This window comes from Somniosus microcephalus, chromosome 18, assembly GCF_052327205.1.
Source record: "Somniosus microcephalus isolate GS21.2 chromosome 18, FLI_Smic_1.0, whole genome shotgun sequence".
NCBI classification, from domain to species: Eukaryota; Metazoa; Chordata; class Chondrichthyes; order Squaliformes; family Somniosidae; genus Somniosus; species Somniosus microcephalus.
In genome coordinates, this window is record NC_141004.1 from 25,135,771 (window position 1) to 25,207,859 (window position 72,089).

General features: G+C 45.4%; 1 protein-coding gene and 1 pseudogene across 1 annotated transcript; both read left to right on the plus strand.

Annotated features, from left to right (window-relative positions):
- Positions 1-11,132: 11,132 nt before the first annotated feature.
- Positions 11,133-45,532, plus strand: LOC147105138 (acidic mammalian chitinase-like). Its single transcript, XM_086011235.1, has 11 exons — positions 11,133-11,236; positions 13,166-13,198; positions 15,647-15,851; positions 16,077-16,133; positions 18,749-18,914; positions 20,120-20,244; positions 26,982-27,105; positions 27,242-27,424; positions 28,615-28,731; positions 43,483-43,618; positions 44,785-45,532. Exons 1-11 carry the CDS (start codon positions 11,212-11,214, stop codon positions 45,036-45,038), a joined length of 1,425 nt encoding a protein of 474 aa, XP_085867361.1. The 5' UTR covers positions 11,133-11,211; the 3' UTR covers positions 45,039-45,532.
- Positions 45,533-57,791: 12,259 nt separating this feature from the next.
- LOC147105139 (acidic mammalian chitinase-like) lies at positions 57,792-70,413 on the plus strand (annotated as a pseudogene).
- The last annotated feature ends 1,676 nt before the right edge of the window (positions 70,414-72,089 follow it).

Genomic DNA, 72,089 nt, shown 5'->3' on the forward strand with positions numbered 1-72,089 from the left:
CCACTGCTTCAAGGTGACTGAATAAGTTACATTATTTTTTTATGACAATGGATTTCGTGATTTTTATTATTGCTTTTCAGATCACAATAAAGTTTCTTTTTTTCTTGTTAGAGGAACCCCGTTTGCTAACAAGAATTTTGAACTTCCTGAAGATGCAGATGTATCTCCGTTGAACAGTAATTAAAACCTGTTCAGAACAGCCTGCTCTAAGTCACCCTGCAGAGTGACAGCAGGAGTAGATAACCCAGATTATAGCAAAAATGTAATAACATGATGCAGCCGCAGCTCTTAATGTACTGTTCATGTCAATGTAAAACCAATACAAGTCACCAAATTCAGGCAAGAGTCACCATGCAGTCAAGATGAAGCAACTACATGCACTTTTAATCTCTGCAACACCTCTTCTTCTTCTTAGGCAGTCCCTCGGAACCGAGGATGACTTGCTTCCACATTAAAAATGAGTTCTCGGGTGACTGATGAATCCAACGCGGGGCCTACAGTCTCTGTCACAGGTGGAGCAGACGGTGGTTGAAGGGGCGGGTGGGTGGGGTGCTTGGGTTGACGTGCGGTCCTTGCGCTGCCTGCGCTTGGCTTCCACTTGCTCCCAGCGAAGAGACTCGAGGTGTTTGGCGCCTTCCCGGATGCTTCTCCTCCACTTTGTGCGGTCCTGGGCCAGGGATTCCCAGGTGTCGGTGGGGATGTTGCACTTTTTCAAGGAGGCTTTGAGGGTGTCCTTGAAGCGTTTCCTCTGCCCACCTGGGGCTCTCTTGCCGTGTCGGAGCTCCGAGTAGAGCGCTTGTTTTGGGAGTCTTGTATCGGGCATGCGGACAATGTGACCCGTCCATCGGAGTTGATTGAGCGTGGTCAAAGCTTCGATGCTGGGGATGTTGGCCTGAGCAAGAACACTGACGTTGGTGCACCTATCCTGCCAATGGATTTGCAGGATCTTGTGGAGGCAGTGTTGGTGGTACCTCTTGTAGTGTATGTACCTTGAAGAAGGAACTATATTCTGCAGCCCCTGTATACTGCAGTACCAGTAGTGACCACCCCTGTATATAAGCCTGTGTAGTCACTTTGTACAGTAGTTCCAGTTTTGTCTCCATTCAGTAAACACCTGTTATAACCAACTTCTGCAGTCCGTGTCTCAATTACACACGGACGTTACATTGGCGACGAACAGATCTGAACTTACCTACAGTTCTGCACCACCTCACGGGGATCCATCCCTGAAGCGAAGTTGTTAGAGGTCGAGTCCAGAAGGAAGAAATCCAAAAACAAACAGAAGAAACGGGCGTCAACCGTGGGCAACCGCCCTCTGATTCATCGAATTCGAAGATTTGCATGAGAGGCTGTCGAGAGCTGGGCTTGGTTCTCCAGCTAATCGGGCTGGTGGCAGGCAGTACACTGATCCTTCCTGGGCTGCGGCGGGCTAGAGCTCGATCGGGTGGCTTTTCAATGGGGCCGAGCAGCGTTGTCGGGAAGAAGAGAGAGAGAGAGGGTGGAGCACACAGGGCGCGGCCGGTGCTACAAAGCCAGGCAGCGTACAGACCCGAGAAGAGGGAGGAAAGTGTCCCATAGGGTCTGTTCTGACGACGGGAACAGTAATTAAAATAAAAGAAATTAGAAGCGCAGAAAGCCGCGAGGAGCTGCAGTTTGCCACGGGGACCGCGGAGAGCAGCGTTGGCAGCAGCGCGGGGGGAAGTGCGCCAAGACCATAGGGCGTCGCCATCAAGACATAAAAACGCCAGCAACAGCGCTGGCAGCAGCGGAAAAGACAGAAAGCGCGGGAGGCGCCATCTTAATCCAGCGGGGAAGAAGGCAAAGCGCGGGAGGCGCCATTTTGTTCAATCAGGGAGGAAGGCAAAGCGCGGGAGGCGCCATCTTAGATCTCCAAGATGCCGAAGACTGGCAATATCACTGCCTTCGATAATGCAATAGAAGACTAGACCACGTATGTGGAAAGAGTCGAAGTATATTGCAAGGCAAATGAAGTAGCCGATGAGAAAAAGGCATCGGTACTACTAAACTTAATGGGTGCAAGAACGTACGGCCTATTGCGGAACCTGATCACTTCAGTCAAACCGATGGAGAAGAGTTTTAACGAAATTGTTGATATCCTACAGGAACACCTAAATCCTACACCGCTGCTGATAGCAGATAGATTTAAATTCCACAAGAGAAATCAGCATAAAGATGAGAGCAATGCTGATTACCTTACGGAACTACGCAAGCTATCAAAGCACTGCCAGTTCAGAGCAGGACTGGCAGATACCCTACGGGACAAATTTGTCTGTGGACTCCTGAGTGAAGGAACCCAGAAGAGGTTACTCTCAGAGAAAGAGCTGACGCTAGATAAGGCTTTCAGCGTGGCAGTATCGTACGAAGCAGCAGCAAGGGGAGCTGCGGAAATACAGCAAAAGCCACAGGAATACGGCACCCATGAAATGACACGGGGATTTGAAAAATGTTATCGCTGCAGCAGAACAACCCATGACCAGAAGGACTGTTGGTCCAAGGACAAAACATGCAGGCAATGCGGAAAGATGGGACACATTGCACGAGTTTGCAGGTTCGGGCAAGACTAACGACAACAAAAAGACTACTAAGGAAAAGTACAGGAAAGTACAAAAGATGACGGACAGTAGTTCCGAAGACCAGAAGAGCGATAGTGAATCCAGGAACAAGAGACTAAGCTGTCTCAAACTATACAACGTAATCAAAAAAGAGGATCACCGAACCATTTGGGTCACTCTCACGATAGCAGAGTCCCAAGTCAAAATGGAATTGGATACAGGATCAGCCCTGACTGTCATGAATCGACGAGACTGCGAGCGGCTATTCTCACACATACCCTTGAAAGACACATCCATTGTCTTGAAGACGTATACGGGGCAGAAAGTATAACCCAGAGGGAAAATAAGGGTGCCTGTCGAATACAACGGCAAGGAAATACAGAAATTGTATCTGTACATACTGCAAGATGGTGGAGCACCGTTATTGGGATGTGAATGGATCAGAAAGATCAGTTTAGACTGGCATTCCATTCAGGCACTGACTGTGGCTGGTAAAAAGGATGACGACGTCACACCTGGACGATTGTCAAAAATGTTGGCTAACGCTAAAGAGGTATTTCAACAAGAACTGGGAACTCCTAAAGGCGTAACCGCCTCGATAAAAATAGAAGAGAAGGCAATTCCCAAGTTTTTCAAAGCAAGACCAGTACCGTATGCAATTCGCCCAGCCGTCGAGGCAGAGCTGAAGAATCTGGAGAATGCAGGCGTGTTAACTAAGGTAGACTGGAGTGAGTAGGCGACACCCATCATTCCTGTCATGAAGAAAACATTAAACAATAAGTCTGAGGAGCCAAGGAAGGTTCGCATCTGTGGGGACTTCAAGGTGACGGTGAACCCAGTCCTTCACACAGCACAGTATCCTCTTCCAAGGATAGAAGATATTTTCGCCTCACTATCTGGAGGGAAACGTTTTACAAAAATTGACCTGGCGCAAGCATATTTGCAGATGAAGGTTGAAGAATCCTCTAGGAAATATCTCACGATAAACACTCACAAAGGTCTTTACCAGTATAATCGACTGGTATTCGGAGTTGCATCAACTCCGGCTATATGGCTAAGAGCGATGGAACAAGTCCTGCAAGGGATTCCGGGGACTCAGTGTTACTTGGATGACATCCTAGTGACAGGTGAAGATGACAGTGAACACCTTGCCAACCTAGAGCAGGTGCTCACTAGACTAAGGGAACATGGGCTACGAGCCAATCGCCCCAAGTGTGAGTTTTTTAAGAAACAAATATCGTATTGTGGCCACGTGATTGATGAAGAGGGGTTACATAAGTCCCCTGACAAAATTGAAGCAGTAGTTAAGGCTCCAGCGCCTGAAAATGTGTCGCAACTGAGGTCATTCCTTGGATTGGTGAATTACTACCATAAGTTTTTGCTGAATCTGTCCACAATTCTGCACCCGCTGAACGCCCTGCTACAAAGTGGAGTAGCATGGAAATGGAGCGATGAATGTAAGCGGGCCTTTCAGAAGTGTAAAGGCCTGATCACTTCAAGAGAAGTATTGGCTCACTACAACCCATCACTACCGATAAGACTGGCGTGCGATGCGTCTCCCTACGGCATTGGGGCGGTACTGTCACATAAATCCCTTGATGGTTCAGAGAGGCCGATAGCTTTTGCGTCACGCTCGTTAACTGCAGCCGAGCATAACTATGCCCAGATTGACAGAGAGGCCCTCAGCCTGGTGTGGGGGCTGAAGAAGTTCAATCACTACCTGCACGGACAGAAATTTACTCTACTAACTGATCATCAACCTCTTGTCTCCATTTTCAACCCTAAGAAGGGCGTCCCGATAATGGCAGCACAACGGCTACAGAGGTGGTCCCTTTTCCTAGGGGCACACCAATATGACATCGAGTACAAAGGAACTAAACAGCATGGGAATGCTGATGGATTGTCGCGCCTACCGTTGCCGACGGTGGAAGAAGCACCTGCAGTGGATCCTGTGGAGATATTCCACTCGACCATAGTCGAATGTCTACCTGTGATGAATGCAAACATAGAAAAGGAAACACGAAATGACCCGACACTCTCCAGGGTCTATGATTTAACGGTGAAGGGATGGCCAGCACATGGCGAACCACTGTTGCCAGCATTCTCGCCAAGAAGAGAACAGCTGTCAGTGTGCCGAGGAACCTTGATGTGTGGATCCAGAGTAGTAATTCCACCCAAATTGAAGGATAGAGTGCTCAATGAGCTTCATGAGGGTCATCTGGGAGGGGTAAAAATGAAGAACTTAGCCAGAGCGTTTGTGTGGTGGCCGGGAATCGATAGAGAAATCGAAGAGATGACCAAGAGCTGTACAGAATGCCAGAAGGTCCAAAACGCCCCACCACAAGCCCCTCTACATCCATGGGAGTGGCCCTCATCTCCATGGCAAAGGGTACACATTGATTTTGCTGGTCCATTTATGGACTCGATGTTTTTAATTGCGGTGGATGCACGTTCAAAGTGGCCAGAGGTAATAAAAATGTCCTTAACCACCACAGAAAAAACTATCACAGTCTTACGAACCATATTCGCCAGAAATGGGCTGTCTGAACAGATTTGCTCTGACAATGGACCACAGTTTGTGTCTGAAGAGTTCCGGAGGTTCTTAAAGAACAATGGTGTTAAGCATTACACATCCGCCCCATATCATCCAGCCACCAATGGATTGGCTGAGAGGTTCGTTCAAACATTCAAGAAGGCTATCAAGGCAATGTGTAATGAAGACATACCCCTACAACGCAAGGTGGATAACTTCTTGTTTGCCTACCGGAATGCGACACATGCGGTTACCAACCAAACTCCAGCAATGATGTTCTTCAATCGAAGACTAAGATGCCGCTTGGATTTGGTTAAGCCAAACATCAGAAGAGATGTGGAGAGCAGGCAGTTTCAGAATATGAATGAAAGGCCAACCAGGAGTTTCAAGATAGGTCAACCAGTTTTGGCCCGGGACTACCGCCCAGAGAAATGGCAGCCAGGAACGATCTGCACACGGCAAGGACCTCTAATGTATACCGTGGACGTTGGAGAGAGCATTGTAAGACGCCATGCTGACCAGATTCTAGAGTCACTGGAAAACGTCAAATCTACACCACGATCCTATACACCTGGTGATGAAACCGAAGTACCAATTGCATCTACCTCAGAATCGGTGATATTGGAAGCAGACGAACCAAACAACGACGTTGATCCCGAATCAACTTTGCCAGAAGAACCTGATACCCCAAAGAGGCGTTATCCGGACAGAATCAGGAAGCCTCCTCAAAGACTGAATTTATAATTGATTAACTTCAGCTAATGTATATAGCAACTGTGATTGTAAATATGTTATTTAATTATTAATCGAATGTTATGTACTGTTTAGCTAAAAGGGGAGGAATTGTAGTGTATGTACCTTGAAGAAGGAACTATATTCTGCAGCCCCTGTATACTGCAGTACCAGTAGTGACCGCCCCTGTATATAAGCCTGTGTAGTAACTTTGTATAGTAGTTCCAGTTTTGTCTCCATTCAGTAAACACCTGTTATAACCAACTTCTGCAGTCCATGTCTCAATTACACACTGACGTTACACCTCTCCAGTGCTTTGAGGTGCCTGCTGTACATGGTCCATGTCTCTGAGGCATACAGAAGGGTGGGTATCACTGCTGCTCTGTAGACCATAAGCTTAGTGCCGGGTTTGAGGTCCTGGTCTTCAAACACTCTCTTCCTCAGGCAACCAAAGGCTGCACTGGCACACTGAAGGCGGTGTTAGACTTCGTCATCGACGTCTGCCCTTGTTGACAGTAGGGTCCCGAGATATGGAAAGTGGTCCACGTTGTCCAAGGCCTCGTCGTGGATTTTGATAATCGGGGGGGCAGTACTGTGTGGCGGGGGCAGGTTGGTCGAGGACCTTTGTCTGATGGATGTTTAGTGTAAGGCCCATGCTCTCGTTCGCTTCGGTGAAGGTGTTGACGATGGTTTGGAGTTCGATCTCCGAGTGAGCGCAGACGCAAGCGTCGTCTGCATACTGTAATTCGACGACAGTGGATGGGATGACCTTGGATCTGGACTGGAGGCGACGGAGGTTGAACAGTTTCCCGTTTGTTCTGTAAATTAGCTCCACTCCAGTGGGGACCTTACTGAGGGTGAGATGGAGCATTGTAGCAAGGAAGATCGAGAAGAGCGTTGGTGCGATGACACAGCCTTGTTTGACCCCGGTTTGTACGTAAATTGGGTCTGTGGTGGAACCGTTGTTCAGGATCACGGCTTGCATGTCGTCGTGAAGCAGGCGGAGGATGGTGTCTATCATGGTGTCTGTCACACCATGGCCTCTATCACATACCGTATTGTAGGAGAGGCCTCTCTGCCTGTAACACCGCACACCAAGTCCACACACTATGCCCTCGATTTCCCTCAAAGCTGCTCCCGCTCCAACATCGTAACATTGCCGGAAGTGCTGCGGAAACATGTTCCGAGGTGTCCCCCGGCCTGTGTATCAAAATACGACTCCCAGCTGCGGGGCGGGGGGAGCCTGTCGGCGCGAAACCTCAGTCAGGGGATAAGGGACTAAGGCCCTGAAATTCCATTGCAGTTCTTCCACTTGCCCCTCAGTCTCACTCCTACCTGATGCTGCATTAACGGGCCAGAAAGGACCACTCTGGCCTCAACGCCACTCCGAGTGCTGAAAGGGGTGGATTACAGCCGCTAAACACTGGAGGTAGGAACTCCTGTTTTGGTGAGCATTCCTGCATTAAACATAATGCATTCCAGTTAATATTCCGCACTTATATACTTAGTAATTAATGAATTTTTAACTAAAGCTACCTCAAAACTCATGCTCTCACATCCAGCCCATCCCCTTCACTGAGCTCTAGTTTGCAGATGCACTCTATCCCCTAAGCACCCAGTAAATGGAGACAGTGTGCCCCTTCCCGCTCCTCGGCCTTTCACAGAGATCATGGCACCACTCCCACTCCTCCCCTTCCCAATGACATGTGTTCTCTCTCCATCCCTTGGCATTCACTTCCCCAAACTACTCCGACAGAGTCCAGTGGATAAAGCACTGCATATGACCTCCTCTTCACGCCACGCCCAGTGCCAATGGCAATCATTTCCACTTCTGTATGACACAAGCAGGAATTCCGATGCTACAGTATAAATATGCGGCAATCTGGGCCATTACTGCTACGAGCAGCATGAAGTGGTGGAGCAAAGCCTGTCTGGTGCATTGGTCACTGGACTTGGGGGCAGAGCCACTTGCGCTGTTATGTGTCACTGACCGGGCCCCCAAAGTACTGATGTCAACATGAGATGCTGATGGTTGGCACACATGGAACAACAGTGCCCATAGACTCAGGGTCAGCAAGGAGGCAGATGCAGAGATGCGTTGTCTGTTGAAAGAACACCGACAGCTAACTTACAACATAGGAACGACAATGCCTGTGACAGGTGTGGTCACCACCGCCCTCAACCTTTCTTCCTCTGCTTCTTTCCAGGCTAACATTGAGCCATCTACAGTATTAGCCAATGCGCTGTCCACATGTGTATCAAATGGATGACTGATGTACTGGTCAACACTTTAAAATCTAAGAGAGAGAAATTTTTTACAGCCCCAATTGGGGAGCTAACTTTTAAAAGTTGAGAAAATTTGCGCCGCTAATGTTTCTAAACTTTAAAAAAATTCAGTTTTGCGCTCCAGGAAGGAAGTGGAGCATAAGTCAACTCCCTCTTGGAGCGCAATCAGCAGCAGACGGGGCGGAGACTTCAGGAGTGCTGCTCACTGGGCTGTGCCACGCTGCTGCGCTCAAAGCTCCTTCCCCCCCTTAAAGGGAAGGGCCATCACTGCAGGCTCTGCAATAGAAAAAGTACCTACCTGGACCACCAAGGCAGCTGCGATCCCGCGTGACCAGCCCGGCACTCAAGCAGAGTGCCAAGCTGATCGATCGCGGGCAGGGACCCGCGAAAAAAACTGCAACAAGGTAAGTTTTTTTTAATTACCTCGGCCACCTTGCCTTTAATCATCACCCCCGAAGCGGCCGGCCACCCAATGCACGCTTCCTGCAGCTGTCGGTGTTTTCGCCTGGTGCTGCTGCAAGGGGCGGAAGTCAATTTCGGGTCCGGGACTCTACCGGGGCTATGACATCACATTCTCCGGGCGAAGGAGATCGGGGCGCAATGCCATAGCGCTGCCGCAAAACTCCTGCCGAATATGGCGGGAGCCGATGTCAGTGCCACGCCCGGTAGCAAAGCAATTTGCATCCTATTAGCACCCCCAGGGTGCTAACGGGAGGCGCAAAGCCACCCAATTTCGCCCCCATAGAATCATAGAATGGTTACAGCACAGAAGGAGGGAGTTTTGCGGCGGCGCTACAGTATTGCGCCCCGATCTCCTTTGCCCGGAGATCGTGACGTCATCACTGTGCGCATCGCCCTGGTAGCATCCCGGACCCGAAATTGACTTCCGCCCGTGCCGGCTCTCTGCAAAAGCACTTCAGCTAGTCCCACTCCCCCGCCCTTTCCCCGTAGCCCCGCACATTTCTTTCCTTCAGGTACTTATCCAATTCCCTTTTGAAAGCCACGATTAAGTCTGCCTCCACCATCCTTTCAGGCAGTGCATTCCGGATCCTAATCACTCGCTGCGTAAAAAAGTTTTTCCTCGTGTCGCCTTTGGTTCTTCTGCCAATCACCTTAAATCTGTGTCTTCTGGTTCTCGACCCTTCTGCCAATGGGAACAGTTTCTCTCTATCTACTCTGTCCAGACCCCTCATGATTTTGAACACCTCTATCAAATCCCCTCTCAATCTTCTCTGCTCTAAGGAGAGCAACCCCAGCTTCTCCAGTCTATCCACATAACTGAAGTTCCTCATCCCTGGAATCATTCTCGGAAATCTCCTTTCCCACTGTATAACAACAAGACCATGACACACTTACCCAGTTCACTGCACTGCTGCTGTTACAATTTTGGACTTTTACCTCAGATACTTTCCTCATGTTCACTAGTCAAAGATCACTCCTATAAGCAATCTTGCTCCTTACAAATAGGAGTGTGTCTTTACATGCCCAATAGTTGGATAATTGTGGTGAGTCCATGAGTCAAACAGAAAGACTTGATACTTGGATTCAGCTCACTTAATTTATCATGTGTCCTCACATGATCTCCTTAATTTTGGAAGGTGGTAAATTAGACACTCGAGTGGGAAAGATGGGCATGGATTTGGGAGGCGACAACGCTTTCAAGGATTTGGGAGAGGAAAGGGAGATTGGTAGCTTGCAAGGGCATAGGGATCGAGGGCGATGATGGCGGTTTTGAAGGGAAGGGGACAGTACCTGAGGAGATGGAACCATTTACAATGTCAGCTTGCACGAGGGCCAGGAAGCAAAGTTAGGGACTGTTCCTACAATGAACCAGTTGGCAGAATGTGTGCTCAGCAATTTGGACTGGGATTCCTCAGGAAGCAGGAGCTGTGTCCTTCAACTTTGGTTGTCAGCTGATATGTTAAGAGATACGTGTCACACCAATGTTCCCTATTAGTGGCCGCTCAGCTCTCTACCGGTCCCACGCAGTTGGTGAGCCGGCTTTTGAATAGAAAAACCGCGCATGCGCAGAACTATGAATGGCCCACACAGCTCACGATGCGGTCTCCTCTACATTGGGGAGACCAAACGCAGATTGGGTGACCGCTTTGCGGAACACCTCCATTCAGTCTGTAAGGGTGACCCCGAGCTTCCGGTCGCCTGTCATTTTAATTCACCACTCCATTCCCACTCGGACCTCACCGTCCTTGGCCTCTTGCATTGTTCCACGGAAGCTCAATGTAAACTCGAGGAACAGCACCTCATCTTCTGATTAGGCACTTTGCAGCCTTCCGGACTCAATATCGATTTCAACAATTCAGATCATAACCTCGGCCCCTATTACAATTTTACTTATATTTTTTTCTACCCCTTTGTTTTGGGTCTTCCCTTTCCCCCCCTTTCCTTTTTTTTCTCTCTCCCACATGGCAGCTGTGTCTCATCCTGCCAGTACACTTCACAACTAATCCTAGCCGTCTTTTGTCTCCACTTGTCCTATTACCATCTCGTCTGGTTTTGAATACCTCTTATGTCTCTGTTACTTCTTTTGTTCTATCGCAGCCCTGCCTTCGATCTATTTTATTTCCTTTCCAGTTTTGAAAAAGGGTTTCGACCCGAAACGTCGACTCTAATTTCTCTCCACGGATGTTGCCTGGCCTGCTGAGTTTTTCCAGCATTTTCTGTCCTAAACAGTTACGTTTGTTCTAACCAGTCAAAACACATTGTAACACAGAAGTCAGATGCATTAGTCTTTCAACACAACTCTGGCTTAATGCGCATTTCCATAAAATGCAAAAATAAACTATTAGGATATGTGGATCAAACTATAAAAGGGTGTACAGAGCAGTCCTAAGCTGCTGTATGTTTAGAACTTGTTATTTTACATTTAGTCTTGCGTATAATGCAGAATCATTCTGAAAAGCATTCATCTGAATTAAATAGATTTCATTGATCTAAGATATTATTTCTTTGAGAATTACTCATTTACCGATGATTTATTCTACAGGTCTTTTTTTAAGTGTCGTACACGCACTATCACAGACACCACTGCATGCAAAACCAGTGACAGAACTGCTTCAAAGCACTAGGATGGGGAAGGCACTTCTCTTGACTGGTAAGCATTGTATATCTTGTATCAAATTTTCTTTATTTCAAACTCACTGAAACGGCAAATGCGGCCACATAACCAGCCAGTAGTTTTCATCGGCAGGCCATCTGTTTCTCGCCATCTGTCTGTTCGTGTGGATGTTGTTCACATAGAGCCATGGGATCCTTTACACTCACGTGAACAGACAGACGACGGCACAGTTTAACATCTCATCCAACAGGAGGCACCACCGTCGATGTGGCATCATCCCTGCGATTGTCCAGTGTGTGCTGGGAGAGGGCGGGTCTTCTCAATCCCAGCACGTACTCAGGAAATTATCCTCATATGTCTAGATCAATTAGATTTTTCACAAACTGTCAGCCTACATAAAGTGCTCAAGTCTTGGAGTCGCTTTATCTTAAAAGAAAGTCAACATCAAAGACATCGGGCTGAATTTTCCGGGGTGGTAGCGGTGGGAACCCGCTGTCAACTTGCTCCCCCGCGCCTTTCCATCAGGCGCATCTGTCAGCGTGGCGCTGAGCTGCCCTGCAGCAGCGGGGGACCCAGCTGAAATCATTATGAGGTACTTTACAGCCACTTAAGAGCCTTTTCCCCCCTACTTTTTAAATTTCCCTGCATGGCCACAGGATTCACACAGCTCGGGAACCACATCTGTCAACCTAAGGTGCGAGTTCCGTGGCCATTGCTCCAGCTGATGACTCGACAGCATGGAAAACAAACCAAAATAAAAACATGTTGATTACATCAGCTTACAGATTGATGGAGATTCTATTCTACTTGAAAAGCTAATGGTAAATATTAATTTTTCACTGGCCATTCTCGGTTGTTGCCTTCCAACTCAACACTAATTGCAGTGAATTGATCTGCACTATAAAAAATGACATATATCATTTAAATCTATTTTTGTGTTATTTCTGGTCAGGTTTTTCTCACAGTATATTGTGGATTGTCCAGTTACACATTAAATCAAGTCATCAACTGTAACAATTTCATTCTCATCACTCATTCCTCTGGTTCAATTTGCTTTTAGTCTCTGAATATGACTCATTTAATTTTTCAGTCTGAGACTTTAGGATGAATTTAGGATGAGGTTCTCTCGCTTGTCCATTGTTAACTTCAACGGAAGAGTTGCAGAAATCCCAGAAACAGATTGTAAGCACCACGTGCACTGTTTGTCAGGGATTCCACAGCTGTTCCGCTGAACTTGCATAAGATTGTAAATCCACCCCTTAACAATTATATTTAAAATCTGCTTAATTTTATATATCACCTATACACACACATCTTTTATATGTACCAATTACTGATACAAAAGTCTATAGATTTGTGATTAAAGCACCAATAACTTGCCAATTAATGTACTTCTTTAATTATGTTCCTGATCGTATTTGTAGATGGAGTCATATTACTTAATACTAATTTTATTTAAATATTTCTTTGTCACTCATATATAACTTTTATTATATGATTGTACAGTAAAGATTCAGTGCCCACTATGTTAGACTGAACTTAAAATTTAATGTGGCCATGGTCCCTTTGAGGATCCCAGCTTATAACGCGTCATGAATGATGTCACCAGACCCGTTCCATCTAATTGGGCCAGGTAATGCGCTGGGTGGGCTTAATAGGCCCCATTAAGGTAAGTTCATTCAGTACAGTGGGATGGAGCCAGCAGCGGGGTCGGGACCTGCCATGGACACTGGCTACACCGAACCCACCAAAGTAAGGAAAATTCAGGCCATAGAAAGTAGATTATACAGTATAGCAATTGGCTCAAGACATAGATGTTAGAATATATATTTATATCACAGAATAATCAAGATATTAATTTAAATTAGTTGGTAATATATCTTTTTAACACTAAAGCTCTGAAGGTATTATACAATTTTTATAAATGTGATATGAAATAAAAATTTGTGTTTATTTTTATTTTAGTGACTTTGGTCTTCTTACTCCATGTATCATTGGGTAAGTCATTGCACATTTATAGTTTATATAAAGTTCATTGGTCCAAGGTATGGTAATGTAGTGGGCTTGTACTCGCTGGAGTTTAGAAGAATGAGAGGGGATCGCATTGAAACTTATAAAATTCTGACAGGACTGGACAGACTAGATGCAGGAAGGATGTTCCCGATGGTCGGGGGAGTCCAGAACCAGGGGTCACAGTCTAAGGATAAGGGGTAAGCCATTTAGGACAGAAATGAGGAGGAATTTCTTCACCCAGAGAGTGGTGAACCTGTGGAATTCTCTACCACAGAAGGCAGTGGAGGCCAATTCATTAAATATATTCAAGAAGGAGTTAGATATATTTCTTAAAGCTAAAGGGATCAAGGGGTATGGGGAGAAGGCAGGAACAGGGTACTGAATTTGGATGATCAGCCATGATCACATTGAATGGCGGAGCAGGCTCGAGGGGCCGAATGGCCTACTCCTGCTCCTATCTTCTATGTTTCTATGTAGTGGTTATTTTACTGGAGTAGTAACCCAACAGAACGCGAGTTCAAATCCCACCATGGCAGCTTGAGAATTGGAATTTGGTTTAAACACTGAAGATAATGAAAATTGGGAGAGATATACAACAGGCAGCTGAATCGATAGCACTCGTTTTATACTAACCCCCAAAGTCAAAGTTACCCCCTTTAGGTCTCCTAAGCAGCATTAAAACCAGTAGACTCAGTGTTAACTTTAAGACCTTGGCTGACTCGGACTTCTTGATAACCTGGAGTTTCCGCTTGGTTGCACCGGTTTCTTCGGTGGAATTCCGCCGAAATCAGCGTGTGACCAGCGCAAAGGATCGCGTAATTTTAAGCGCAAATTATGTTCAGCGCAACTACAGTTTTCGCGATCTTTTGCGCTAGTTTAAAAAAACATTGTGCAAGATTTCAACCCCACCCACAAAACTGGCCACGCCCCCCAGGTTGAATTAAGCACCGTTGGGAGTTTCTGCTAATTGCACTCATTTGCAGGCCTTCGAGGAGGCTCTAAAAATGAAGCTTATTTTTGGGGTGCAAGGACACTTTAAAAGTAATTTTTTTTTAATTTACTAAGAAACTGACTACTGTAGCCCAATATAACTAGCAAATGATCCTGTATATTTTTTAAAAGTCATTTTCAGTCGTTTAAAATCCAGTTACTCACAGGTGATGGATTGTCACTGTGATTAAAAATGGTTATTTATTTTGTGATAAACCCATTTCCAGCTGTATTAATCAAACTGCACCTAGTTACCGCTCTTAAATATATCAAGGAATATTTTTTAAACCAAAATTTTCTTCAGAAAAAAATAACATTTTAAAACACTGCTCGGTTGCACGGGTTCATGGAAAATTTTGCATTCAGCGACATGCAAATGAGTTTGAGCGGAAATTCGAGAAAAGAAACGCTTCTCAAAACAGGTGCAATTTTGGGAAGAGTTTGCGCCCGGATCACCAATTGCCTCCAAAGCAGAAACTCCACCCTGTAGTTATCTCAGCCCACCCTGTGACTGGCCACACTGGAACTACTGTGGGCTGTGATCAGGTCAATAATCTTCCTCAGCGTATGAGATTCCTCCGCTCTTTGCAAACCTCACCTGCTCATGTTTGATATTGTCTCAGTGTAGTTCCAAAATAGGTTTCTAAGATTTTTGTCCCCAGCTTCATGCAATCAGTATTTAGCCCCGAGATGGAGCATTAGCTTCTCCAGCTTAAATTAACCAAACAATTTGTTCATTATGATGAAAGACTCAAACACTAGGAGACACAAATTTTAATTAAGGAGGTTTGCATTAAGAAGAGAAGTCTGACAGAACTTTCTCACCCAAAGCACAATAGAATTGTGAAATAAATGATGGAGGAAATCCATTGAAATGGATGCAGTAAGTGGACTCAAGGGACGATTAAATGTGTGTATGGAGAGACGAGATTGAGTGATATGGTGAGAAGGTGCGAAGCTGGGGTTGATCTATATAAAAGGGACAGGCTTATCCACCTTTCCAGCGCCCTAACATATTGGCATTGGTAGCCATCAGCTCCTGGGATTTCCTCCCGCATCCTGCAAAATGTTAATAGCTTTTCCTGTTTCTGCCCGTTGCTCGGGTTCCTCTCAACATGGTTGGGGGTAAATTTTTATCTTCGGTGCAAATTAAAATGTGCAAATTAATAGTAGTTGGCAAAGAATTGTGAGGTGTGAACCCAAATTCCCTTTAATGTGCAGAGCTCTGCGGCAGGAGCTCTGAAGGCTAACAATTTACTTCGATGATCAATGCAAAAGTTTCCCTGTGAACAAGAGTGAAAGTACCTTTCGAACCCCATCAAAGGTTTATTGCCATCAGGGTCAAGGATTCAACAAAGTGTGTCACGTGTTGTCCTTTTTCAGTTTTGCCACCTTATTGTCTTTAATATTTGAGATAACTGCAACATTTTCTTCACACTTTAGTCTCCTCCTACAAACTGGTTTGTTACTACACAAACTGGGCTCAGTACAGACCAGAAGGTGGTAAATTCCTCCCAGAAAACGTCGACCCCTGCCTGTGCACCCACCTGATTTATGCCTTTGCCAGCATGGCCAACAACAATGAGCTCACCACCTTTGAATGGAATGATGAAGCTACCTACGAGAAATTTAATGATCTGAAAAATAAGTAAGTCATAACATCCCTCTGAGTTGCATTAGTTACAAACTGCAGATCCATTTTACAATTTACAAATATTCTCACGTTTAATTACTTAAAAATTCTGTAACTGAATGATCACTGACATAATTGGTGTGTATTCTTTACATGGATAGAGAAAGTAAATGTTGATGGAATATGTTCCTAACCTACTGCAATATTGACATTCATGGTTTCTGTTCTTTCTCTTAACAGAAATAATAATCTGAAAACACTTTTAGCCATTGGAGGTTGGAATTTTGGTACCACCAGGTAAAATTGAAAACATTTTCAATTTCACACAATAGAGGAAGTCTCAAAGTTCAGTGAGCCAAGCATTACTCCGATTATCTAATTAAAATGAAATTGGCAATTTTCAATTATGAAACAGAACCATGGCAACACGCACCTAGGCTTCCAGGCTTCCTATTAGATTTCTCATTTAGTTGCTGAGAAATGTAGATTGCCCAGTCAGACAGACAACCCAAAGAATGTGGCCATTTTAGCAGGAATTTAACTCTAAGCCATTGGTTTTCTAACCAGCGTCTGCAGGACCGGGAGGTTTGTGGGTTTGCTCTGAAGGGGCATTATGAAAAATTACAAATTTTCTATCATCGAGGATTGTGTGTGTAGAGTGTGCCACTGACCATGTGGCTGGGAGGGGGAGAACCACCTGTCCTGATTGATATTCAGTTAGTCAATAGAGATTATTTCCCCCATACCTTCTTTGTATTTCACAACTGCACAAGACCATTAAAGATGAGGAAGGTCATCCTTGGTACATTCATACAGAAAGGCCTTCAAGTCTCCCCCATTGCAACATCCGATTGCTTCTTAAATGATTTTAATGTTTCATGTCCACCATGCCTTACTCAACAACAGTAACTCCATTTAAAAAAAATACTTTGGGACATCCTGAGAATGTGAAAGGCACTATATAAATACAATTTCTTTTTTTACTCTTCCTGGAAGCCTGTTCCATACCTTGATTACTCTTTGTCTGAAGAAGATTTTCCTCATATCAGTCCAAAATTTGCCCTTTACTAGTTGGAACCTGTGTCTTTATTACCTTACTAACATTTATTTCTATTGCCACGACCAATTAAAAAGGCCTTTTCGGTGATTGTAATTCCTGTCTTTCAGTTTTACTTTGGGGAACTGCGACTGTCTTTCAGAAGTTAGGACCGGGCTCCGAGGGAATTCTCAGTATTTGCACAGCCTCACACATACAGAAAAACTGTTCCTAGCTGCTCGTGACCAGCATGAATGGATGGGGTTTCTGTTCCTTAATAGTCCTCTGTGCCTGCGTGACATTTACAGAACATGTACTGATCTGAAAATGTACAATAACTGACTTTAGTATTACATGAAACAAGAATAACAGGAGCAAAAAGTTCTCCATGACAGAACTTGCATTTATATAAAGAAAGAAAGGCTTTCACGACCACTGGACGTCCCAAACTCTTTACAGCCAATGAAGCATTTTTGAAGTGTAGTCACTGCTGTAATGTAGGAAATGCAGCAGCCAATTGAGTACAGCGGATTGACCAGATAATCTGTTTTAGTGATGTTGGTTGAGGGATAAATAATGGCCAGGAGACTGGGGTGAACTCCCCTGCTATTCTTCGCAATAGTGACATTGGATCTTTTACGTCCAGCTGAGAGGTCAGACGTGACCTTGGTTTAATGTCTTCTCGAAAGACGGCACCTCCGACAGTGCAGCACTCCCTCAGCACTGCACTGGAGTGTCAGCCTAGATTATGTGCTCAAGTCTCTAGAGTGGGACTTGAACCCACAACCTTCTGACTTAAAGGCGAGTGTACTGGCCGCGCTAGACGTGCTCCTATCTATTTATCCAGCAAGTTAAACACTTATTCAAAAATAATTCTTCTGAAGCCGGTTGCTGTTTTGAAGCTTTACTTGAACAAATTTGTGAAACTGTAAACAAAGACAAAGTATGTTTTGTACATAAACTGAGTACTATACATTCGATATTACATAAGATATAAACATATTTACAACAGTAGAATGGACTAATTGTATAACTAACTAACATTTGGACTAACTTCTATAACTATCAAATATTAACCTTTTATAAACATAGTATTATCAAAATATTACTCTGACAACGTTGCTATTATGCTAAGGAACAAAGATACTCACAGATATTGCGCTTGGCCTAACATATGAAATCAGATTACATTGGATTGTGAATGGAACCTCTCATGGCAGATTCTCCATTACTCAAGTCAGGTTCTTCCTAGCAAAACTGCTTCCTGGGGTCAACAGGAAGAAAGGAACAAAGGTCAAATGACCTCACACAGGAAGAAAGATCAGATGACCTTTCCAGCATACAAACTGTTAAAACAATAACCACCACCAGAGGGTGCTATCTGCACACATAAAATGTTCATTGGTCCAGAACAGCGAGTCCTTTTTTCCTGAAATGCAGATGTATCTTACTGCAATCCCAGAGAGTGCAGTCAACATGACATTGTCACCGCTTTGAATTTTGCATCAAAAAACCCCTTCTGTACAAATCACCCCATAGCTATAAGTTCCCCTTCTCCCTTCTGCAACATTCACGAGCAGCAAACAAATGACTATATTTAAGAAGAAAATTATCCAGGAAGAATTTTTGGGACAATGACGGAAATGTCAGTATATAGGGACACTGTTCCTGCGTGAAGCTTTAACATACTCATACTAAATTTCTCCGTGCTCTTTTTTTAAAAATGCAGGCATTAAACTGTTAAACAGTGCAGTTTAGTATGAGGATGTTAAGTGTTCAAAGGAACAGTACTGGTCAGAAAAAAACTCGATCGGTTCTCAAAAGGAGATTGATGAATTTAATGCTTTCTCGATTTCCAATCTGTTCCCATGATTAGATTTACCAACATGGTCGCTACACCACAAAATCGAGCAACATTCATCAGTTCCGTAGTCACCTTTCTGCGGAAGCACGGATTTGATGGTTTAGACCTGGACTGGGAGTACCCTGGCTCTCGAGACAGTCCAGCTGAAGATAAACAACGTTTCACAGTCTTGGTCAAGGTGAAAGGTCTAGGGCTAATCTTTAATGTAACATCTTGTAGGAGCATTACAGAAAAACAGCATTGTGCCTACTTCAGTAACAAAGGGCTAAAAATTGAGTAGCGCCCCAATTGAGGCGCTAACTTCGCCGGGGCGCTAAAAGTAGCACCCCGGAAAAATTAGCGCCCCCCGTGCTGGAAATTGAGTGGTTGCGCCCCAAGAGGGAAGCGGGGCGCTACTGGAAGTGCCCCGCATCCCTCTTGGGGCGCTGTGAGTGAATATCTTGACACGTCGCGCCACGGTATTGCAGGCCTTCCTCCCCTTCTTAAAGGGAAGGGGCCTTGTGCAGCACGACCTGGGGTCCAGCTGGGCCCCTGGGGATCGGGAGTGCAGGCAAAAGAGCCCGGCACCCAAGAGAAGTGCCGGGCTCTTGGCGTGGAGCCGGCACTCCGCGGGGGTGGAGTTCAGGAGGCCGGGGACGGGAGCGCAGGCAGGTGCTGGCAGGCGGCCAGCAACAAAAATGGCCGACCCGCACCTCGCCTTTAAATTGCGCCTCCCCAGCCGCAGGTACGCCACCCTGACCCCGTCGGACATAGCGTCCGGTGGTAAATCAGGGGGCGCTCCCGAAGATCGCGGCCGGGGCGTGAGCGGGGCGCTGCGCACACCAATGACATCATCGCCAGCGGCGCAGCGCTACCGGTTAGCGCCACCACTAACCTCCCGCTGAATTTGGCGGGAGGCGTGGGCAGTACTGCGCCCGGGCGCCAGTTGGTTTGCACCCCACTTATCACCCTTTTAAGGAGCTAACCGGTGGTGCAACCAACTGAATTTTTCCCCCAAAATCTCTTACATCTCATTCCTTTTAGAAATGATTTTAGTTCTGCTAAAAGCTTTAGACAGTATGGAACAACAAAACAAGTGCAAATGAGCTTTAGAGACACTATAAACCAATAATGCAACCACAATACCCGTGAAGGCCACGTCTTCATGAAAATGGCTGAAAAGGAAGCACTGAAAATGACCCCAACATATTTAGTTTACCCAGTATCTCAGGGTAGTACACACAGTATCTTATAAAATAAGACCCATGCCTATCCAATAATAGCATTTTAAGAGAGACAGAATGCCCGTGAATGGTACACTATCAACAGGAGCTGTGACTACAGTAATTAGGTTCTGAAGAATGTTGATCATTATTAAAAATCAAAATGTACTCATTTTTCAAGGAATTGCTAGAGGCCTTTGATAAAGAGACACAGTCTACTGGGAAAAGCAGACTCCTGCTTACAGCTGCGGTTTCTGCTGGGAAAGAGACCATTGAAGCTGGATATGAGATACCGGAGATTTCAAAGTAAGTACGACTTATAGAAAGATTGAAACTTACAACCTTTGGGAAAAAGCTTTCATTGTGGATCATGTAAAATATTATAAATAAACAAATTTAAGGAGTTTTATTAGCCTTGTGAAGAACAGCTGTAGATTTTGATTGATGTTAATTTTGAATATTAGAGTCATAGAGTCATAGAGTTTTACAGCACAGAAAGAGGCCCTTCGGCCCATCGTGTCTGCGCCGCCCATCCATCCCTGTCCAGTCTAATCCCATTTTCCAGCATTTGGTCCATAGCCTTGTATGCAATGGCATTTCAAGTGCTCATCCAAATGCTTCTTGAATGTTGTGAGGGTTCCTGCCTCTACCACCCTTTTAGGCATTGAGTTCCACATTCCAACCACCCTCTGGGTGAAAAAGTTCCTCCTCAAATCCCCTCTAAATCTCCTGCCCCTTACCCTGAATCTATGCCCCCTTGTTATTGACCCCCCCACTAAGGGGAAAAGTTCCTCTTTATCTACCCTATCTATGCCCCTCATTATTTTGTACACTTCAATCAGGTCCCCCCTCAGCCTTCTCTGCTCCAAGGAAAACAACTCCAGCCTGTCCAGCCTCTCTTCATAGCTGAGGCGCTCCATCCCAGGTAACATCCTGGTGAATCTTCTCTGCACCCTCTCCAAAGCAATCACATCCTTCCTATAGTGAGGCGACCAGAACTGCACACAGTACTCCAGCTGTGGCCTCACCAGCGTTTTGTACAGCTCCATCATAACCTCCCTGCTCTTATATTCTATGCCTCGGCTAATGAAGGCAAGTATCCCATATGCCTTTTTAACCACCTTATCTACCTGCTCCGCTGCCTTCAGGGATCTATGTACATGTACACCAAGGTCCCTCTGACCCTTTGTACTTCCTAGGGTCCTACCACTCATTGTGTATTCCCTTGCCTTATTTGTCCGTCCAAAATGCATCACCTCGCACTTTTCAGGGTTAAATTCCATTTGCCACTTTTCCGCCACTTGTGGGATAGAATCCTTCCTTACTCCCAATCAAGGTGCAAACAGCCTTTTTAACTCACTTTCTTCCTCCTTTAATGCTCCTCACCGTACACCATTTTTATGATCGAAGGTTCAAGCAAGTGACCTGTTTCAATGATAATTCCATTACTACTGGCTAGCTGGCAACAAGCAGCACCAGAGATACATCCCTAAATGAAGTTTAACACAAAGCAGTAATAGAAATAACACAACATTCTGTCTACTACAAGGAATAATATTTGCTATTTTTATTTTGGTTCTGTTTTATTCTTTCTGTTCAACTTCCTAATTTCACGGCCCTCTGCTGCAGCTGTAACTGCTGGGCAGTTTTCCAGTGCTGCTCTGTGTTAAGTCTGTGTGTTATAGTGATAATTACTACACAGACTACAAGAGTAAATTCAACAGGTCTTTACTGGTTGGGGGTCGGGACTATACTGAATACAATATTACTATACAGTGCTTATATACCGGTGTGGTCACCACCGGTATTACGTATACAGCAGCCAGAGAAAGTAGCACATCTCTTAAGGTGGAACAGGCTTAAGTTCTCTTAAGGTGGAACAGGTTACATACACCACAATCCTCCCTTTTTAGCTTAACAGTCATATCCCCATTTAACATAACATAACATATATACATATATAACTTCAGGTATAACAGTTCAAAGGTTCAGTCTCTCAGGAGGCTTTCTGATGCGGCTTGGATAACGCCTCTCAGTAGTCTCTGATTCTTGTTGTTGAGGTGCCTCCTCTATTTGGTTTCCAATGTATTGGGTGTCATCATCATCAAGTACATTCCCTGCCGAGGTAGATGCTTCAGGTTCATTAACGTCTTCCACAGTTGTCTCTGTCACAACCATGGGTTCGACCCTTGCTCTCGACTCTACCAGTTGATCCACATGACGCCTTATCACATTATGACCAATATCTACTGTGTACATCAGAGGTCCTTGTCTGGCCCGAATTGTTCCGGACTGCCATTTTTCGTTTCCATAGCCCCTTGCCAACACTGGTTGTCCTACGTCGAAAGTTCGAGTGGTCTTGTTGTTAATATGCCGAAACTGTTTGTTTTCCACTTCCCTCCGCACATTTGGTTTTAACAAGTCCAACTTGGACCGCAACCTCCTGTTATAAAACATCATGGCAGGACTTTGGTTAGTCACTGCATGATCGGCGTTTCGATATGACATCAGGAACTTGTCGACCTTGTGTTGCAGCGGAATCTGATCATCGTTCATGGCCTTAATTGCCTTTTTGAATGTCTGGACAAATCTTTCAGCCAACCCGTTTGTCGCCGGATGATATGGGGCAGAGGTATAATGTTTTACTCCATTCTTCTTTAAGAATTGTCGGAATTCTTCCGATACAAACTGTGGTCCGTTGTCCGAACAGATCTGTTCTGGCAATCCGTTCCTTGCGAATATTGTTCTTAACACCGCAATTGTCTTTTCTGAAGTAGTGGTATTCATCTTGATGACTTCTGGCCATTTGGAATGTGCATCCACCGCGATTAGGAACATGGAGTCCATGAATGGACCAGCAAAGTCAATGTGTACGCGTTGCCATGGGGCTGAAGGCCATTCCCATGGGTGTAGCGGTGCTATCGGAGGTGCATTTTGCACTTTTTGGCACCCAGCGCAGCTTTTCGTTAACTCCTCAATCTGTTGGTCAATACCCGGCCACCATACATAAGCCCTAGCAAGACTTTTCATTTTAACTCCCCCCAGATGACCTTCATGCAGTTCGTTTAAAACTCTTTCCCTTAACTTGGGAGGAATAATCACTCTTGTCCCGTACATCAAGGTACCATGGCAGACGGACAGCTGGTCTCGCCTTGCCGAAAATGCCGGTAACAGAGGATCACCCCGTGTTGGCCATCCTTTCACTGTCACCCCGTAGACTCTGGACAGTGTCGGGTCGTTCCTGGTTTCTCTTTCAATACTTGCATTGGTGACTGGTAAACACTCGATGATGGTCGAATGAAATAACTCAACAGGGTCAACTTTCGTCGTGTCTTCTTCTTCAGGTAGTGGCAGGCGCGACAGCCCATCAGCATTGCCATGCTGTTTCGTACCTTTGAATTCTATTTGATATTGATGTGCCCCTAGGAAAAGAGACCATCCCTGGAGACGCTGCGCTGTCATCACCGAAACACCCTTCTTAGGGTTAAAAATGGATACCAACGGTTGATGGTCTGTCAGAAGTGTGAATTTTTGGCCCTGCAGGTAATGATTAAACTTCTTCACTCCCCATACAAGGCTAAGAGCCTCCCTATCGATCTGCGCATAGTTGCGCTCAGCGGAGGTCAATGATCTGGATGCAAACGCGACTGGCCTTTCCATGCCATTTGGCAACTTGTGTGAGAGTACTGCCCCAATACCATATGGAGAAGCATCACAAGCCAACCGAATAGGCAGTGTCGGGTTGAAGTGAGCCAACACTTCCTCTGAGGTGATCAATTCTTTGCTTTTGCGAAATGCCTTCTTACAGTTTTCGCCCCATTCCCATGGTACCCCTTTCTGTAAAAGAGCGTTTAACGGGTGCAGTACCGTGGATAGATTTGGCAGAAATTTATGGTAATAGTTAATTAATCCTAGAAACGACCTCAACTGAGAGACATTCTCCGGAGCGGGAGCCTTTACAACTGCCTCAATCTTGTCAGGAGACTTATGAAGCCCCTCCCGGTCAATGACATGGCCACAGTACGAGATCCGCTTCTGGAAGAACTCACATTTCTGCCGATTTACTCTAAGTCCATACTCTTTCAGTCTGTTGAGCACCAGTTCCAAGTTTGCGAGATGTTGTTCATCATCATCACCTGTGATCAGAATATCGTCCAGGTAACATTGTGTGCCTGGACTTCCCTGTAATACCTGCTCCATGGCCCTCTGCCAAATTGCTGGAGCCGATGCCACTCCAAAAACCAGTCTATTGTATCGGTACAACCCTCGATGCGTTTTGATCGTGAGGTATTGGCGTGACTCTTCCTCAACCTCCATCTGCAAGTACGCCTGCGCCAGGTCTATCTTGGTGAAGTGTTTCCCGCCAGACAATGAAGCGAAAATATCCTCAATCCGTGGAAGCGGATACTGCACCGTGTGAAGCACCGGATTAACGGTGATTTTGAAATCTCCACAGATGCGAACCTTCCCTGGATCTCCTGGCTTGTTGCTCGCAGGACGTTTCATAATGGGAACAATGGGCGTAGCCCACTCACTCCAATCTACCTTAGACAGTACACCTGAACGTTCTAGTGCTTCCAGTTCCGCTTCAACAGTAGGTCGTATTGCATAGGGTACCGGTCTGGCTTTAAAAAATTTTGGTTGTGCATGTTCATCAATCTTGATGTTTGCCGTAATTCCTCTCAGTGTTCCCAGTCCCTGCTGGAACACCTCTTTAGCATCATCCAATATTCTGGACAATCGTTTAGGTTTGACATCTGTTTCCCCGGAATCTACCGTTAGTGCCTTCAAGGAGTGCCAGTCCATATTCATTTTCCTAATCCACTCCCATCCTAGTAGTGGTGGACCTCCTTCAGGTAGCACATATAAGTCCATTACTTGGCTTTCTTCGCCCTTGTGGACCACTTCTACCTCTATTTTTCCGATGGGGTACACTCTTTGCCCCGTGTATGTTTTCAATATAATCTCCGTATCCTGTAGGGGAATATGTTGGAATAACCTTCTGTAATCTTTCTTATTCATGACCGTCAATGCCGATCCAGTGTCCAATTCCATTTTTACTTGGACTCCTGCTATCTGAAGAGTGACCCAAATTGTCTGGAGATCTGCATCCTTACCAACGTTGTGTACTCTTAAGCTATCCAGTTCATTACTGCTAGCATCTGAATCTGACTTCTGTTCGGTCAAACTGTTCTTTGTCACCTTGTGTACCTTTGCGTATTTTCCTTGCGGTGACTTTTTGTTGCTGGTCTTCTTTCCTGACCGGCATACTTTAGCTATGTGGCCAAGCCTGCCACACGTTCTGCATTCTTGGTTTTTAAACCAACACTGGTTCTGATCGTGCGTTGTCTTTCCACAACGATAACATTTGACAGAACTCAAACCCAATTTGTTTGTACCGAGTTCCGGTGACCATAGCTGCATTACTGCCGTGCCTCTCGCTGCGGCTTCGTGTGCTGCTGCCATAGTGACCGCCTTCTCAAGCGTCAGCTCATTCTCCTCGAGCAGTCGCTTTTGTGTATCCTGTTTAAATAAACCACACACAAATTTATCTCGTAGTGCCTCTGTCAGTCCCGTTCCAAACTGACAATATTTTGCTAGCTTACGTAATTCCATCAAATATTCAGCATTGCTTTCATTCTGCAGCTGCCTTCTGTCGTAAAATTTAAATCGTTCCGCTAGCATCAGCGGCGTGGGGTTTAGATGATTTTTCAGGACAGTAACAATCTCATCGAACGTCTTATCCGTCGGTTCATCTGGTGATAACAGGTGTTTCAATTGCCTGTATGTCTTCGCACCCATTAAATTTAATAATGTTAGTGCTTTATCTGCATCAGGAATTTTATTTGCCTTACAATAATTTTGTATGCGTTCTACATACATGGCCCAATCTTCGATGTCACTATCAAAGGTATTAATGTTCCCATGTTTAGGCATCGTTGCAATTTATTGTATTTTTATGTTATCCAAGATGGCGGCTTCCCGCTCTTGTCGTCGTCCTCCGCCCACAAAATGGTGGTTTTCCCGCGCTTGGCGGTCTTCAACCGTCCCCCGACGCTGTCTCCGCTTCACCGCGGCCCTCGCGCCTTCAGTTTCCCCAGACGCCGCGCCCCTTAGCCCGAATGCGGCCCCTATCTCCGGTCGCGATCGATGTCCCCGCGCTGCGCCTCTCGCTCGAAAGCGGGCCGGCCCTTATCTCCGGCCGCGATCGATCTCACCACCCTTATTTTTCCGTCTTCCCAGCCCCGTCTGTACAGCCAACGCGGTTGACTTTCTGTCGCGTCGCTGCCCGGCTTACCCACCACCGAGGTAGAAAGAAGAAAGCTGACAGTCGCTGATGGAGGCTTCGAGGTCAGGATGTCTTCTGCACTCCGGTTTCTCGATGCCTGCCGCTCGACGTGTCTTCCAGTAGGGTGATGAGGGTGGAAACCTCTCTTCGACGTCCTGTCTGTGGACAAAGCCGCCGTGGAAATAACTGCCGCAGGGTAAGAATCGGACTCGTCGCCACTGTTAAGTCTGTGTGTTATAGTGATAATTACTACACAGACTACAAGAGTAAATTCAACAGGTCTTTACTGGTTGGGGGTCGGGACTATACTGAATACAATATTACTACACAGTGTGTGGTCACCACCGGTATTACGTATACAGCAGCCAGAGAAAGTAGTACATCTCTTAAGGTGGAACAGGCTTAAGTTCTCTTAAGGTGGAACAGGTTACATACACCACACTCTGCATTAAGCAGCATGGAGTTGACTTTGTGGAGCATGAGGCCGCTTGACCTTTCCCATTGTCCGAGATACTATTCTCCAAACTAGTGAGCACTGCCATCTAGTGGCTTGGCTGAGAAATAAAGAAACTCAGTCACCAGGAGTTGCCCCCGTCATAACAGTCAAAGATAGGATGCAAACCTGGAGCTGGGAATCAGTATTACCTACTACTAGAACCACTGGCCTACCAGTAATACTTACACCGACTATTATAATTAACTATTAAAAAGAACTTTGAATTGTAATGCTTCATGTAGTAACTTTTTTTAATAGATATCTAGACTTTGTCTGTGTGATGACATATGATTTTCATGGGTCCTGGGAGAATGTCACTGGACACAATAGCCCTCTGCATCGTGGCTCTAACGACCAAGGCGTATTTATTTACTTTAATATAGTAAGTATGTTTGTAAAAAGTAACATCTATATCTTATCTTTTTCATTACCACTGTAATATTTTACCAATATGTTTTAACAAAAGGTTTTTCATTTGTAAAAGCTCAATAAAGATATCAAGCTAAATTATCTTGCAGGACTCTGCTGTAAAATACTGGAAAGACAATGGAATCCCAGCAGAGAAACTCATTGTTGGATTCCCAACATATGGACGTAGCTTCACCCTCAGCACCTCCGCAACAGGTGTTGGTGCTCCAATCTCTGGTCCTGGCGAAGATGGCCAATTAACCAGGGAGCCTGGATTCTGGGCCTACTATGAAGTGATTATGCTGAAAATGTTATTAATTTATTACATGATAAATTCACTGAAGTTTATCTTAAATAGAAAGTGATCAGGATTAAATTCTTTAAAAACATAGGGGTACAATTTCCTTGGTGGTTCCCCGACCTCCCACCGTACCTTCCATGGAAACCCCAGTGAAATGGCATAAACGGCCATTTATCCTGTTTCTCCAGGATTTCTGTAAATCTTCCACCAAAACTATGGTCAGAGATCAGAAGAACGTTCAGGGAAATTCCAGGCTTTTATAGCACCTTCTAACAGCGTTCAGAGACATCTCAATGTGCTTCATATACAGTGAACAATCACAGCAGTCATTTAGCATACAGCAGGATCCCACAAAGAGCAATGACGTGAATGCCCAGGTATCAGTTTCAGTGATGTTGTTCCTAGGAATGTTGGGCCATGACATAACAGTAACTCCCTGCTGTTTTTCAAACTTTGCCATATAATCTTTACCAGCAGAACAGTCAGCTGGGAATTTAGTTTAACATCTCATTAAAGGGCAGCATTTCCAACAACAGGGCACTCTCTCAGGAATGCCCGAGAGTTTCAGCCTTCATTATGTGCTTAAGTCCTGACATGGAACCCACAGCCTGCTGACTCTGGGCTGAGAGTGTCACCAACGGAGACAAGCTGACACCCAAAGGGCTATAGATGTTATGAAGAGATATGCATGAAATTTTTAAAAATTCCTTAACTACAGTATACTGCCGATTTTCCAAAATGAATTGACAGATCATGATGAGGAGCAAGGCCGCGGTTTCCCCATCTGGTGATGGTCTCCGACAGATGTGTGCAATCAGAAAATTGATTTTTTTTTGTATCATACGATCATTCAAAAAGCCTGCACTATTTCCCCTTGAAATAAACTTGCTGAGGTGATAAATCCCCCATCCCTTTGTGATTGATCCTCACTGTTAACATTAAAAAGATAATCCCACACCCATTAAATATTCATATCACTTTAATGTAAAATGTAATCTTTTTTTCGAAGGAATCTCTCATTCCGATAAAATTTCAACATTCTTCTTCTGTTACAGTTAAATATCTTTTATTAATTAACAATGGGAGTTGACTTAATACTGTTTATAAATGGGACTGCAACTATGGGACAACGAGATTAATTTGTCTGAAATGTTAACAATACTTACTGATTTTGATTGACAGATCTGTACATTTGTGAAAACTGCTACCACACAATTGATTGAAGACCAGCAGGTTCCTTATGCATTCAAGGATAATCAATGGGTTGGCTATGACGATCAGCAGAGCTTTACGCGCAAAGTATGTGCTATAAGTTTATTTGCATAATTTTTTTTTATTCGTTCATGGGATGCGGGCGTTGCTGGCAAGGCCAGCATTTATTGCCCATCCCTAATTGTTACTTGAGAAGGTAGTGGTGAGCCGCCTTCTTGAACCGCTGCAGTCCATGAGGTGAAGGTACTCCCACAGGGCTGTTAGATAAGGCTTCCAGGATTTTGACCCAGCGACGATGAAGGAACAGTGATATATTTCCAAGTCAGGATGGTGTGTGACTTGGAGGGGAACTTGCAGGTCGTGGTGTTCCCATGCGCCTGCTGCCCTTGACCTTCTAGGTGGTAGATGTGGCGGGTTTGGGAGGTGCTGCCGAAGAAACCTTGGTGAGTTGCTCAGTGCATCTTGTAGATGGTACACACTGCAGCAACGGTAGGCCGGTGATGGAGGTAGTGAATGTTTAAGCTGGGGGATGGGTTGCCATTCAAGTAGGCTGCTTTGGCCTGGATGGTGTCGAGCTTCTTGAGTGTTGTTGGAGCTGCACTCATCCAGGCAAGTGGAGACTCCTGACACTCCAGACCTGTGCCTTGTAGATGGTGGAAAGGCGTTGGCATCTCAGGAGGTGAGACACTTGCCGCAGAATACCCAGCCTCTGACCTGCTCTTGTAACCACAGTATTTATGTGACTGGTTCAGTTAAGTTTCTGGTCAATGGTGACTCCCAGGATGTTTATGTTGGGGTATGCGGTGATGGTAATCCCATTGAATGTCAAGGGGTGGTGGTTAGACTCTCTCTTGTTGAAGAAGTCATTGCCTGGCATTTGTGTGGCACTTATCAGCCCCAACCTGAATGCTGTCCAGGTCTTGTTGCATGCGGACATGGACTGCTTCATTATCTGAGGAGTTGTGAATGGAACACTGTGCAATCATCAGCAAACATCCCCACTTCTGAACCTATGATGGAGGGAAGGTCATTGATGAAGCAGCTGAAGATGGTTGGGCCTAGGACACTGCCCTGAGGAACTCCTGCAGCGATGTCCTGGGGTTGAGATGATTGACCTCCAACAACTACAACCATCTTCCTTTGTGCTAGGTATGGCTCCAGCCAGCGGAGAGATTTCCCCCCGATTCCCATTGAGTTCAATTTTACTAGGTCTAGGGCTCCTTGATGCCACATTCGGTCAAATACTGTCTTGATGCCAAGGCCAGTCACTCTAACATTACCTCTGCAATTGAGCTCTTTTGTCCATGTTTGGACCAAGGCTGTAATGAGGTCTGGAGCAGAGTGGTCCTAGCGGAACACAAACTGAGCATCAGTGAGCAGGCTATTGGTGAGTAAGTGCCGCTTGATAGCACTGTTGATGACACCTTCCATCACTTTGCTGATGATTGAGAGTAGACTGATGAGGCGGTAATTGGCCAGTGTCGAAATCTCGACTCCGAGTAAGACTCTAAAACACAAGCAGTACCGTCAGATTGTTAGTTTAATTTTTACTTGCACAAGGAGAGAGCTGCCTGGACAAAGGCTAGGCCAACATCTCTAAAGGACATCAGCGAATGCAGCATATTTATACACTCAAACAAGCAAGCGTTCCATAAATCACGTGTAATGGTATTGTATCATTTTAAACAAATTAAGAGTTTTTACAAGGACAATCAAAAGGTCAGCAGGACAGAAATATCTCCAGACAAGGTTAGTTAATCATATATTCTGTCAGGAGGTTCTGTCTGAATCTTGTTACCAAGATGATTTACTTACTCATGTCTGATCATCTTGTTACCAAGATGATTAGCTTACTCAATAGTTTTGCTTCTTTGTCTAGCGACAATCATTAATAGTTTATCTATTCTATAGCCTTATGCCTCCCTTGTGCTAGTGAGTCAATTATAGCTGTTATCACATCCTCAATGTGCGTGGGTATTATGAAAGATCTCTTGGTCTTATACACGTTATGACACATTTGCTTTTTTGCTTTAGTTACAACCTAAGCAAGTTTGTTCTTTTACTTGGCCATTTTATTCTACCCAGCATGCTAAGTATAATGTTAATTTCCACACCAGATTGGACTTGTCCTGCTTTTTGTGGACACAACATACCTGGCAATTTTCCACATTGTCTGGTAGATGCCAGTGTTGTAGCTGTACTGGAACAGCTTGGCTAGAGGCGCGGCTAGTTCTGGAGCACAAGTCTTCAGCACGACAGCCAGGATGTTGTCGGGGCCCATAGCATTTGCTGTATCCAGTGCACTCAACCATTTCTTGATATCTCATGGAGTGAATTGAATTGGTTGAACACTGGCTTCTGTGATGGTGGGGACCTCAGGAGGAGGCCGAGATAGATCATCCACTCAGCACTTCTGGCTGAAGGTGGTTGAGAACGCTTCAGCCTTGTCTTCTGCACTCATGTGCTGGGCTCCGCCATCATTGAGGATGGGGATATTCATGGAGCCTCCTCCTCCTGTTTAATGGTCCACCACCATTCACGCCTGGATGTGGCAGGACTGCAGAGCTTTGATCTGATCCGTTGATTGTGGGATCGCTTAGCCCTGTCTATAGCATGCTGCTTCTACTGTTTAACATGTATGTAGTCCTGTGTTGCAGCTTCACCAGGTTGGCACTTCATTTTTAGGTATGCCTGGTGCTGCTCCTGGCATGCTCTTCTACACTCCTCATTGAACTAGGCTTGGTTCCCTGGCTTGATGGTAATGGTAGAGTGAGGGATATGCCAGGCCATGAGATTAGAGATTGTGATGGAATACAATTCTGCTGCTGCTGATGGCTCACAGCGCCTCATGGATGCCCAGTTTTGAGCTGCTAGCTCTGTTCTGAATCTATCCCATTTAGCATGATGGAGGGTGTCCTCAGTGTGAAAACGGGACTTCATCGCCACTGTGCAGTGGTCACTCCTACCAATGTTGTCATGGACAGGAGCATCTGCGACAGGTAGATTGGTGAGGACGAGGTTAAGTAGGTTTTTGCCTCGTGTTGGTTCTCTCACCAGCTGCCGCAACCCCAGTCTAGCAGCTATGTCCTTCATGACTCGGCCAGTAGTGGTGCTACCGAGTCACTCTTGGTGATGGACATTGAATTCCCCCACCCAGAGTACATTTTGTGCTCTTGCTACCCTCAGTGCTTCTTCCAAGTGGTGTTCAACATGGAGGAATACTGATTCATCGGCTGAGGGAAGGCGGTAGGTGGTAATCAGCAGGAGGTTTCCTTGCCCATGTTTGACCTGAAGCCATGAGATTTCATGGGGTCCGGAGTCAATGTTGAGAACTCCCAGGGCCACCCCTCCCGACTGTATACCATTGCGCCACCACCTCTGGTGGGTCTGTCCTGCCCGTGGGACTGGACATACCCAGGGATGATGATGGAGGAGTCTGGGAGGTTGGCTGAAAGGTTTGATTCTGTACAACAAGTTCCCAGATGTTAGTGAGGAGGACTTTGCAGGGTCGACTGGGCTTAGTTTGTCTTTGTCCTGTCCTAGTTTGATGCCGGGTGGTCCGTCCGGTTTTATTCTTAGCATACTTCTTTGTAGCGGTTTGGTACAACTGAGTGGCTTGCTAGGCTATTTCACAGGGCAGTTAAGAGTCAACCATATTCCTATGGGTCTGGAATCACAGAGGCCAGACCGGGTAACATAGAAACATAGAAGGTAGGAGCAGGAGTAGGCCATTCGGCCCTTCGAGCCTGCTCCGCCATTCAATGAGATCATGGCTGATCATTCAAATTCAGTACCCTGTCCCTGCCTTCTCCCCATATCCCTTGATCCCTTTAGCCTTAAGAAATATATCCAACTCTTTCTTGAATATATTTAATGAACTGGCCTCCACCGCCCTCTGTGGCAGAGAATTCCACAGGTTCACCACTCTCTGGGTGAAGAAATTCCTCCTCATTTCAGTCCTAAATGGCTTACCCCTTATCCTTAGACTATGACCCCTGGTTCTGGACTCCCCGGCCATCAGAAACATCCTTCCTGCATCTAGTCTGTCCAGACCTGACAGAATTTTATAGGTTTTGGTGCGATCCCCTCTCAATCTTCTAAACTCCAGTGAGTATAAGCCCAATCGACACAATCTCTCCTCATACGTCATTCCTGCCATCCCAGGTATCAGCCTGGTGAATCTTTGCTGCACTCCCTCCATGGCAAGAACGTCCTTTCTCAGGTAAGGTGACCAAAACTGCTCACAATACTCAAGGTGTGGTCTCACCAAGGCCCTGTACAACTGTAGCAAGACATCCTTGTTCCTGTACTCGAACCCTCTTGCTACGAAGGCCAACATACCATTTGCCTTCTTAACCGCCTGCTGCACCTGCATGCTTACCTTCAGCGACTGGTGCACAAGGACACCCAGGTCTCTTTGCACTTCCCCTTCTCCCAATCTATTGCCATTCAAATAATAATCTGCCTTCCTGTTTTTGCCACCAAAGTGGATAACCTCACATTTATCCACATTATAGTGCATTTGCCATGTTTCTGCCCAATCACCCAACCTGTCCAAATCGTACTGGAGTTTCACGACATCCTCCTCACAGCCTACCCTCCCACCCAGCTTTGTGTCGTCTGCAAATTTGGAGATATTACATCCAATTCCCTCATCCAGATCATTAATATATATTGTGAACAGCTGGGGTCCTAGGACCGATCCTTGCGGTACCCCACTAGTGACTGCCTGCCACTCGGAAAATGACCCGTTTATTCCAACTCTTTGCTTTCTGTTCGCCAACCAGTTCTCTATCCAAGTCAATACCTTGCCCCCAATCCCATGTGCCTTAATTTTGCACGCTAATCTCTTATGTGGGACCTTATCGAAAGCCTTCTGAAAGTCCAAATACACCACATCCACTGGTTCCCCCTTATCTATTTTACCAGTTACATCCTCAAAAAATTCCAGTAGATTAGTCAAGCATGATTTACCTTTTGTAAATCCATGTTGACTTTGATCCTGTCACTGCTTTCCAAGTGCTCTGCTATTACATCTTTTATAATAGACTCTAGCATTTTCCCCACTACCGATGTCAGGCTTACCGGTCTATAACTCCCCACTCTTTCTCTACCACCTTTTTTGAATAGTGGGGTAACATTAGCTACCCTCCAATCCATGAGTACTGTTCCAGAGTCTATCGAGTTCTGGAAGATGACCAGCAATGCATCTACTATCTCTAGGGCCACTTCCTTAAGTACCCTGGGATGTAGACCATCAGGCCCTGGGGATTTATCGGCCTTCAGTCCCATCAATTTTCCTAACACCATTTCCCTACAAATACTGATTTCTTTCAGTTCCTCCCTTTCATCAGACCCTATGTTCCCCAGCATCTCTGGGAGGTTATTTGTGTCCTCCTTTGTGAAGACAGAACCAAAGTATGAATTTAGTTGGTCTGCCATTTCCTTGTTTCCCATTATAAATTCCCCTGATTCTGACTGTAAGGGCCCTGCGCTTGACTTCACCAGTCTTTTTCTCTTCACAAATCTATAAAAGCTTTTACAGTCAGTTTTTATGTTCCCCGCTAGCTTACTCTCATATTCTATTTTCCCTTTCTTAATTAATCCCTTTGTCCTCCTTTGTTGACTCCTAAACTGCTCCCAATCCTCAGGATTATTGCTTTTTCTAGCCAACGGCAGATTTCTTTCCCTAAAAAATTAGTGGACTAGATGGGTTTTTACAACAATCCAGTAGTTTCATGGTCATCATTACTGATACTAGCTTTATTAATTCCAGATTTATTTAATTAACTGAATTTAAATTCCCCAGCTGCCATGGTGGGATTTTAATTCATGCCTCTAGATCATTAGTCCAGGCCTCTGGATTAGTTCAGTAACATAACCACTATGCTACCATTCCGGTATGCCATAAGTTCAATAACAGCACAGATCTACACAGGTCGCAGTAAGATAATTTTATTAATACAGGTAAATCAATGGAGGTTTTTTTTCAACCATCAACTTAGAAACTAGTTAAGTAATATTGTTCACTTTTTAAAAAAAATCAATGATTGTTATATCATTCAGGCACTGCAAAAATAGGGAGCAAAGGTAATGACCTAAAAATTCGAGTGCGACACGGAAGCTGCCAGTGCCACCACAGCTGTGGATTAATGGCCGCCAATAATGGTGGCACTGGTAGGAGAGAATAATCCTCGCTGAGGACAAATGATTAGTAGCCCCGCGCTAAACTGACCGTGTAACGCCTTCCTGGTGGCGTTCGTCCCAGCATCAGGCCCCAATGTGGCGTTGCAGCTTCGCACAGCCTCTGAAAGCGAGGCTGTGATTTCACAAAGCATTGTGGGATGTTAAAAGGGCAATGCATTGTTGTTTTCTTAAAATGGTAATGCCTTCTGAAATGATAAAAATATGCAGCTTTCAGCCTTACAGCTCAACTGCCTTCTGAAAACAATATTAACATTTGGAAAAAAAAATCACAAATGGGAGTCTTCAGCTCTTAAAGCTGAATTCCCTTCCACACCTAAAAAAAGGGAAAAGTTCTTCAGCGCTATCACAAATGGCTTAGCGAGCCAGGGAAGGGGTGCCCAGGGTCTCACACGCAGCACTCCAGCTTTGTGCAGGGGGTCAACATTGCAAGAGGGGTCCTCTACCCACAGGGGCCAGGAGGCCCTCCAGAAAGAATGATGTGGGGCCAGGTCACTGAGGCCATCACTGCCAGCAACGTCACCCCCATCACCTGGCTCCAGTGCCCAAAGAGGCTTCATGACCTCGGAGCAGTGGTCAAGGTCAGTGCATCTTCAAAAGTCGTCTCCTACCAACTGCATCACTAGCCTCACACGCTGCTCAATGCACGACGACCCCCCTGTGGTGTATGTAACCTGTTCCACCTTAAGAGAACTACCTTAAGAGATGTACTACTTTCTCTTGGCTGCTGTATACTGTAATACCGGTGGTGACCACACCGGTATATAAACGTTGTGTAGTGATTTGCTGGGCAGTTCAGCCCTGACCTCCGAATAGTAAAGACCTGTTAAAGTTATTCTTGTTGTCTGTGTCCAGTGATTTATAATAAGCATAACTGGGACACACAGACTCAACAGTGGCGACGAGTCCGATCTTACCCTGCGGCAGTTTTACATCCAAGGCAGCTTCGTCCTCAGAACGGGCGTCGAGAAGAGGCATCCGCCCTCATCATCCTGCTGAGCACCACATCGCACGGGAGGCATCGAGAACCCGGGTTAAAAAGAAAAATTCTGACCACGAAGCCCTCCATCAGCGACAGGCAGTGATCATCCCTTCTACCATGGTGGTGGGTAAGCCGATCAGCGACACGAGCAGAAAGTCGGCCACATTGGCTGTGGAGTAGGGGAGGGAAAATGGAGGAAAAAGGGCGGAGAACTCGACCGCGGCCGGTGAAAAGGGCCGGGCTGCAATTGGGGCCGAGAGGCGTAGCGACTGGGGCAGCGTTAAGGCCACGAGAACCACGGAGAACTCAACCGCAGCCGGTGTAAAGGACCGGCGTGCAAGCGGGGCTGAGAGGCGCAACAGCAGGGGAAGTGTGAATGCCCACGGGAACCGCGGGGGAGCAAAAAGCAGCGTCGGGGAATTGAGAACCGCTGGGGAGGCGAGAACGGCAGCAGCACGGCAATCGCCATTGCAGCCAGATGGGGAAGAAGGCAAACGCAGGAAGCCGCCATTGTAGTCGGCGGGGGAAGAAGACGAGCGCGGGAAAAAACCGCCAAGCGCGGGAAGCTGCCATTTTAGTAGGCGGGGGAAGAAGACAACGCGGGAAGCCGCCATTTTGGAAAAAAAAGAAAATTTAAAGAAACTTGCAAGGATGCCTAAACATGGTAACATCAATGCTTTTGATAGCGATGTCGAAGATTGGGCCACGTATGTAGAACGCATTGGAGTTTATTGTACAGCAAATGAAGTACCAGATGATAAGAAAGCAATAACATTATTAAACTCAATGGGGGCGAAGACGTACGGGTTATTGAAGCATCTGATAACACCAGATAAACCGGCGGATCAGACTTTCGCGAAAATTGTTACGATCCTGCAAGAACATTTAAACCCCACGCCGCTGATGATAGCCGAACGATTTAAATTTTACAGCAGAACGCAGCTGAAAGAGGAAAGCAACGCTGAATTCTTAATTGAACTGCGTAAGCTATCAAAGTACTGTCAGTTTGGTACAGGACTAGCAGATGCTCTGAGAGATAAATTCGTGTGTGGATTATTAAAAGAAGGAACACAAAAGCGTCTGCTAGAAGAAAAGGACCTTACGCTTGAGAAAGCTGTCACCATTGCAGCATCGCACGAGGCCGCAGCAAGAGGCACCGCGGAAATGCAACTAAGGTCATCGGAACTCAGCACCAATCAAATGGCATTGGGTGCAGTAAAGTGTTATCGTTGCGGAAGGACAACGCACGATCAGAATCAGTGCTGGTTCAAAAATCAGGAATGCAGAAAATGTGGCAAGCTCGGTCACATAGCTAAAGTATGCCGGTCAGGTAAGACGACCAGCAGCAAAAAGTCACCGCAGGAAAAGTGCAAAAAGGTACACAAGGTGACAGAGAACAGTTCGGATGAACAGAAAACAGATTCAGACTCCAGCAGTAAGGAACTGGGTTGTCTAAAAATACATAATGTGGGTAACACAGCAGACCACCAAACTATCTGGGTCACACTTCAGATAGCAGGAGTCCAAGTGAAGATGGAATTGGACACTGGATCGGCATTGACGGTCATGAATAAGCAAGATTACAAAAGGTTATTTCCATACATTCCCTTAAGGGATACGGAGATTGTTTTGAAAACATACACGGGGCAAAGAGTATACCCCATTGGAAAGATAAAGGTAAAGGTGGTCCACAAGGATAAAGAAAGCCGAGGAATGGACTTATATGTGTTACCTGAGGGAGGTCCACCATTACTGGGACGGGAATGGATCAGGAGAATAAATATGGACTGGCACTCCTTAAAAGCACTAACTGTAGATTCCGGCAAAAAGGAAGATGTCAAACCTAAACGACTGTCCAGAATATTGGACGATGCTAAAGAGGTGTTCCAGCAGGGACTGGGAACACTGAAAGGAATTACGGCAAACATCAAAGTTGAAGAACATGCAAACCCGAAATTTTTCAAAGCCAGCGATACGACCTGCTGTGGAAGCTGAGCTGGAAGGACTAGAACGGTCCGGAGTACTGTCAAAGGTGGACTGGAGTGAATGGGCCACGCCCATTGTTCCCGTCATGAAGCGTTCATCGAGTAACAAACCGGGGGAACCGGGGAAGGTTCGCATCTGTGGCGATTTCAAGATCACTGTTAATCCGGTGCTTCACACGGTGCAATATCCGCTTCCACGGATTGAGAATATCTTCGCTTCGTTGGCTGGTGGGAAACACTTCACCAAGATAGACCTGGCGCAGGCATATTTACAGATGGAAGTTGATGAAGCGTCACGCCAGTATCTCACGATCAACACGCATAAGGGCTTATATCGGTATAATAGACTGGTTTATGGAGTGGCATCGGCTCCAGCGATTTGGCAAAGGGCCATGGAGCAGGTATTACAGGGAATTCCAGGCACACAATGTTACCTGGACGACATTCTGATTACAGGAAATGATGATGAGGAACACCTTGCAAATTTGGAACAGGTGCTCAACAGATTGAAAGAATGTGGACTTCGAGTTAATCACCAGAAATGTGAGTTCTTTCAGAAGCAAATCTCGTACTGTGGTCACGTCATTGACCAGGAGGGGCTTCACAAGTCACCTGACAAGATCGAAGCTGTTGTGAAGGCTCCCGCTCCGGAGAATGTATCCCAGTTGAGGTCGTTCCTAGGGTTAACTATTACCATAAGTTTCTGCCAAATTTATCCACGGTGCTACACCCGCTGAATGCTCTTTTGCAGAAGGGAGTGCCATGGAAGTGGAGCGAGGACTGTAAGCGGGCCTTTCACAAAGGCAAGGCATTGATCACCTCTAAGGAAGTGTTGGCTCACTTTAACCCAACGCTGCCTATTCGGTTAGCTTGTGATGCTTCTCCATATGGTATTGGGGCAGTGCTCTCACATAAGTTGCCAAATGGCTTGGAAAGACCAGTCGCATTCGCATCCAGATCATTGACCTCCGCTGAGCGCAACTATGCTCAGATAGATAGGGAGGCTCTCAGCCTTGTGTGGGGAGTAAAAAACTTTAATCATTACCTGCAAGGGCAAAAGTTTATGCTGCTGACAGACCACCAGCCGTTGGTTACCATTTTTAACCCTAAGAAGGGTGTTTCGGTGATGACAGCGCAGAGGCTCCAGAGATGGTCCCTTTTCCTAGGGGCACATCAATATCAGATCGAATTCAAAGGTACAAAGCAACATGGTAATGCTGATGGGCTGTCGCGCCTGCCACTACCTACAGCGGAAGAGGCACCGACAGTTAACCCTGTTGAGCTATTTCACTCGACCATCATCGAATGTTTACCAGTCACCAATGCAAGTATTGAGAGAGAAACCAGGAATGACCCGACACTGTCTCGGGTCTACGAATTGACAGTGAAAGGATGGCCAGCTCATGGTGAACCACTGTTACCGGCATTCTCAGCCAGACGAGAACAGCTGTCCGTCTGTCAAGGAACATTGATGTATGGAACACGGGTGATTATTCCTCCTAAATTAAGGGAGAGAGTTCTAAAGGAACTGCATGAAGGTCATCTGGGGGGAGTCAAGATGAAAAGCCTTGCTAGGGCTTATGTGTGGTGGCCGGGTATCGACCAACAGATAGAGGATCTGACGAAAAGCTGCTCAGGGTGCCAAAAAGTTCAAAATGCACCTCCGATTGCACCGCTGCATCCATGGGAATGGCCTTCAACCCCATGGCAACATGTACATATTGACTTTGCTGGTCCATTCATGGACTCCATGTTTTTAATTGCGGTGGACGCACATTCTAAATGGCCAGAAGTGATTAAGATGACTACCACTACCTCGGAAAAGATGATCGCGGTGCTAAGAACGATATTTGCAAGAAATGGATTGCCAGAACAAATATTTTCAGACAACGGACTGCAGTTCATGTCAGAAGAATTCCAGAAATTCATGAAGAAGAATGGGGTGAAACATTATACCTCTGCCCCATATCATCCAGCTACAAACGGGTTGGCCGAGAGATTTGTACAAACGTTCAAAAAAGCAATAAAGGCCATGAGCAAAGATCAGATTCCACTACAACACAAGGTGGACAATTTCCTACTGGCATATCGAAACGCCACTCATGCAGTGACAAACCAAAGTCCTGCCATGATGTTCTATAACAGAAGGTTGCGGTCCAGGTTGGACTTGTTAAAACCAAATGTGCGGAGGGAAGTCGAAAACAAACAGTTCCAGCATATAAATAACAAGACCACTCGGAGTTTCGAAATAGGACAACCAGTGTTAGCCCGGGACTATAAGAATGAGAAATGGCAATCTGGAACAATTCGGGCCAGACAAGGACCCCTGATGTACACGGTAGATATTGGTGAAAATGTAATACGACGTCATGCTGACCAACTGGTAGAATCGAGAACAAGGGTCGAACCCATGGTTATGGCAGAGACAACCGTGGAAGAAGTTAGTGAACCTGAAGCATCTACCTCAGAAGTGAATGTACCTGATGATGATGTCCAATCCATAAGAGATCAACTAGATGAGTCACCCCAGCAACGAGAATCAGAGACCCCTGAAAGGTGTTATCCAACTCGGATCAGGAGGCCTCCTCAGAGACTAAATCTTTGAACTGTTTTGCATGAAGTTGTATATATATATGTTATTATGTTATGTTAAATGGGGATATACACTGTTAAGCTAAAAAGGGAGGATTGTGGTGTATGTAACCTGTTCCACCTTAAGAGAACTACCTTAAGAGATGTACTACTTTCTCTTGCCTGCTGTATACTGTAATACCGGTGGTGACCACACCGGTATATAAACGTTGTGTAGTGATTTGCTGGGCAATTCAGCCCTGACCTCCGAATAGTAAAGACCTGTTAAAGTTATTCTTGTTGTCTGTGTCCAGTGATTTATAATAAGCATAACTGGGACACACAGACTCAACACCCCCTACCCCCAGCCCAATCGCTCACCTACCAACAATATGTACCAGTCACGAGGCACACCTCCCATCCCTAGCTTCACCTCACCTCCTTCGAGGAGACGGTGCTGACCATTCTTGGCAGGGGCATGGCTGAGCCCTTGGCCAGCAGCAATGCAGAAAGTATACAAGATGCTGCTATCCTCCTTCTCCCATTTACATCTTTCTTTCCCACCTTCCCCTCACCACAGCTCCAACCTGTTCCTTCCTCATTTCACACACCTAAGAAATGCAGCCTGCCCAGCCACTAGTTGGCCAAGAAGAGGGAGAGGCGAGAGAAAAAAAGATCAAGAAGCTCATCACTTGATTTGACACACCCAGCCACCAGCTCTTCAAGGTCGACCAGCAAGGCCATTTGCAGTGTTCCCCACTGAAAGTCAGCAGCCTTCCACCAGCCACGCTGCAGCTACTGGGGTAGCGCTGCATCACATCAGTAAGCTAGGCAAAGGCGCACGTAAGACAGCCCCTAAGGGAATGCATAAGGGTGATCACTTGATTTCTTGCTGCCATATTGGATGGATAGATGTATAAAGTTGGATTGGAAAGTTTGCTTTTGTGATGGCTTTTATTTCAGCATTGTGGCCAAGAGGACACTGTGATGGTCAGTAACAGAGGGAAGGTAAGGTGTGGGACTAATGTTGAATTCCATCCTGGATATCTCAGCCACAAAGGGGCTGTCTGGGTTGCTTCCTTCCTCCTCTTCTGCGTCCTCCTCTTCTGCGTCTTCCTCTTCCCTCTGCGAGCGGATACTGTAAATCTGAAATTAAAGCATAAAATGCTGGAAATACTCAGCAGGTCAGGCAGCATCTCGACCTGAGATGTGAACCTTGTTTCTCTCTTGACAGATGTTGCCTGACCTTCTGAGTATTTGCAGCATTTTCAGTCTTCTCAGAGGTCTTCCTTTACCATCCGAGGCCTTGCAAGCGTCCAGTAGCACACACTTAAAAAATTTTTTATCATGTATTGCAGCAAGCCACTACTTGAATAAAATTTTAAAAAATCCAATCCAAAAATACAAACTTACCTAAAAGATGTGTGTGTCCCTTTAAGAGGCGCTGACAGCGCATCTATCAGTCTGCTGAACTCTGGGTTTACGTGGTGAGCTTAGGACCCAGCGTTGAACTCAGTGCAATGGTCCATGTTCACCGAGGTGACGTCGCCTTACCCTCATTTACAATTGCAGGGCCATCGCTTTTACCGGCAGCGCTGCCAGCCCTTGGAAAATGGCGGCTGCCACCGGACCCACCACCAGTTGGCAAAAGAGCAGCGGCTGCCGTGTTATCGCAAAATTATGCCGGTTATCGCAAAATTATGCCGGTAATCGCTTGCATAAAACACCCAAATCTTTAGCCCAATATTCCTAGGTTATAGTAGAAGTTGAAGAAAGTAGGTCTGGTATGGTGAAAGGGATTATCCAGTGATTACTCACACAACTCTGAATGTTGTCCAATTCTGACAGGTACAGCCACATTACATTATGATAGTATTTCTCCTAACATAGGATGTGCTCACATATTTTAAACATGATCTAAATATGAAAACGTAACAGTTGTCTTTAGCTTAGTCAGTGTAACTTATAGCTGACGATCACTTCTGATCACGGCAAGAAAAGTAAATTCAAATTAAAGTTGCAACACCAGCAGATAGGCACATACGAGGGGTCACTGTAGCATCAACACTACAAGGAACATCCAGGAGTTGGTAACTCTTGTAGTTATACACATTCATTTCATGCTCCATGATAGATCCATTCCACACCCCAGGTGATGTGATAGACCTTTTCCACAATCCATGTTCTCAGATGAATCCATTCCATATTTTGAATTGGATACAAATACAGGTTTTGCAGACCATCATTGTGATAGGCTGTGAGCAACATGATATCATACTGGATGATTGACAGAAACACTGAGGATGTAAGAGCTGGAGCACATGTGTAAAGAAGACTATGTAACTGAGATTAAGCACAATGTAATGGATTTGTTTTGAACAGAAGAATGCCCTATGCCATTATTCACTGGAGTAACAATAAATATAGTCAAGTGGGAAAAACCTTATTTCAAGGTATTCTACGAGTTCTGATAGAAAAAAAACATAGTACAATACAATCAGGCTGCAATAATCTTGGAAAAACATGCGGATGTAAAAGAATAAGTCTGGAAACAATGGCAGCGATAGTCCTCTCCTCGCTGCAATCCTGACCACAACACACCCAAAGTGCACTGTGCCCCACCTGACCTGAATCAACAGTTCAATGGGCCCGTGTTAGAAAGAAAGGCATCGTACCTTCTTAAGCTTTCCTCGCCTCACTGCCTGCCCTCTCAGACCCTCCAATCTGAGGGGGACCAGATGTGAGGGCTCGTGACAGTTTCTACAGGCATCCCACTAAAGATGCTGTGTTTAGAGGCATTGCTTGTCCCCACCACCTCATTTCCATGGCATTACGATGCCTGCACCTGTTGTTCCTCTTCCCCAGGCAAAGCCCCAGAAAGCTCAAAGCAATGTAAAAGTCTCATGGGCCTCCTTCCTTTTACCTCTCCTGTATGTTTGGGAATTGAGTATTCCTCAGAGGTGTAGGAGAGGGATATCAGAGACACTATATCTAGTAGAACATTTTTTAGCAGGAAAAGCATTAGGTCTTCACTAAAATGTCAATTTCATTTAACAAAATGCACTTATTAGTTTTTTTTGTATTTTTTCACTGTAGGCTCAGTGGCTAAAGGATAACAGCTTTGGAGGTGCCATGGTGTGGGCTTTGGATCTGGATGATTTCAGTGGAAGTAAATGCAACGAAGGAGTTTACCCTTTGATCAACACATTGAAGTCCCTCCTTCAGAATAATGGTTTGGATGAATTATTATATGTAATCCAACTAAAATTAAACTGCATCCTATTGCTACAATCTATAAACAAACGTTCTGTCTGCATGCACTTCCTGTGTACAAATCCTGTTGTCATGCTTGTGCCTACATTTTCCATTCTAAATTCCTCTGTCCACATGTCTGATGGAAACTGCCTCGATAAACTTCTCGGGCTGTAATTACACACTCCCATCAGTGGTGGCGCTGTCACGCCTCAGTTCTGCGTCTCTCAGTGCCTGGCCTACACTGTGGAGAAACTCCTGTGCACCAACAAACTCTACTTCGCTGCTTCCCAAATTGCCATACGTTTTGCTATTTTACTATAATTAATAATTTAAAACAAAAGTATTTTATGAAAATAATGACATCATTTTTTGACTTTCAATGAGGACTGCATTACATCAGCAGCCCCTGGTCCAATTGTCCCCCACCCGCTAACCCAGCTCCTGCCTAAAGACTACACTTGGTCTTGACTGCCCATGTGCAATGCCATGGGATATTGAGTAGTATTATTATAAACAGCTAATTGTGACTCAAATAATGGCAATGTCAAGTTCTCTAAATATGTAAAATTTAAAATTACAAATGATGGTTTAAGTTACCTTGGGAGAAGGTGCAGCAAAGTTCTCAACCTGATTTACAATTCCTTCCACGACCTCAACCCATTCTTCCTCTGCAACTTCCTTCAGGCCTACGTGCTAACATGCTTGCTGTAATCTTCCAGCTCTAGTCTTTGTTTTATCCCTTCCTCCACTCCACCTACAATGCCAGAGTCTTCAACTGTTTTGGCCTTACACTCTGGAGCTCTGTTCCTATAACCTTCTTCACCTCGTCCCCCTACAGAACCTCCTCAAATCCTTCCTCTTCGGTCATGGCTTCAGTCATCTCCCCAATTTCTCTCCTACTGCTGCTCAGTGTCCTTTTCCGCCTCTGTGCAGCGCTTTTTGCGTTCAAGGTGCTATGTAATTGCAAGTTCTTGTGAAGGAGAACTTCCTGAAATTTGCATTCTCATACTTTGTGCCCACTGGTCCTGTCGTCAGAATGTAATTTTATGTGTCGAGGCAACTGAGTATGACAAGTGAATGAAAATCTTAATCAACATAATCGGATCCAAATCATTAAAATACTATTCATGTTTTGTTTTACAGAATGTGAGCCATCATCAGATACAGCAGCATCACCTGAAACCATTATCACTACCTCTACTCCAATCACCATTACTACAACTACTATTACTGATGCCAGTTTGGACGAAGTGTGCCAAGACAAGCCTGATGGGTTATATGCTGACCCAAATGATCGTAGTAAATATTACCAGTGTAATGGTGGACAATCCTACCATCAGATTTGTCCTGAAGCTTTGATCTTTGATGAAAATTGTCACTGTTGCAATTGGCCTTAATTACTTTAACGGTATTAAGTAGACTTGATTGCAACATATTGCCTCAAAATATAAATGACAATTTAAAGCAAGTAAAATGAAAATGAATTTGATAATGTATTAGTCCGTCATTGTATTTACCAGATTTCAATGTGGTAGTGTAAGATTGTGCTGTGAGTAACCACAGCTGTATTTTCATTTTATTAAACTGATTGTTGTGATAAATGACTTGTTTATGAGGAAAGATGTTCTAAAAAGTAAATAGCAGAGAATCACAGAGAAGTGAATAGTTTGACTATTTGTCAATGGAAACAGGCGCAATGGCGTCAACAAAGAACCTGAGCATGATATTTGTGTGATTTTATAATCAGCCTCTGGACACAGTAAACAATGACCCTGCTTGATTTGTTAACGCTGTCTTATTTTCCCTGTATTCCTTTGCTCTCTCTATAACATTTCTTTTTCGTTCAGCACAAAACAATATAAAATGAGAAGAGATCTTGGATTGAACATTTTCTGCTATTCTGTTTTGGATTTTTAATTCCCTTTCTCATATTTACTTGCACCCACACAGAAACTTTCAGGTGGAGGGGTGGATGAATACACAAGCACAACACTCTGTACCTTGTGCCCATGTCCGACACAGACAAGAGGAAGCAGCATCAACATGATGTAGCCGCATTTTGCACCCCCGCTGCCCCCTGCAATGGTGGTGAGTGTGAAAGGAATGGCTTGGGATTGGTAGGGATGCTTTATGGTGTTGGTGTGGGGTGGTGCCAACCTGGTGCATCATGTGGCAGCTGGGGTGTACAGTGTCAAGTGAAGTAAATCTGGCCAAGATGAGGCCATCCCTGGCCTCCCGGGCAGCAACGTGGTGGGGTGCTGAGACCGTGTCCTGTGCAGCATCAGGTGATTGCGGAGAAGGTTGGTGTTGTTGTTGGTGCTGCTTTTATGCCTGGTGCTGCTGGTGTTGGGGCTCATCGTGGTCAGATTCTGAGGACCAAGATGAGACAGTATAAACGGCAAACATGTTGCTGGAATAGATGGCAGGTAAAGTACAGATGTCAATGGTGAGGGAGTTCTTCCAATGAGGTGAGACTGGATGGAGTCTTTGCTGGAAAGACTTGCAGCCTGCAGAATCTGTGCTGGAAATGGACTGAACAACAGCTTCTGCCTGAGGAAAATGATCATCTGTCAGAACTCCCGCCTTAGGTTCACAGACGTGGTTCCCAAGCTACATGAATCCCGTGGCCATGCAAGGAAATGTAAAATGTAGGGGGGGTAAAGGCTGTTACGTGCCTGTAAACTACGTGATAATGATTTCAATTAGGTCGCCTGCCGCTGCCAGTTGGGTTGGCTCCACGATGACGGACGCGCCTGGGGGAAAGGCGCGTGGGGGCGGGATGACAGCGGGCTCACGACCCACTGTCAAAAAAAACAACTTTCCCACCAACCCGCCACCGATTATGCCCACTACCTCCCTGGAAAATTCCGGCCACTTGTCTTTGTTACTGTCTCCTGCTGTTTCGAGATGCAACAAAAACTTAATGGGAATGAGAAGCCCTTAACTTAACCTATGACAATACAGCACCCCCTCAGCGCTGCACTGGAGTGTCAGCCTAGTTTACTCACTCGTCCTGGCGTGTGGCTTTAACCCACAATCCTCTGACCCAGTGTGACATCACCTGAACCAATGAAACCAAGTGGACATACATTTATTATAAATTTGTGAATTAAGATTATTAAAGTGCCTTATTTAAACAGTGATAAATGTTTGGGAATAATTTGTCAGGTAAAGTGCTGGAGAAACAAATATTAGCGATGTCCAAAATGCAGTTAGACACTAAAATCAGGGAGGTAAGATATGAGGGGGATTGTTTTATTTGATCTTAAGATGTGAGAAACACTAGCAAGTCCACATTTATTGTCCACCGTTCACGCTGGCCTATCAATGAGTGGAAAAACGAATCCCTAATCTGTACTCTTGGCTGTGGTGTGGTAATTTTGTACTTGTCCTAATACTACAATCACAGTTTCAACTAAGTAATCTGCTGAAAGTTTCATTTTCACGTTCCTCGTACAATTATAAGTAGAGATATGATTAAATATTTATTATATTATCCAGTATAATACAAGACATCATATTTGATATTATTTAAGTCAATGGTGGAAATATTATGGTCGAATTAAGCAAATAAACAGAATTCCCAAGGGCAGGTGAGTCCGCAGTTCTCTCCTTTATTGTCCTTGTGTCTAATTTGCATAGAATCATTGACTCGTAGAATGATACAGCACAGAAAGAGGCGATTTGCCCCATCGTGCCTGTGCCGGCTCTTTGAAAGGGCTATCCAATTAGTCCCACACCCCGCCCGCACCCACCCCCTCTCTTTCCCCATAGCCCTGCAATTTTTCCACCTCAAGTATTTATCCAATTCCCTTTTGAAAGTTATTATTGAATCTGCTTCCACCACCCGTTCAGACAGTGCATTCCTGATCATAACAACTGGCTGCATAAAAACATATTTCCTCATGTCGCCTCTGGTTCCTTCGTCTATTACCTTAAATCAGTTTCTCCTTATTAATCCGTCAAAACCCATCATGAATTTGAACACCTCTATCAAACCTCCTCTTAACCTTCTCTGCTCCAAGTAGACCTACCCCAATTTCTCCAGTCTCTCCACGTAACTGAAGTCTTTCATCCTTGGTACCATTCCAGTAAATCTCCTCTGCACCCTCTCCAAGGCCTTGATATTCTTCCTAAAGTGTTTTGTGCAGAACTGGACACAATACTCCAGCTGGGGCCCAACCATTATTTTATAAGGGCATTACATAACTTCCTTGCTTTTGTACTCTTGTGTCTCCATTAATAAAGCAAGGATCCCATATGCCTTTTTAACAGCCTTATTGACTTGTCCTGCCACCTTCAAAGACTTGTGAACGTACACCCCAAGGTCTCACTTTTCCTGCACCCCCTCCTGCGTGTATCTTTCCTATAAAATACATTAATTATGGTAGATATGAGATCATTGTGACTCAAGTACACATAACACACTGGATTAGATGGATTTGATTGATCACTCTGGCCACATGTAAACTGTGTCTATCATCAGTAAGACAGCAATAGTTAAAAAAAAACACAAAGTAAACATAGCTCTCCATTTATTATTTTGCTTTTTCAACCACAATTATTTCTTTATAGACGAGACAAATTCTTAGACCCAGCAGATTCACTTCATGGAGGTGTTTACACGTATCAGTGATTAAACAGAAAACCAGTTTCAGCTTCATTGTGTTGGCTAAAGACCATTTAGCAAAAAATAAAGGGAGAGAAATTGGGTGAGTAGCGCCACCTGTTAGCGCCTAAAGAGGCAGTCAGTGGCTGTAGCGCCACTGGCTGCGCCTCCCGCGATATTCAGGAGGGGCGCTAATGGTGGCGTTAGCCTGTTGCGCTGCGCCACCACCGATGACGTCATCGGTGTGCGCAGCGCCCCATTCGCGCCCCGTTCGCGATATTTGGTAGCGAACACCGCAGTTGCGCCGTTCGCTACCCGCGCCCGGTTCACGGGGCCTTACTGTGCTGGCAGCGGCGCAAGTTAAGGTGGAGGTGCGGGGCGGCCGCTTTTTCGGCGGCTACCTACCAGCTCCTCTGTCCCCGGCCTCCTAACCGCCCCCCCCCACAGCATTGCCGGCTGTTTCCCGAGAGCCCGGCACTTCTCCTTGGTGCCGGGCTCATTTGCCGGCACTCGCGAGCGGGGATCGCGCTGTTGCAGGCACCTCCCCCTTAACAGTGGGAGGAAGGCCTGCAGTACCGCAGCGTGCCATGCCGCAGCGTGTGGCGCTGCAGCACGTTGCGCTGCGATAATCAGTTTCAGCGCCCTAAGAGGGACGTGGAGCGCCTCGAGCCTCACCCCGTGTCCCTCGAGGGGCACTGAAACTGAATTTCTGGCGCCCCAACCCAATTTCTAGGCCAAAGTGTGCTATTATTTTCCAATTAACATTTTACCACACACTTGGCATTAACAAGGAAATCTGTATGTGTTTATGTTAAAGCTACTGTGTGTGTTAAGGTATATTTACATTACTGCACTGTTCTCTTGCACAGTTGTTGGCACTGCAAAGCATCGACCTCTTGGCATCTGTTCAACCAATGGGAGTGGAAACTTACTTTTATTTGGGTCGTTGGCTGAAGGCATTCTGACCTGGCCTTCTAAGCACACCGGCGTGATTTCGCCGACCGAGGCGGCCAAGGTTCGTGTCACGTTCCCAGCCCACTGCCTACTGCAGCCCGCACTCTCCAAGCGATTTTATGTTAATAGGGCTTGCTAAGCACGCCCTGCGAGGTTCCCGGCCAATTAATAGGAAGCGGGTCTGATGACGCATCATCAGCCTGTTTCCTTAAGGGGGCCATGTCCAAATTGATTTTGACATTTGTGCTGTCAGTGTTCTACAGCATTGAGGTGCTGCAAACACTGACAAGCACTGCATAAAAGGCGTACGGCTGCACCCAGCTCTCCCATGACTTCCTCCATATGTTTATGGAGGGAGTCACAGCACCCAGGGAGGTTCTCTTCCCTTCCCATGGGCGGAAGAGACCTCCCCAGGACACCAACACAGCCTGGTTGCACATTGCACAGGAGGGTACAAGCAGGGATGTCATCAGGAGGACCAGGCTGCAGTGGCACAAGCCTTTCAATGATCTGAGTAGATCACGAAATGTTACTGCCAAGCCACACTCAATCTCATCCTGCTGTGCCACTCATCACATCCACATCACTCTGTCTTCCCTACCCTACTCCTGCACATCCTTATCACATCAACTTAACTTGCACCTCCACCCATCCCTCTCTATCTACATTATCACTTCCCCATCTCACTAGCCACCCCGCACACTCACCCTGAACCTACTGCAAGCATACAAATTAACACACAAGGGTAGGCACTTGGGTGGTTTAGCCAATGTTCATGTGAAGTTTCTGTTAATGTGTTGTCAAACATTGAAATCTATATTTTCAACACTTTACCTTATTGGACAGATCTGTGCTCACCTTTGGAAGTGTCTTAGTGAGTTCCAGTGAATGTTGAGACCTAACATTTCTGCCCCCACCCCCCAATTATGATGAGTGTGAAAGGAATGGGTTGGACATTGTAGGGATTCTTAATGGTGTTGGTGTGGGCTGGTGCCAACCTAGCACATCATGTGGCAGCCAGTGTGTACAGCGTCAAGTGAAGTAAATTTGGAGGGATTCAGAGGACCAAGGTGAGATTTTTTTTGAGGGCACCGATGTTGCTATAATAGATGGCAGCTGAAGTTGAGATAACAGAAGCGATCTGTCAATGGTGAGATAGCTTGCTCCAAGGAGGTGACAGTGGATAGAGAATTTACTCCAAACACTTCCAAACTGCATAAAGCTCAAAAGTGTCTTCCAAGTCCTGAAGGTTCAAGCTTCTGACATTGGAAAGTGACCAGCTGTGAAATGGTAGCTTTTATACCACTTTTGCAGCGGTCACCTATTCACAGCTTTGGGGAGACGGAGAACCCGACCTACTTACCTGACGTGATCTCCGAACTACATGAACCTTGTTAAAACTGTGGAAAATAGAAAAATGCTGGCAAAATAGTAGTAAACAAGCACTTAACAAGCAGTTAATTTTCTTAAATGCCTCCCCCGCCGCTTGGTGTCGGGTCTGTTCTGAAATTACAGACCCAACACTTTGGAAACTTACATGGAAGTAGGTTCGGAGCGAGCTCCCAACCCGCTGTCAATCATTTCGATTTTGACAGCGACCCGCCTCCGAACCCGCCCTCTGAGCACCAGCAAAATCGCGGCCACCGAGTCAGGTCAGCACAGCAGCGTGCATGTGTCATGATGTACAATTGCATCATAACACAAGTATATATAACATGCTGGGCTGATTCAGGACTTGTTTTGGACCCATACGGTAATTTCATTTTTAACATAAAGGAAGAGGACTATACTGTCCTGTGCCTCCCTTTTCTATTGGCCTATTGGAAGGGGTCACGTATGAAGATTATACCAAATTGGGTCTATAGGAAATCAGAGGCACAACGTAAGCAGCAGTTAAGTGTCACCAACTATAAGAATATGAAAATATACAGGGAAAAGGCTTGGGGACGTGATTAGATAGTTCCTGTTGAGGAGCTAGCACTGGCCAAGGTGCAATAAACTGAATGGCCTGCTTCAATGCTGGAATTACTGTGATTCTATAACACTGAGTTTTGGTTTGACATTGTTTTCCCTTAACCCAAGGGAAGTGTAAAAGTGCCTTTAGAACGGCATCCCATGCTTTGGGATACCGTTGCAACTCGCGTGTGTGTGCTTAAAAGAGTGGCTTTACAGATGCGTGTGTTAACACAAGGCCTGGAATATGCCGACGTTGATGTTTCCAATCTTTAAATTGGGTTTTACCCTAATTTTGGAATTAGCGTTTCAGGTGTTAATTATTGGATTTCATTATGTTTAACCTTAAGATAATAGGGTTGACTAACGCCACCTCCCTGAATTTGTGAATAAATAATTAGCTGCTTGAAGAGTAGGTGCATTCCTGTAAAGCCGCTCTGGAGAGGGAGGGGGGAGGGGAAGGGGGGAGAGGGGAGGGGGGGAGGGGGGAGAGGGAAGGGGGGAGGAGGGAGAGGGAAGGGGGGAGGAGGGAGAGGGAAGGGGGGGAGGAGGGAGAGGGAAGGGGGGGAGGAGAGAGAGACAGAGGAAAGGAGAGAGAGAGGGCGAGTGGCCCACGGCCGCAAATGGAGCCAAGCCCCGGGAACGGGTTTGAGCCGGCTTGAGGCTGTGAGAGACGGCCGGGCCCGGTTGCCGGGGTAACCCTTCCCCCCCTCCTGAGCCCCGCCCCCGCCCTCTGGCCCCTCCCGGCCCCTCCCGAGCCCCGGCGTCCCCCTCCCCCGCCCTCCCGAGCCCCGGCGCCCCCCCCCCATCCTCCCTCCCTTGCCCCGGCGCCCCCCTCCTCCCTCCCTTGCCCTGGCGCCCCCCCTCCTCCCTCCCTTGCCCCGGCGCCCCCCCCTCCTCCCTCCCTCGCCCCGGCGCCCCCCCTCCTCCCTCCCGAGCACACCACCCCCGCCCTCCCGAGCACCCCACCCCCGCCCTCCCGAGCACCTCCCCGCCCTCCCGAGCACTGGACCCCCTCCCCGAGCCGGCTTGAAGACCGCCAATTGCGGCTGGGCCTGCGCTACCGCGCTCTGTGTCTCGGGCTTGAGACGCCGCCCGGGACTGGAGGGAGGGAGCGAGTGAGTCGGAGCACACCCAGTTACACCCTGAATGCGCATGTGCAGCACGCACACAGCATGCTGGTAGTTGTAGTCGTTCCTTGTCACGTTGGACTGAGGCTTCCCTGGTTACTGTTGCTAGGTGACGTGAGGAGAAGGAGCCGAAATGTTTTTTTTTTAAAAGATAAAACCCCGAGAGAAATAAGGAGCTATGAACAGAGAGTTTATTTATATTTTTAGGAAAAAACTGAAGTAAAATTTTTAAAAGTCGGTAATTAAAGCGGGAAAAAATCCATTAAACGTTCTCCACCCCCCCCCCACCCACCCCGTCTGCCTCCGAATGAAAACCGCGACGTCTTTGTCGGAAAACGCTCCCTGGGTTTTTAAAAAAATAAAAAAATGTTGATTTCCAATGCAAGTGTGGAGGAAATGGCCGAAATGTTTGTATTTTTTAAAAAAAAGATAAAACCCCGATGGGAAAAAGAAATGAATAGTTAAGAATCAAGATGGCTGACACTCACCTCAGTTCAGAATGATTAGGCCCGCCCACACACGCACCGATTGGTCAACCATCAGGTCACTGAACTGTAGGATTGCTCAATTGTCACGTCACTCAACTCTAGGATGGCCCGCCCGCACACGCAATGAACCCGCCCCCGTGACGCAGCGATTGGTCGACCGTCGGGTCGCTCGACTGTACGATTGGTCAACCTTCACGTCACTCGATGCTAATGAGCGGATAATGAGTGGAATTTTGAACGTTTTTTGTATACCGTTGGCACAATTTTTGTCCAACCAAAAAGTAAATATGCTTTTGAGAGTCCCCTAATGATAAGCTTTCTTTTGATATAACATATGTGTAGGTACGCTCTATAACTTTTGATTGTATAGCCGGACAGACAGACAGAGAGACAGACAGAGAGACATACCGGTTTATATATATAGATAGATAGATAGATATATATTAATGACCTGGACTTGGGTATAAGGAAGCAACATGTTAAAGTATGCAGATGACACAAAACTTGGAAATGTAGTTAACAGTGAAGAGTGTGATAATAATAATAACTTCCGGGAAGTTATGTCATCACTTCCTGTGAACTGTGAACTATGAACTATGAACTGTGTACATACCTCACTTCCTGTCATATGTCACTTCCTGTTGGACTGGTATAAATACTGGACTGTTCAGTATTGTAAGAGGCTTCTATCAGAGGCATGATAAAGACCTCGCTTGTATATAGTGTGTTTATAAGTTACTTAAAGCTTACCTTAAAGTTACTTGATGTGTAAGACTCCTTTTTCTTACATCAAAGAGGATAACAGCAGTCTTCAGGAAGACATAGACAGACTGATGAAATGGGCAGACACATGGCAGATGAAATACAATGCAGAAAAGTGTGAAGTGATACATTTGAAACAATGAGGAGAGACAGTATAAACTAAATGGTACAATTTTAAAGGTGGTGCAGGAACAGAGACACCTGGGGATGTACAAATCTTTGAAGGTGGCAGTGCAAGTCGATAAGGCTGTTAAAAAAGCAGACAGGATCTTTGGCTTTATAAATGGAGGTATAGAGTACAAAATCAATGAAGTTATGCTAAACCTTTATAAATCAGTGGTTGGGCCTCAACTGGCAAAGATAAGGGCCGGGAATTTGTGATCGGGATGACGCATTCCGCCTTTGAAACTGACCGCAACTTCGGGATGTGGCGCAGGCGGACATCCCGAAGTTGCGGTCTGTCAATGACAGCTCTGAAACAGGCTGCTCTGTGCCCCCCACGTCCCCACCACCCCCCCACCCCACCGAGCCGGCAATCTGTGTAATCAGCCAAATCATTGAAACAGACACAAACTTTAGCTCTCCCGCAGTAAGTACGCTGTTAAATTCCCCACTGAAAGTTAGACCCAAAGAGATTAGGTGTAACTGGGGTTTTGACAGCGTTATTACTGCTATACAAATGTTAAGGGCCTGAAAAACTAATTTTAATTTTGTGCAGTGTGAAATTTGTCCATTTTAATTAAAATTTAAAAATTTTAAGAAACTTTTCAAAAAAATGTTTTTTTTTTAGGTTTGTCCATCTTTATTTCAGGTTTGCCTTTCCCCCCCCATGTGAGAGCTCCAATCTTTGTTTTGCTCTCTCTAAATATTTTTAAAAGTTATAATTTTAAGAGCTTACTCACTTCCTTGTTCGCGGTCTGTGAGAATTCTGCGTTTTGATTGGCTACTTAGACAGCTCGTCGACATCACAGCAGCTCGCACAAGGGGATCCCCACTATACATCGCTGATTTGAATTGAATGTCGGAAAACTCGAAGTTCTCGACACAGAGGTCGCAAGATGCTTGTGCGAAGCGTCCTTCAGGGCCAGCAGCGAACGCCTTGGTAACTCTTGTAGTTATATACATACATTTCATGCTCCATGTTAGATCCATTCCACACCCCCTGTGATGTGATAGACCCACTCCATATTTCATGTTCTGTGATTAATCCATTCCATGCTTTGTGCAGAATCCATTCCATGTTTTAAATTGGATACAAAAATACAAAAAAAGCTTTGACCACATTCGATCAGCTCCGATGGACAGGCCACGTCCTCCACATGCCCGATACGAGACTCCCAAAGCAAGCGCTCTACTCAGAGCTCCGGCACGGCAAGAGAGCCCCAGATGGGCAGAGGAAACGCTTCCAGGACACCCTCAAAGCCTCCTTGAAAAAGTGCAACATACCCACCGACACCTGGGAATCCCTGGCCCAAGACCGCACAATGTGGAGGAGAAGCATCCAGGAAGGCGCCGAACACCTCGAGTCTCTTTGCCGGGAGCAAGCAGCAGCCAAGCGCAAACAGCGGAAGGAGCGCACATCAACCCAAGCACCCCACCCACCCACCCCCTTCAACCACCATCTGCCCCACCTGTGACAGAGACTGTAGGTCCCGCATTGGGCTCATCAGTCACCTGAGAACTCATTTTTAGTGTGGAAGCAAGTCATCTTTGGTTCCGAAGAACTGCCTAAGAGAGAGAAAACAATAATAGCCCTGCCTCTTTCTGTGACACCCACACAGAAGAGGGCCATCGCAAAACATACCACCCCCACCTCCAGCAGAATTTTGCACAATCAAAAAAAAGTGGCAGAGACCAGCATTACACTACTCAGATTGCATGACTTTTCCACCCCTGGGCTCAAGATTTTTGATGCCAGGATAACCAGATTTCATTGGCAGATGCTAAGAAGTACTACAAGCAAGAATACAAGAAGGGGCATAATAGATGAGACAGAAATCCCCCGCCACTGCCAATACCAAATGTGCCTGGTGTAATAGGCACGGGAGAAAAAAATCAGATGTGGTCAATGCTGTCTACCAAACCCACAGGACCTGGAGAGATATACAAAGGTGATGTGATACATGTAGAAATATGATACGGCAAGTCTATACACAGTTAGCATCTCCCACAAGTAGACATACAAGAAAACCTGTCTTAACAAACTTTAAACCCTTGTCTGTTGAACTGTGCCAATCAATAAGAAGGCAAACACACATTAATCTATGAGAAAACGATGTATGCTTAGCACAAATGAGGGAACTTATAATGTTAGCATGTCAACTTGTGTGCTCAGCTTCAACTCTTAAAGGGGGGTAACACAAGGAATGCTTGCACATCAACCTAGCAAAATGGCATCTGTTCAATTTTTACCATCCAGTATGTCCTTGACATTGGCATTGTCCATGTACATTGTCATGTACTAACAATATCTCCATACTATTCCTCTGCTTGCAGGTCAAGAGGGCTTGTAACCAGCAGGAGCAATGCCATATTGGTGAGGACCCTAAGCACTTCAAAGCCCTGACCCCTTCTGAGCATTCAATTGGCATAAGGATGTCATGAGCCATGGCTGTATAGGGCAACCTTAATCTCCCAGCAGCCATCCTTCCGCTCTTCTTTCCCCTTCAAGTAAGGGTGGCACAGATGATTGCCTCAACCTCCTGTAAGGGGTGGTGTGTGTGGTCAGCTTCACCTCTGACTCCCTGAGTGGTTCGAATCGCTCCCACTCCCTTGGTTCTAGACCTGGACTTATTTGGGGGTTGCAATGAAATTGCAGCAAACAACTGAATTTGATACAAGAACTTTGGTTTTTATTTGAAACAAGAAAATATACACAACACAATAATCTTATCACTCTAAAAGGGGAACACTTCGGAATATATGAGGGAGAATGACAATAGACAAAATACTTCACCCCTCCCAATCCCACTACACTAACTAATTTGGATTCCAGAGGACCAGGGAAATGCTCACCAAATGCAGGAATAGTTTGTAGAGTGGGAAAAACTTGCAGATCTTTGGTTTCTTCCGAGTTGGTTTCTTGTTGGTCGCGGTGGCCCAGTATTACCTAGTTGTTGGTAATATTGTTGGTTGTTTGTTTCTTGGGGCCGTTGGTTGCTGCGATTCCTTCCGTTCTCCTTCTGTTGTCCTTTTGTCGATTGATTGTCCCGAGGCTGATGTCTTTCGAATGAGCTGTGCCTCTTTCTGTGTCTGTCCGAACTGTACTGCTGATTTCAATTCACTGACTGCTGTTTCAATTCACTGACTGCTTCTGCACTGATCGAACTCATCGAACTAATTTCTTGTGGAGATAGGTCTTTTGTTTATACTAATTGAGGCCTGCTTATCTGCCCGCCAAATCAATCTCGGTTCATTGTTAAATTTTGGGCAGGCTCGTTAACATTGATTGGTTCGGGATTGCTTCGAAATAGGTTTAAGTGTGTGAAGCAGTTTTGGCTGTCTCTCTGAATGGTTAAACTGTTGCTCGATTGTCTTCTAATCTTAGATTTCCTGTAAGGCCTTGAAATTCTGTGCAGGTTGGCTTAATGATTTGTTTTATGCATGTTTTTAATGGGTCTTGGATCTTAGGTAAGGCTGGTTCTTCATTGATTTATTGTTTGAATGTAAATTCTTCGATAGGGGCTGAGTTTCATTCACTGTTTCTCCCAGACAGTCTGGCTACCTCGAATATCCAAAACTGTTCCTTTGCAGAGGTCGATCCCACATTCCTGTCTCAGCCTTTTTCACAAGCCCATACATGCCCTTTTAAAAATAGCCAAAATCCTGGGGTTTTGATTTTAAGCCCCTTCTGGCCCAATATTCTTTCAAACAGTCCGAAATCTCTTCTTTTCTTGGTTTGGGGGGGGAATCTGTAGAATTTTGCGAACCTTACACTCCTAAGGCTTTGTTTTCCAGTCATTTCCAGCTGGCTGTGCCTGGGACAGGAGATTCGATCTGTCAGTCCCTCACGGTGAGCCTTGCATACCACTTTATAGCACGGGCAACCCTTCCCTGTGCTTGCTCGTTATCATCAGCCAGTTACATTACTAGTCAAGCACTGAATCCAATACCTATTGTATTCAGAGTTCTGTAGTTTGTAGCTGAGCTACGCAGTACTTTGTCAGTGCAGCACAACCATCTACTGGGAATAAATTCTGGAGAGCACCCATTTTTGGCCACCTCACCCGCACGGCGTTAACAGCCTGCGTTCAAATGAGGAGGTCGGAGGAGCCCTGGATTTTGGGCCTCGGAACTCATCATACTGTAGATGGTGCTGCAGTAGGAGGCCACGCAGGTTGGTGGTCCAATTTCCAGGTGAGTGACTGGGTTGGATCATGGGGGTCTGGGAGGAGGAATGGGTGGGCCTCGAAGTCAGTGATCCGCGTTTGGTGGGGGATCAGGTAGGGAGATCGCAGGCCTCGGGAGTACTGTTGGGGGTTCAGGAGTGCTATCGGTGGGGGGGGGTGGTCTAGGAGGTCGGAGCCGGCGGGGGGGGCAGGGGGAGGTTGGAGACCAGAGATCTCGGGACCAGGAGTGGTGGTGATTATGGTAAGTACTTTTTTTTTTTACTTACATGGTGTTTAGAGTTGGTTTTCCTGGAGGCAACCAGTACTGGCACCAGCTGCCTTGGGGCAAACCAAAGATGTAGCAGGGACCAGAAGCAGATGTTAGGCCCCTTATTTGCATATGCAAATAGACTAATGTCTGCTTCAGACGTGGGTAAAGGACTCCTCCTGTTTGTCCTTTACCAAGATGGCATCCTGTGCACTTCCCATTGGGATCAATTTTTGATCCTTATGTGGCCGAGTAGCGCCCAATTTAATCCCCTATAACTTTCTGCCTTAACTCCGATTCACAAATTTGTCTGCATGCAAAAACGGTGTTAAATGGGTGCAATACTGCACGCCCAATATTGCTGCTCTCTCCTACCCAATTAGCACAGGTGATAAATGTAATGCCAAAAGGAATTTCCAGGCTATAGATTCTATTTCTAAGAACTCCAAGAAATTAAAAACATGTTACATATTCAGTTTCTGGTCTCCATTTTTTCAAATGACAGTAAAACACTATATTCAAGTTTTTCCAAGTCTTATTATCTTCATTAGTTCACTCTCTAACCTCGTAACATATTTAAACCTACAAAATGTAATTTTTTTTCTGACCACATCATTCTGTATTTCTACAATAAGTGACCAAATTTGTTAATTTTTAAACACTATTCACATGTAAACACATCATAAAGTGCATCAATAGATCAAGGAAATGTCTCGCTTGATATTATGCATCATGGGCTAAGTATTTCTTTGTGTCTTTGGTGCAGTTTCTCCAGTGATGATTGGATCAGCAGAACCAGCCATTCTGTATAAAATTTGTGCTACAGCATTAATCTAGCTCCTGCCATGCCAAGATGGGAAAGGTTGTTCTCTGGACTGATCTGTTGGTTTTTAAACTGATTCCTTAAGGAAAAGATGACTTATGTTAAGATCCATCTAAATATATATATGTTAAATGAGATTTTACTATATATTTTTCAGTAGCGCATAATGTGTGTTTTAATATTAAGTGTATATATTTTGGCGCTGTTAATGCATTTGATGTTAATTGTTATTTAATTTTCATAGTGGGATTGGCTCCTTTGCTCCAACTACAGTTGGGTAAGTTAGGTCATTGTGTATTTACACCTTATTTCAAGCACACTTAAATCATACAAAATTCAAAAACTGTGTGCTAAATTATCAATTTTAAACAGATCCTGCAGTTTGATTTAATGTACAGAAACTCAGATTACAAACCAGCTGATCTCCATCCTAAACCCATTTGGCAATTTGTTGATGCATCTTTGAGCTGATTGTATAGCTCTTAGTATACAGCACAATCAAAAACTATGTAAAAGCAGAATTTAATTCATAGATAATAAAATGTTGTTTCATTCAGTCGAACATTTTAAGAGAAGCCTCACCATCTCAAGATCTATAATGTATTGAGATTACCGGAACTTTTCATTCTTAAAAAAATGTTCAAATAATTATTTTGACACTTTTCTCATTTTAGCCTTCTCCTTCAAATTGATTTGTTACTACACAAACTGGGCCCAGTACAGACCAGCAGGTGGTAAATACTTGCCAGAAAACATTGACCCCTGCATCTGCACCCACCTGATCTATGCCTTTGGCAGCATGACAGCAAATCACAAACTCACAAACTATGAATGGAATGATGATGTTGTCTACCCAAGATTCAATGGTCTTAAAAACAAGCATATTCAGTTTTTACTTCCATTCATTTACCAGACTTACTCTTTCTGATTATTTCAATAGAAACCATTTAATCAGTTTTTATCTTTTTGTAATGGAGGAAAAACTTGCATTTCTATAGCACCTTGCACGACCACCGGATGTCCCAAAGCGCTCGACAGCCAATGAAGTACTATTTGAAGTGTAGTCACTGTTGTAATGTAGGAAATGGGACAGCAAGGCCCCACAAACAGCAATGTGATAATGACCAGATAATCTATTTTTGTTATATTGATTGAGGGATAAATTGGCCAGGACGCCGGGGAGAACTCCCCTGCTCTTCTTCGAAATAGTGCCATGGGATCTTATATGTCCACCTGAGAGAGCAGGTTTAACGTCTCATCCAAAAGACGGCACCTCAGACAGTGCAGCACTCCCTCAGCACTGCACTGGAGTGTCAGCCTAGAATTTTGTGCTCAGGTCTCTGCAGTGGGACTTGAACCCACAACCTTCTGACTCAGAGGCGAGGGTGCTGCCCACTGAGCCACAGCTGACACTCATGGAGATCATATATGTCAAAATTGGCATGGAGAATAAAATAATAGAATTTATGGAGGAAAAGCTGAATAACTGGGTAAAATTAGATAAAGTCTTTTTTAAAGGGCACAGCTCCTAAGATCACTAAAAGCAAAGCATTGTTTGAAAGCAATAATGTAGCACATCAGAGGCAGCAAAAGCGGGTCTGTACTGAAAATTGTAATTGTTATACAATAAATTCTTCTACACCTGGGACAAGCAATTAGCAATAGCATTGTCAAGACCAATATCCGAAAGTTAATCCGTTCAATAAATAATAATGTTTAAGAGGTTGACCACTCATCCTCCTCCAATGCCTCTCCACCGTCGTCCAGCTGGGCAGGACTGCATGCGCCTGGTTCCATTCTTCTCTATCTAATCGTAGCCAGAGAATCACCGGCAATGGCTTCTCTTCCGGCTCGTTACCTCTGGTGTCCCCCAAGGGTCTAGTCCTTGGCCCCCTCTGATTTCTCAACCACATGCTGCCCCTCGGCGACATCATCCGAAAACACAGAGGGGAATTTTAACAGAAAAAAGAGTGGGTTGGGGGCGTGGGGATAGTTAAAACTGTTAAAATTCGGAGGAGGGAGGGCAGTCAACCCGCTGCCAGGAGGTGCGACCCGAAGCCTCTTTTTTAACCTCCATTTTGTTTTTAACTGCATGTGGACAGGTTTTACACAATTTGTAAAACTCAACAGTTACAGCAAGGTGGGGACTGCTGGATCCATGAGGTAAGTGCCTTTATACCTACCTCCTGGATCCAGGGTCCTTACCTAACTAAACCCCCGCGATCAGGGACCCCACTACGAGGCCTCCGTCCACCTTCCCTGACTCCCCCCCAACCCCCAATCCTTTTAACGGTCCGGCCCAATCCCCGACTGACCTCCCCACCACCCCCCCACTGATCTTTTTAATGGCCTGGCCCGGCCCAATCCCCACCCAGTGACGCAGGGCTACCCTCCCGCAGCCAGCCTTTCAATCTGGCTGGCTGCAGGTGGGAAACAGAGGCTTCGCATGCAAATCAGGCCCTGCCGTTAAAGTCGGCAGGGCCTGCGGCAAACCCGGCCTCCCGGGTTTCTCTACCGCCTCGGAGCCCCTCGCCCACCCTCTTCCTTCAAATCCAGCCCAACGCGTCAGTTTCCACATGTACACGGATGACACCCAGCTCTATCTCACCACCACTTCTCTCGACCCCGCCACAGTCTCTAAATTGTCAGACTGCTTGTCTGATCTCCAGTGCTGATGAGCAAAAATGTCCTCTAATTAAATATTGGGAAGACCGAAGCCATCGTCTTCGGTCTCCGCCACAAACTCCATCCCTCTCCCTAACATCTGTCTGAGGCTGAACCAGACTGTTCGCAACCTTGGTGTCATATCTGACCCCGAAACGAGCTTCCGACCACATATCCGCGCCATAACTAAGACCGCCTATTTCCACCGCTGTAACATCGCCTGTCTCCACCCCTGCCCCAGCTCATCTGCGGCTGAAACCCTCATCCATGCCTTTGTTACCTCTAGACTTGACTATTCCAATGCACTCCTGGCTGGCCTCCCAGTTCTACGCTATGAAAACTTGAGGTCATCCAAAACTTGATCGCCCATGTCCTAACTCGCACAAAGTCCCGTTCACCCATCACCCTTGTGCTCACTGACCTACACTGGCTCCCAGTTAAGCAGCGCCTCAATTTTAAAATTCTCATCTTTGTTTTCAATTCCCTCCATGGCCTCACAACCCTCCGAGATATCCGCGCTCCTCTAATTCTGGCCTCTTGAGCATCCCTGATTCTAATCGCTCAACCATTGGTTGCCGTGCCTTCAGTTGCCTAGGCCCTAAGCAAATGAGCAGTTTTACTTAGATAGAAAACCAGAGAATGTGATGTTATAAACAGGTCACGGCGTTTAGTAAAATAACCGACAAAGAAATTTCACAGGAATACATTTGTTATTGTTAATAAGAAGTCAATTTCCACCCCAAAAATGGTTTCCTTGTCATATTAATTATGCTATTTAATTCAATTGAAGGGAATATTCTCATATAAAATACAAAGATAGGAGATAATCGCAGCATATGAACACTTACACTGCTTGTGCAAAATTCCATTTGCCATTATTTTAACAGAGATGTCAACCACTTTGTTTTAAATGCCATTAACCCATTTACAATAAATGGGTTGGCACCTCCATAAAAATAGCAGAGAGGAAAATTTAGCAAGAGCAAAAGGTTCATAAAATAATTGCAGAGATTAATTTCCAACCTATAAATCTAAAAAGAGTCATAACTGAATTTTGATTTTCATAGATTATTCGACTTTATCAGTGTGATGACGTATGATTTCCGTGGTATCTGGGACCCTGTAACAGGACACAACAGCCCTCTGTATCATGGCTCTACTGACCATGGCGATACGATATACTTTAATGATGTATGTATAAATAATAATAATCTGAAACATTTAATGATTAATTTTATAAGCTCGATCTGACTTTTTTTTTTACATCAATTTGAACTTATTTTTTTCCAGGACTATGCTATGAGATACTGGAGGGATAATGGTGCTCCTCGGGAAAAACTAATGGTTGGATTCCCAATGTATGGGCGGACCTTCAGACTTACTTCCACTTCCAGCAAGTTGGTGCTCCTACAAGTGGTCCTGCACAAGCTGGGAGATACACCAGGGAGGGCAGATTCTGGGCTTACTATGAGGTAATTACTTTCTCATTTCAGTTTCTAAAGTCATTTTCAATGACGTTCCTAGAGGTTTTTTCACCAATTTTCTTTCTGCCATTCTCCTGAAGGTAGTGACCCATGCTGGTGTATAGTCCCAGGGGTGCCCAAGCTCACTGGCATCTTAGCCAAGTGCCCATTTTTCACACATGACTCAAATATTGGCAGGCTATTGATCCATACACCATATTGAGTCCAATCCGGTCCTTACCTGATGTCCAGAATATAGCAAAGATTGGTAGGTATAAAACAGAAGTGAGAATTTGGATGGATATTTTCCCTCTCCAGACCAGGGGCGTTGAGGGCAATTGCAACCCCAAACCAGCTCTATTGCCAGCCTGGCTGAGGTCTATTAATTCAGCACAGACAGGGATTAAATCTGGAACCCGCCATAGCTATATGGCACAGTACTGCACCGCACAGTGTATTTACCTACTGGACTTATCGGGGAGTCACAGAGCATCATTTTAACTAAATCTTAGCATTAACTAATATGGATGCATACTTACAAAACATTATTATTCCCATGAACAGATCTGTGGATTTTTAAACGGTGCCACAACAGAATGGATCAAGGATCAGATGGTTCCATATGCATTAAAGAAAAGTGAATGGGTTGGATTTGATAAGGAAAGCATTGAAAACAAAGTATGTATTAGATGATCTGGTTTGGTAATTTAGATTTTAAATCATAAATGGCATAACACTATAAATGTCAGCAAAAATCTGGTTTTGGAAAGCTTAGCTGGAAAAGTGAGCCGAGGGCCAGGGAGTTAGTAATTTGCATTTTTATTTATTTTTCCACTATCAATGAGCATAGGATATGGACTGTTCTCACTGTGAAATCTATATATTGTTCATTCATGTTTTTTATGTAGAATAAACCAGTTGTGGATTTGAAGTTGTACCTCCTTGCATTATAAAGCTTTTCAGTCCGCCTTCTGTAAAGCTAGGAGAATGCTCATAGTAGCAAGTGCAGTATTCCAGTCAAGGATTCCGTCATAATCCCTCGGTCGGGCTATTGTTTCATCTAGATATGTGGCAGTGAAAGGTGCACTCCGGATTGTGCGTGATCCTCTTACGGTGACCCTGATCCCGAGAGGACACCGAGCACAAATAGCCAGAAAAAACGTGACAGAAACCAATCAGCTTCCGTTACGCTTCAAGGCTCGGTCGCAAGTTTAGAACAATTTGACAATGGCAGTTCTGTGCAGAGTGTAGCAAACATAATAAGCAATGTGCAAAGTGCCTGCACTTTCATGCAAGATCAAACTTTATAACTGCATTAACTGTATCTTTTAATATAGATTCAGTGGCTCAAAGAGCACGGCTTTGGAGGAGCTATGGTGGGGGCCCTTGAGCTGAATGATTTTGCTGATGCTTTCTGCAATCAGGGTCCTTACCCTCTCATTACCAAAGTAAACACTCTGCTTGGAATTAATTCAGGTAAATGTTTGTCCTAATTTCTCTACAGCTGGAACAGATTATTTACTAACTATTAGCAGCCTAAATAATTCATAGTTGTCCAAATTACTATGCATGAAGGCCGATCTGGAATTCCCTCCCTAAACCTCTCTATTTCTCTCTCTTCTTTAAGACGCTCCTTAAAACCTACCTCTTTCACCATGCTTTTGGTCACCTGTCCTAATATCTCATCACATTTCTCAGTGTCAAATGTTGTTTGGTAACGCTCCTGCGAAGCGCCTCGGGATGTTTTACTATGTTAAAAGCACCATATAAATGCAAGTAGTTGTTGTTGAATATTAGTGTAGAGCTGCTGGTGCCAGTTCCTGAGACAAGAGCAACCCATCAGTAGAATAATGAACGGCACATTATGGACTAGCAATACTTGTGTGCAGGTTTTGATGAATTAGTTAACACGTTCGGGTGACATTCCACTTTGCTATTTTAACTAAGCAGTAAACCTGCTTATTTTTATTGGGCTACAACTTTGCCAAACAAACCAATTCTTAAAAATAGTGCATTGACTTTCTAATGCAGGCTCAGCGCTGGTGTGGAAGGCATGTGTCCAACCTGTAGGGTTCTCAAAATTCCCACAGTCCCCAAAGTTATTAATAAAGGGACCCTGAAGGACGAAGTTATAAGGGAACCCTAAACAAAATGGCTTCTGGACCTCGTTGCAGAAGCCTGCAAGAGCAGGGGCCCTGCAAAAACGGCAGACCAATTCAAAAGGGCTTTTGAAAACCCTGACATGCCGGGGCCTGTGAAAGACTTGTTATTTCTGAGAGCTAGACAAGTAGACAATGCAGAATACGCATTCTTAATCTTGAACCCATCAAACTTTTGCATAAATAATCGTTTACAGATTAAAGTAACTACCGAGCCAGGAAGACACCGATTCATGTTTATGAATAACAAACACCAGACATTAAAGAGCATTTAGCAAAGGGGCAACCACCCAAAAAAAAAGCAGTTAAAGTGAACGGCTATAATCACTTTAACGAGCCCGCCAAAAATCGGACAAAGAACTAACTCTGATTTGGCGCGCAGGTAACGAACCTCCGAAATAGTATAATTGTAGGCCCACCGGTAACCAAGGGCGGACGAAGACTAAGGTGCAGTAACAAAGCTGACGTACAAAGCAGGGGTAGAAGAAGCAGCAGACGAAGGCGGGCCGACGAAAGGCAGAGAAGGGCAGTGTGGAGAAGCGTTGGGGGATGAGCAGGCATGCGCTCGGGTACAGAGATACTCGAAACTCAAAGAAGCAGATGACCACGAGCACCGCGGTAACAAAGGGCCGGGTAAACCATACCTTCGGATCATTACCACTGCACAGGTAGTGATCTAGGCCACCGCGACCAAGCCAACACCGAAGACCGCCAACTGAGCCCCAACCGCAACAAAAACTTCGACGACCAGACCACCACCAGAAGAACAAAACCCGAAGTCTTCCATTCTGCAAGGTAAAGTACCCAACAAAGACTTCACTCCCTATCTCTAATGGAGGAAAAGAGGGTACTTTACTCAGACGACTCCACCGCCGCGCCCTGAGACCACGTGACGACGGCGAGCCCCAAAGGACACAGAGCGAACCCCAAAACCACAACTGGCTTGATCGACAGGATTCGACCTGTCCAGAAACCCTTATTGGTGAGCATAATCCCTGGCCCCTCACAGCACAATTTAGTTAGATATTGGGGGTGGGACAAGGGTAGGGGGATTATTACTGTGATTTTTCCCGCGATGTGCCGTGTGTTCCCCATTCTTAATTAAGTGTACTCTTGTAAGCCTGTAACTATTCCAGTAATTTTCAGTGTTGTAACTTTTATTGTGCCTTTTTAATAAAAATACAGTTTTCTTGCACCAAACCAGTTGTCTACTCCAATTCTGTATCGTCGCCTGTACCTAAGTCCGGTGTCTAGAACCCAGGGGTGTGGGAGCGATTCGAACCGCTCAAAAGCCAGTCACACGCCACCCCCTATAAATCAGAGCCTCCGATTCAGCCCTTGCATCACCTCTATCCTTCCTGAACAATCGTTTTCCCCCCTCCAGATTTAATTCATGCCCCTTTTCTGGAATAAACTATTTTTCCCTATGACATCATACTTCCTTCTCCTACACAAGGTCTAAAACCAATATTTTATTCAAATGCTTCCAACAATCACAAACACATCTAATTGTGCTCTTCATATTTCCCTGATGTTTCTCGGCCTTTTGTTTGCTGCCACCAGATTTATTACCTGCTTTATCCCATCTTCTCCTTCTCCATAACCACCCTCTATGTTCTGCTTTTTCTATAGTTACAGCCTGACTCATTCTCCATCCATATCCAGTGGGTCATAATTTGCTGTCAAAGTAACGCTGAGGCTAATGGCACTGGCTGTTATTTATGCAGAAATGGTACAGCAACTTCAGGCGAGGGCAGATGTGCGGTTAAACGCGGAAATCCAACAGTTGCTGTCCGAGATGCGCCGCTATGCCACAAGCTTGGCCAAAACAGCATCTCGCTGAATGCCTCGCCATTGAAATGTATTGATTGGCGTGAAGTTGCTGTATTTGCGCGGTAGAAACATAGAAAAATAGGAGCAGGAGTAGGCCATTCGGCCCTTCGAGCCTGCTCCGCCATTCAACATGATCATGGCTGATCCTCTAACTCAATACCATATTCCTGCTCTCTCCCCATGCCCCTTGATGCCTTTCATGTCTAGAAAACTATCCATCTCCTTCTTAAATATATTCAGGTAGATCTGAATTAAATACGCCACAGAAAGTTAAGTCTTTTCCATTTCAGTCTAAATACCATTTCACTGACGTGATAAGTGTTAATTACTGCCAGTCAACCTCGCTGGCTCTGAAAATGAACTATTACAAGTGTGGAGTCTCATTCCTTCAGGTGTTAATTGTCATAGAGTCATAGAGTCATAGAGTTTTACAGCACAGAAAGAGGCCCTTCGGCCCATCGTGTCTGCGCCGCCCATCCATCCCTGTCCAGTCTAATCCCATTTTCCAGCATTTGGTCCATAGCCCTGTATGCAATGGCATTTCAAGTGCTCATCCAAATGCTTCTTGAATGTTGTGAGGGTTCCTGCCTCTACCACCCTTTTAGGCATTGAGTTCCACATTCCAACCACCCTCTGGGTGAAAAAGTTCCTCCTCAAATCCCCTCTAAATCTCCTGCCCCTTACCCTGAATCTATGCCCCCTTGTTATTGACCCCCCTACTAAGGGGAAAAGTTCCTCTTTGTCTACCCTATCTATGCCCCTCATCATTTTGTACACCTCAATCAGGTCCCCCCTCAGCCTTCTTTGCTCCAAGGAAAACAACCCCAGCCTGTTTAGTCTTTCTTCATAGCTGAGGCGCTCCATCCCAGGTAACATCCTGGTGAATCTTCTCTGCACCCTCTCCAAAGCAATCACATCCTTCCTATAGTGAGGTGACCAGAACTGCACACAGTACTCCAGCTGTGGCCTCACCAGCGTTTTGTACAGCTCCATCATAACCTCCCTGCTCTTATATTCTATGCCTCGGCTAATGAAGGCAAGTATCCCATATGCCTTTTTAACCACCTTATCTACCTGTTCCGCTGCCTTCAGAGATCTATGTACATGTACACCAAGGTCCCTCTGACCCTCTGTACTTCCTAGGGTCCTACCACTCATTGTGTATTCCCTTGCCTTATTTGTCCGTCCAAAATGCATCACCTCGCACTTTTCAGGGTTAAATTCCATTTGCCACTTTTGCGCCCAACTGACCAACCCGTCTATATCATCCTGTAGCCTGAGGCTTTCCTCCTTGCAATTTACCACCCCACCAATTTTCGTGTCATCTGCAAACTTACTGATCATCCCTTTTACATTCTCATCCAAATCATTTATGTAGATCACAAACAACAAGGGACCCAGCACCAATCCCTGAGGTACCCCACTGGACACAGGCTTCCAGTCACAAAAGCAACCTTCGACCATCACCCTCTGCCTCCTGCCACTCAGCCAGTTTAGGATCCAACGCGCCAAGGCACCCTGGATCCCATGGGCTCTTACCTTCTTGACCAGTCTCCTATGCGGGACTTTGTCAAAAGCTTTACTGAAGTCCATGTAAACCACATCCACAGCATTTCCCTCATCCACCTCCCTAGTCACCCCCTCGAAAAATTCAATCAGATTTGTCAGACATGATTTACCCTTGACAAAGCCATGCTGACTATCCCCGATTAATCCTTGCCTCTCCAAGTGGAGACTAATTTTGTCCCTCAGAATTTTTTCCAATAATTTCCCTACCACAGATGTTAGGCTCACTGGCCTGTAATTCCCTGGTTTATCCCTGCTACCCTTCTTGTATAATGGTACTACATTAGCTGTTCTCCAGTCCTCTGGTACATCCCCTGTGGCCAGAGAGGTTCTGAAAATTTGTGTCAGAGCCCCTGCAATCTCCTCCTTTGCCTCCCACAGCAGCCTGGGATACATCTCATCCGGGCCTGGGGATTTATCCACTTTTTGGCCTGCTAAAACCACTAGCACCTCCTCCCTCTCGATGCTAATATGTTCAAGTATGTCACAGTCCCCTTGCCCGATTTCTATGTCTGCATCGTCTTTCTCCATAGTGAACACAGATGCAAAAAATTCATTTAAAACCCCGCCTACATCATCTGGCTCTACACACAGATTGCCACTTTGGTCCCTAATGGGCCCTACCCTTTCCCTGGTTATCCTCTTGCCCTTAATATACTTATAAAACATCTTAGGATTTTCCTTTATTTTGCTCGCCAGTGTTATTTCATGGCCCCTCCTCGCCCTCCTAATTTCTTTTTTAAGTATGCCCCTGCACTTTTTATACTCCTCTAGGGCTTCTTCCGTCTTTAGTCTTTTGTAACTGCCAAAAGCCCCCCTTTTATTTCTAATGCATTTTTGTATCTCCCTTGTCATCCAAGGTTCCCTTTGCTTGTTGGTCCCACCCTTGACCTTTACAGGAACATGTTGTTGGATTTTTTTTTTAACTTTTTCTTTCTGCCTCTTTTTTCTCTCTTAATCCAATCTTTCTTTCCCTCTATTTTTATTTCCGTATCTGATTTGGCATTGAATTCGCCCACTCCAATTTACACTTCTTTCTCAGTCCTTGCACTGTTAATTTCACAATCCTTCAATTTGATTGTTAAGGAGATGTACAGTTGCTTGCTCGTTTCACGCTGCGCTGTTATCAGGTCACACTTTCAGGATTTGCCATGCAAAAATTGTATCAACCTAAACGTGCAATGGCAAATCTAACTAACAGCAGATGCCATTAAATGCCCTGCCATAGCAAATTATGGCCCATCCAGTTTATAGTTTACAGTCAGTTAAAGGGCTATTATCCTGTAATAACATGCAATGCAAGATACTCTCCCAGGTTTTTCTACTGAGATTGCAGCAATTACATCAATAGCAATTTTTTATTGAATTAAAATAAAACAGAAAACATCCGACTTAACATTGAAGAGTAAACGGGCTGTTCCAGGAAGTCAGCTCACCGAAGCCCTCCCCCGTGTAGCCCCATCCATTTCATTTAAAATTCTTAGCATCCATTAAAGATGAGCTTTTTTGCAGAAGCATTGCATTAACTGAACTTTCCTCTTCCAGGTGAGCGTGTACCATCAGTAACAACGGTGGCTCCTCCTACTTCACCTGGTGGTGCTGGCGGCAGCGGAGGATTTTGCTCCGATAAAGCTGATGGTATTTATAGTGCCCCAAAAGACCCAGCCAAATTCTATGAATGCGCTGGAGGAGGAAAAACGTTTGCAAAATATTGCCCCAGTGGATTAGTCTTTGACAATGCCTGCAAATGCTGGAACTGGCCCTTAATCTGAAGTAGGAGGGAAAGCTGCGTGTTTGCAAATATAAAGTGTGGCATTGACTGGACAAATGCGGAGTCAAACTAGACTCCACTTGCTACAAATAAAAATAATTTAAATGAATTTGATGTGTTTATTTAAAGGCGAATGCTAATAATTCAATTTTACACCAATGTTATACTTCTGTTACCCATACAATGTGACCTCTCGGAGTAGGACTACTACTTAATGCAAAATCGTGACAGTTCGCTTCCTGAACACATTCCTTCTTGCGGCTTTACAATCCCATGGGCCTGGACACGCTTCGCTATTTCGCCCAGATGGGCATTCTTCATGTTGACCCTTGGCAGGGAGCGTCAGCAGGCTCTCTGGCCACAAAGAGTCAACCGGTCATCTCCTGGCAACAACACAAGCACATCAGGGTCCGATCAAGAGCAGGAACCCTGCCTGTTTATCTTTCCTTCACACCCAGAGGCAATAAAGCAACCTGCCACTGCCCTGACTTAGCAAAGATCAGAAATCAAACCTGGGACCTTCCTGGTCTGTATGGCTCAATTATTTGTTGAATAAACTCATTGGGCTTTCAGAAGGAGTTATCGGCTAAAATTTTGCCAGTGCTCAACGGACAGGATCGGTGGCGGGTCGGGTGTTAAAGTTGAAGTAATTGAAAGCGGGTCAGGAACTCGCTGTCAAATCGCACCCACACACTTTTCCCAAATGTCAGGTCCGTCAACGCCGAGCAGGCCCGACCGGCAGCGGCAGGGCACCTAATTAAAATGATTAGCATCTAGTTGCCAGATGCTTAACAGCCTTTTTTCAGTTACCTTTTGTCTTTAACTTCATGACCATTGGATCCCCACTTTGTGTAGGCCACGGCTGTCAAGCTGAGGCGCAAGTTCAGTGGCCATTGCACCAGCTGATTACTTGACAGTTTCAAATGTACAGTAAAAGCTCCCACCTGACTGATATTCACTTTCCTCAGGCAGAAGCTTTTTCTCACTCCATTTCCAGCACACATTCTGCAGGATTTCCACTTTCCTCTCTCCAATCACTCTCACCTCATTGGAAGAACTCTCTCACCATTGTCAGAATGCTTCTGCCATCTCTACTTCACCTGCCATCTATTCCATCAACATGGGTGCCCTTTATACTGTCTCACCTTGGTCCTCAGAATCCCACCACAATCAGCCCCAACACCAGCAGCATCAACAACACCAACCTTCTCTGCAATCAACTGATGCTGCACAGTACACAGGGCATCAGCACCCAACCACATTGCTGCCCAGGACGCCAGGGATGGCCTCACCATGGTCACATTTACTTCACTTGATGCTGTACACCCTGGCTGCCACATGTGCCAAGTTGGCACCACACCAACACCATAAAGCATCCCTACAATGACCAAGCCATTCCTTTCACACTCATCACCATAGCAGGGGGTACCGTTATGTCTCACCATTCACTGCAACTCACTAAGCCACTTCCAAAGGTGCACACAGATCTGTCCAGAAATGCAAAGTGTTGAAAATCAAAGGTTTCAATGTTTGACACCACATTAACAGAAACTTTACATGAACATTGCATAAAACACCCAAGTGCCTGCCCTTGTGTGTTGTTAGTTGGTCTGATTGCACTAGGATGAGGGCGAGTGAGAGGGGTGACTAGCGAGATGGGGATGTGATAATATAGAT

Bases quoted from the DNA above. Each gene is read 5' to 3' on its own strand.
- LOC147105138 (XM_086011235.1), top strand. From the start codon at position 11,212: ATGGGGAAGGCACTTCTCTTGACTG. The intron at 27,106-27,241 runs GTAAGTATGTTT...ATTATCTTGCAG, and splicing joins TATTTATTTACTTTAATATA to GACTCTGCTGTAAAATACTG. The intron at 28,732-43,482 runs GTATGTGCTATA...TTTTCACTGTAG, and splicing joins AGCAGAGCTTTACGCGCAAA to GCTCAGTGGCTAAAGGATAA.